The sequence below is a fragment of the Citrus sinensis genome, chromosome 3 (genome assembly GCF_022201045.2).
Source record: "Citrus sinensis cultivar Valencia sweet orange chromosome 3, DVS_A1.0, whole genome shotgun sequence".
Taxonomy (NCBI): domain Eukaryota; kingdom Viridiplantae; phylum Streptophyta; class Magnoliopsida; order Sapindales; family Rutaceae; genus Citrus; species Citrus sinensis.
In genome coordinates, this window is record NC_068558.1 from 29,982,166 (window position 1) to 30,054,254 (window position 72,089).

The window sequence follows — 72,089 nt, forward strand, 5'->3', positions numbered from 1 at the left end:
GGTCCATTATCTCTTTTCTTCATGCTCTATTTATCCATTTAAGCTTACCTTGAACAGAGATTGTGGCAGTATAGCAGCGACGATGGAGATTGAGGCAGTGCGACAATGACGGCAGCGGCTGACAGAGGCTGAGAAGTTATTACCGGTGACAAACGGCTGAGTATTGATGATAACTGGAAGTAGTTACGGCCTATTGGTGATGACCGCAGTGGATTAGTTACCGGTGATGGTCAAAAATCATAAGTCACGACAGTGGGTTTCCAACTTTGGTGCACGAGATATGACAGGAGATGACGACAGCAAAAGAGACAAAAATATAGAGAACAAACTTTGGTGCATCGGGGATGACGGCAGTGGCTAGTCGAAAGTAGTGACGGAAGTGGCTAGTCGAGAGTAGTGACGACTGTGGCGGAAGAGATTTTGGGTATGTCGGCGGCGTGATGGTGATTTGTTTTGTTTTCGATTGACAAGGTGATGAAATGGGGGAAAGAGATTAGGGATTTTGCTTTTGCTATTATATTTTTGTTTTTAATTCTTTTAAAAAATACTCGTATCTTGAATATGTAGGTCTTGTGGTCTTTGGTTCAAATGTAAAAATTTTAAATTTTAAAAGTCTTTGGTTCGAGTTGGAAGATTTACAAATCATAGTAATTTTGTTTTTAACCTTTGATACTTCAGTGCCAGTGGTTTTTGATACTTAATTTACTGACACACTGATATCAGTAATTTGTAATACCTATTTGTTAAAAGCGGAAAATGGTGCATATGCATACAATTACTGATACTTTTTAAAAAATGTCAGAAACTAAGTGTCAGTAAAGGTCATTTTTGTAGTAGTGCTCAACACTCTTTTGCATGCTATCCAGTGAGGTTGCCTAGGATCAGACATGTATTGGCTAAGCTTGTTCATTGAATAAGCAAGCTCAGGTCTTGTGAGTATTGAATACTGCAGGCTACCTATAATACTTCGATACAATGTGGGATCATAAAACTTTTCTCCTTCATTTTTCTTTAGTTTCTCTGTAGTACTGAAAGGTGACTCAATTCCTTTACAGTCACTCATCTCTGTTCTGGCAAGCAGATCTTGTATGTACTTGGTTTGAGATAACAGAATGGCATTTTGGTTTCTGTTCACCTGAATCCCAGAAAGAAGTTCAGCTCCCCCAAGTCTTTTAAGGCAAATGCTCTATTTAAATTACTGACCAGCTCTTCAATACTACCACTGTTGTTACCTGTAATGATGATGTCGTCAACATAAATCAGCAGTATAACTATCTCAGATTTTATTCTTCTATAGAATAGTGAGGTATCACACTTTGAGTTTTCAAATCCCCAAGAGTTCAAAGCACCCTTTAGTTTATCAAACCATGCCCTGGGAGCTTGTCTCAAACCATACAATGCTTTCTTTAATCTGCATATGTGATTAGGCTTACTTTTGTCCACAAAACCTTCAGGCTGTGGCATGTAAACCATTTCTGTCAGCTCACCATTCAAGAAGACATTATTTATGTCTACCTGCCTCAAACTCCAATCATTGTTTACTGCCAAGGTGAGAATGATTCTGATTGTTGCAGCCTTAACAACAGGGCTGAAAGTTTCTGTAAAATCAATGCCTGGAATCTGCAAAAATCCCTTCACCACTAGTCTGGCCTTATATTTGTTTATGGTTCCATCTGGATTCTCTTTAACTCTGTACACCCATTTATTTCCAATCAACTTGCAACTTGAGTCACTTGGTACCAAGGTCCATATTTCATTTTTCAGCAAGGCATTGCATTCATCTTCCATTGCCTTTTTCCAGTTTGGTTCTTTTAAGGCTTCTGAGGTGTTGAAGGGTAATGCAGTCTGTGGTTGGGTAGAAGCTTGGTATATCTTTGGTTTAAAGATCCTTGCCTTAGATCTTGTTACCATAGGATGTGATGGTATGGCTTCTTTTGTGTTTGGAACTATGATAGGAGATGTAGATTGGTCATTTTCTTGAGGCTGGTGATTTGTATAGGGAGAGGACATTTGATTATTTGACATCATATCATTGCTCAAGTTCTGATGTGTCTTACCTTGGTCAAGGTTCTGGAATTGTTCTGAAGCTTCAGGAGTTTCCAGAGAGTGGCCTTCATCAACTGCTGTCTGAGTGTTTTGAGGAGTATCAAGAGAAAATGACACGACCTGAAATTTTTCTAAGAGAGTAATAAAATCATTTTGACTTGTGGACTCTTGTCTGCTGAACTTGGTGTCATCAGAGAAAGGAAATGAGCTTTCATTGAATCTGACACTTGCAGAGATATATATTCTACCTGAGTGATGCATGCAAACATATCCCTTGTGAGTTATGCTTATTCCTAGCAATGTGCATTTGACAGTATGGAAATCAAGCTTGTGTTTGTTATATGGCCTCAAAAATGGATAGCATTCACATCCAAATACTCTGATTTGTGAGTAATTTGGTTTGTAATGGTAAAGCAATTCAAAGGGGGTTTTATTTCCAATAACAGGTGAGGCTAATCTGTTGATAATGTAGGTGGCATAAGTGAAAGCTTCTTGCCATAATTTTAATGGCATTTTGGCTTGTGCCAGCAATGTGAGTCCAGTTTCTACCACATGTCTGTGTTTTCTCTCAACCTTGCCATTTTGTTCATGTAGATATGGACATGATTGTCTCAATGCTATGCCCTCTTTGTCAAGAAAAGCCTTGAATGGTTTAAATTCTCCTCCCATGTCTGTCTGTAATGCTTTAATTCTCAATTTCAATTGGTTTTCAATTTGGCTTTTAAAGGTGATGAATGTATTGAGAGCTTGGGATTTTGTTGTCAAGGGAAACAGCCAGGTGTATCTTGTCATGTCATCCACAAAAGATATGTAATATCTATGTCCATGACTTGAGGGAATTGGTGCTGGTCCCCATAAGTCAGCATGAATCAATTCTAAGGCCTTGCTGGTTTTAGTTTCTATGCTTTTAAAGTTTTGTTTAGATTGTTTTCCATACTGACATGCACAACAAAATGAAGGAACAGAATTCTTGTTTAATTTAAACTGATTACAAGACAACATGGTGCTTTTCAGAGCAGACTCATTTGGGTGCCCTAGTCTGAGATGCCAGAGATCAATATCTTTTAAAGCATCATTGCTTGATCTATCAATTTCAGAGGACTCAACACAAACATTTGCTAACTTGACACTACTCAAATTAAATGACAACATAGACACTGGATTGCTGATGTAATTTATTGACTCAGGCATGAAGGAAGAAGATAAGACAGCAGCATAACGAGTTTTGTTCCCACTCAGGTGAGTAGGTAAGCACAGCAGTTCATAAAGCCCCTCTCTAGCCACTCCTTTCACAAGAATTTTCCCTTGCCTCTTGTCCTTAATAAAACACACAGATTTTTTAAATTCGATATCAATGTCATTATCATGCAATAATCTGGAAATACTAATGAGATTTTTAGTGATGCTTGGCACAAATAATATGTCATTCAAGGTGATGTGTTTATGTGGATTTAAAGTGGAAAGCATAGAGTTACCAATGTGAGAAATCAGGAGTTTTTCACCATTTCCAACAGTTAGCTTTTCATTACCTTGATACTCAGAGTTGGTGTTTATGTTGCTAAGGGCATTTGTCACATGGTTTGTGGCACCACTGTCCAAGTACCAGGCTCCACTGCTTTGGCCATCAGTTGCAGCCACATATGCACCTCTTGGTTCCCTCATTTGGCTTGGTTGTGGCACATAATTCTTTTTGAATCTGTGCCAGCAATCAGCAGCCGTGTGTCCCATTTTCCAACAAATTTGACAAGGCCCCTTAGGATTTGCACCATCATCATCACTTACAGCTTTGCTCTTCCCTTTGTCATGAGGGTTCTGATTTCCTTGACCATGACCAGAACCATTGCCAGGGGTTCTGAAGACTATGCCAGGTTGATATTGATTTCCAGCCCTGTTCTGGTTGTTTCAATTTCTTCTCCCATTTCTCATTTGTGTGTAGTTTGCTTCTATAGTTCCTAAGCTTAGGTTGTGTTCAGTTCTGTTTTCCTGGCTGAGAAGCATGCCATAGACTTCAGAATGTGAGGGACTTTCCTGCATTGAATTTATGCTAGCAATTACTGAATCATATTCTGATCCCAAACCAGCAAATATACACATGATAAAGTCATCATCACTCATATTACTCCCTGCAGCCCTAAGAGTATTTAATATAGACTTCATTCTAGAGTAATACTCATGAATGGTTAGTGAGCCCTTTTTGATGGTCTGGATTTGTGTTCTGAGGTGTAGGATTCTAGCTCTAGATCTTGCACCAAATTGATTGGAGAGAGTTGTCCACACCTCAAAGGAGGTGGAACAATCTACCACAGTGCCCAGTACATCCTCACTAAGTGAAGATAACAGCCAACTTAGGAGAATGTGGTCCTGCTTTTTCCAGACTTGGTAATTTGGGTTAGGTGTGGTGATTATTGTTTGATCTTGTCCAAGGTTTATGAAAACTCTAGGAGGGCAGACATGGCTACCATCTATGAACCCCTCAAGTTCATTTGCTCTAATGCTAGAAATCACTTGCGATCTCCAGAGCATGAAATTGTTTTGATTTAGCTTAATGGGAGTTGTGAACACATATGTGCTGCTGGTAATGTGTTGAGTGGGTGAGGGTGAGTTGTGACTCGAGTTTTGTTCAATGCTTTGAGGAGTGTTTTGATTTTCATTTTGATTCAAGTTTTCCATCTGGTCGTTTGCTTGTGTGCTGCTGCTGCTTGCCATAGCTTTGAAGATGGCTCTGATACCAACTTAAATTCCTTAGGAATTGCTTTCTTTAGCAAGCAGAGCACAAGAGACCAGAAACTTGTATTTGAAAAATAAAACTTGAATTGATTATTTTGTTTGTTTACAGACCATCGTCCATTTATACACAAGGAAACAAAAGTGACAGCTAGCTAAAAATAACAAATTCAGATAAAACAAAATAATCCAACAATTATTAGCCAATGATATGATGCTTCCAGAATCTTCATCCATTCATTCCATGTGCTGGTATTTCTCTGTGTAGCAGTTTTGCCACCTCATTGAATTTGCATCAGCTGGTAAATAGGTGTAGCTTAGGTGGCATGCCAATGTGTCACATAGCTCAGCTGATGACTTGTCATGGCTGCTATCTTCAACACTCTCCCCTTTATAAATATTTCAGTCTTTTGGGGTGTGGCTCCTCTACTTCCTTTCGGTTGAAAACTTTGCTTGGATCTTCCATTGAATCCATAGAATCTGAGGCGTGAAATAAATGGATCCCACATTTTTTCACCCCACAACAGTCCAAAGTTTCAGTTTCAGAACCCAACACTTTCTTAAAATAGAATTGGACTGCCTCAGGAACGCAATTGTATTCCCAACAACCATTTAGATCCTGATGATTGAAGAAATAGTACCCCAAAAGTAAGTGATCAGGCTCTACATAATTAACTCGCCCCAGATATCTCTGTATGACATGCGGATCACAATCTTTGAGTTTGATTTTGAATTCACAGTAGAATTTAAAAGACCAATCCCTGACATGATGGTCTCGAAATGCTACAATAGCACAGAAAACAAAGCCGAACACTTTGTTATTACTGAAGCAACCTGGTTGCATCTTCAAGGTTATAGAAGATCCCATACCTTGAGAGCTAAACCACATTGGAATTTCATTCCCAGGTAAAACGACATGGCCTTGAAGAGCTGGATAAGATATCTGTACCACAAAAATCATAATTTTTAAAATTATATTGTTGGCTTTAATTTCAAGGAGAGGGGGAAAAAAATTAGCAAACATTGTATAAATTAAAAGGAAAGAGTTAAAGGCACACCTTTTCCCGTATTTCTTTCCAACGTGCAGTTGCCATTAGCTGAATATTTTGCAGAGCATCTTCGACAATACCTCTGAGCTTCCGATCCAATTTAAAATTTTCGTTCAGGTAAAAAAAGACACATTTATAACTTGAGAATAAACCTGATAATGATTCCAATGTCGTGCAATGTTGTGCATCCAACCAGTATAGATTGCATGGAAGCTTTGGTAAGGATTGAAGCCTCTCACAATAACTTACGAGGAGACTTGACAACTTAGAAAGTCGTATGATGCTTTCTGGTATTCTTTCAAAATTGTTTCTCTCTAGATACAATTCTTCAAGTGAGGACAACAGGCCAAGGCTTTCAGGTAACTCTGTGATGGCACAATCAGTTAGATATAGATACGTTAGACTGTACAAGCCATCAAAAGGTAGTTTAAGACTCTTGAGACTTTTACAATCTCCAAGGTCTAAGACGCAAAGCGCTGAGAGACACTCGATGGGTGAAGGCAGCTCTTCAATTGCAGATCCTGTTAAGCATATCTCTTCCAGAGATTTCAACTTACATAGGCTGCTTGGGAGAGTCTTAAGATTTTTACAATCTCCAAGGTTTAATTCCAAAAGCCTAGATAGACATCCGATGGATGAGGGCAGTTCTTCAATTGCAGTTCCATCTAAAAGTATTTTTTCTATATTACCAGCTGATGAGATCTCCGGAAGGCTCTTCAGTTTTGAGCAACCACTTAGATTAAGGATAACCAGCTTATTCAGATGTTGAATCAACGAGGGGTTTGGAGTTTTGGTAAAAATATTGCAGGCAGCCATGATTATCTGGTTTAACTTACCATGATGCTGCATGCTCAATCAAAAAAGAGGCCAAGACATATCATTAGCATGTACGATAATCAAATATTCCTAACACATTGCCAAGATTTATTAAGAAATATCTACCTGGACACTTTCAGAAAGCTGTTCAATATTGCTGTGAGGCATTTCAAGTATAACAAGTTTCTCCGGATGAATATTTGAAGGTAGTGATTTAAATGGATATCCATGCCAATGAAGATACCTCACTTCGGCAAATCTAAGGGCTCGAAAATCAGAGACTTGACATTTGTTCTCTCCATTTATTGAACTATAAAATTTCAAAAATCTCAATCTACACATCTTTGTGAAAGTATCGGGATTTAGACAAATCTCTTTCACTTTAGACATATCCAAGCAGATGCCCTCAATTTTTTCAGTCCCCTGATCATCAATAAAAGACCATACATTTAAAAGCAAATTTAGAAAATTCAAGCTTGTAGTCAATGTTGGGCAAGCAAACTCTAAGTTGCAAACTAATTCAAGTAATACTAAATTATTAATTATCATTGCCATGTCAACTTGAAATTATAATTCAATACAAAAGATTACATGCAAGTTGACATGGCAATTTTTATTGCTCATCACCTATTCCCAGTTTTTGTGTTTTCAATCACTGTCAATCTTCTATTAATTCTAAAACTCATCATTTCGAGCTTATATAAGTATTTGTATAAGAAATTTGTCAATGCAATATTATTCCAAAATAATAATCCCAACAAAATGCTTACCATATTATATGTAAGAACTCCATATATATCCTCATGATGCCAGAACCGACTGCGGTTTCCAGGATTAACTGATTCTTGAAGGACAATATCCCTACCCAATTCTTGTAGCAAATCATGCATTGTTATCCTGTCATTGTTTGATATGACAATAAGAGACTTATCAACAAGAACACTTATTCCTATTTCTGGGTAGAATCCGCTTGCATCAAGGAACTTCATTACTGAATATACATCCTCACCTTTAAAGAAACAAGCAACATCTAGGAAAATATTTTTCTCTTTATCATCCAAACCATCATAACTTATTTTTAGTATCTCTTGGATACTTGGATGGAGAATACTTTTCAATTTGTTTATTGCACTTTTCCAGACTTCTTTTTCCCTTCCAAATAGAAAGCAACCCAAAACTTTAAGAGCTAAAGGAACACCTTGAGCATATTCCATTACCTTGCTTGAAAGTTCCTCATAACCAACAACTGGATGGGTTTGTTTGAAGGCATGTCGACTAAATAGCTCAAGAGCATGATCATATTCTAATGCCTCCATCTCATATATTTTCTTCACACCCCAATTTCTAAGCACTTGTTTATCTCTTGTGGTTATTATTATCCTACTCCCAGGCATAAACCAATCAAGACTTCCAATTAAGGATTCTATTTGGTTGAAACACGACACATCATCAAAAACAATTAGAATTTTCCGACGGCTGAGCCTTCTAAAGCTCAGGGCAATATTAGGCATCACATTGTCATCCTGCAATAATTTTGAAAGAAGTTTTAGTTGCAAGCAAGCTAATCCTCCCGGTCTTACTGATTCTTCTCTAACATTTTGAAGGAAACAAGAACCTTCAAAATCACTAGAGATTTTTTCGAAAATAGCTTTAGCAATTGTTGTCTTGCCTATACCACCGATGCCCCAAATCCCTAAAGTGTAAACATCTTCCCATTCAACACCTAATAGAGATTCAATTTCCTCCACTCTAGATTCTACTCCAACCAACTGGTTATTGTTAACACACGGAAAAACTGTAGCCAGTCTCTTCAAAATGTGATTGACAACTTCCTTTACAAGTTTCGATTCAGGCCTGGCAAATACATAAAATAGTAGTAAGTTCAAATAGGAGGGATTTTCACCGAATATGTGTGTGAGGGAATTCCCCCCGTCCTCTAATGGTATGTGATGAATGATAGATTGAAATTGCTTAAAATATGACAGAACCTCATTAATTTTATTAAACTTATAAACTTCTCGAGCTTTTATTAATTCTGTCAAATTTCTTTTGTAGGAGTTTAAAAGTCGGGAAGTCCACAAAACTAGAATTTGTTCAGACGATTCAGAATTTAGCACACCAAATGTAACTACCAAAGATCAATACCACAACGCAGTCAGTCGAAAAATATTATGATGCCTAAAAAATTTTAAGTATAATTCAGCATATTTAGCTCAGCAAATGCAACAAACACTTTAACTAAGAAATTAAAGTAACCTTTTACCTAATGTTGAGGGAATGAAAACCAGACAAACTGGCCGCTTCTCTCAAAGCGTTCCTCCAAGTCTGCAGCTTCACTGAATTCTCCTTAAATCTTTCTTCAAGCTTCGAAAATGAATCCCCAAAAGACCCAGTTTGGTTTCTCACATCTGACGGATCAACGCGATAAAAAACTGGTATCACAATTTGTGCATATTCTTTCCTGCAATCGAGGATCTTTAAAAGTTCATCGAGACACCATCTTGAAGAGGCATAGCCTTCAGAGAAAATGATGAGTGAAATGGCTGATGCTTCTATTGCATTCATAAGTGACTCTGAAATTTCATCTCCTCTGTTAAGTTGGTCATCAATGAAAGTTTCAATACTTTTTTGAGACAAAGCTGAAAAAAGATGGCTGGCAAAGTTGTCACGGGTGTCCTCTCCTCTGAAACTAAGAAAAACATCATACTTACTGTTTCGAGGTTTCATCAAACTCAAACTGGTGGATGGATAAGAAGAAGAAGAAGAAGCAGAAACAGAAGCCATCAGAGTTCAATTGATCTCAAAGATTTTGATCAAATGAAAACAATTATTGACTCAAATCTCAGTTACTGTAGTCTTGTACAGAGATTATAACGATCTTGGAACCTACCAGGTGGTTTCTTGATAATTTTCATCTCCTTCCCTAAGCAATGCTTTGTTAACTTTTAGTTGAAACTATTCCGCGTTATTCAAGTGTAGAAAGAAAAAGTGAATGCTAGCTAAAAAGGTAAAAGGTGTGAATTCCCCAAAGGCACGATAATTTGGACATGCACAACTTTAAATCCTACTCTTTGCTTTACTGACAAGTTTGTCGGACCATAACTATTGGCAATAGGGTCCTGTTCTAGGCTTTTCTATTAAAATGTGAACTCTCAATTGCGAAAAAAAGCTATTTATTTTTCTAAAATATTCCATAAACATGCAAGAGAATCCAAGGAGAGATATAACACTAAGACAGCGATTGAACTGTCAAAAAAAAAAAAAAACCTACACAATTGAGACAACAGCAGAACTGTTTGGCATTGTTCCATCTTAGAAACAGTTCAAAAAGTTGCCTTTTTTTTTTTAGTAGCAGAATCTTCAACAGAGAAGTAAATATATGAAATACAGGGCCATAAGAAAGGGGGCATAATAGTTAATATTTAATATATTGGATTTATTATTTTAATAGTTTCTTTATCTTTTAATTTGACTCTTTCTTAATGTAATTATTTTGTATTTGAATTGTATTGTTATAACACCCCAATTCCACTAATAAAATACTATCATGAAATTGAAGTGAAATTGCATTTCATCAATCTCATTTCTAAAACACCAAAACAAAATAAGTTATAAAATAACATATCCTCAAATAAATGTCATCCTAGTGAAAGCTAAAATACTCATAAATTATTAACGTAACATTAATCCCTAAAAGAAATTGGGCTCTTATTCTTCCTCCTAAGACCATAAGCTCATACATCATCTAACTCCGTCTACAAAAATGTGATAATGAGGGGTGAGTCTTCAACTCAGTAAGTAAATTCATGCACAATACCAAAAAACTATCAAAATATAATTATTTGAATTTCTTAAATATACATAATAATAATAAAAGAAATTACCTTTGTAAATCATCATTTAACAAATATAAATAAAAACATAAATTCATTTAAATCCTTTAAATAAAACAATAGCATTTGAAACACATAAAACATAATTAGTTCGTGCTACATAGTATCACCTATACACCTGAACCGGCCATATCACATCATTCAGGGTATTGTACCCCGCGAGAATTATTAGCATTAACATCGTATGTACACAAAATTCAACTAGCCTTCCATAACATAACATAACATCACTACGGAGATTGAGCAAAAACATTTATAACCATCCTTGAACTTTTAATAATTTGTAAACTTCCTTAAATTACATTTAAATAATTGATAACTATTTCAAAGTTTTCGACTTAAAACAATTTAATAAAAGTTTTCATTTTTAAGACAATTTATAAAACAAGTTTTTAATAAATAAAGTTTTGCTATAAATAATTTTAAGGAATGATTTTACTTAACAAAGTATTGAATTAGACTAAACAAATCAGTTTCATATACTACTCATTCAATATGATACATACCATATTAACAAAGTATCATACATGAATCTACTTACCTTGATCCTCAACAATAAAAAAGAACGATAACCCCAACCTGTCAACCATGAGCTCACTCTCGTCCTAAAATATCAAGATACATTCTTATCAATATTTTTACTGATTCTGACGTTGATATAAATTCAACATGATCACGCCTAGTCATAAGCCCTAGACCATCAAAGCTAGTCTAAACTCAACTATCCTATACAAGCAGATTTTTACCAAGCCAATCATTTGTCGGCAAATTGTAAAATCAAAGAAGAAAACCATAAACATGTATAGTATTTCATATAAAAATTCAAAAAAAATGAACAAAAGTCATAAATGTAATGCAAAAGGAATTTTGCATGCACATATCCACACTATCCAACAGTGATAAAAACAGAGACTGCTGAATTAGAAAATTTGTAAAATATTTAATAAAACTCATAATAATTAGATCACTTGATTTTCCAACAATAGAAAAATCAACAAACACTATATCAACTTTTTAGAATTTTTGAAAATGTAAAATAATTTTAAACAAATTTATATTAAGAGACCAGCAAACCTATCCAAAAACTTTAAGGTTTATGTCTTGCATTTCAACAATTTATAACTTAATGCTAACTCAATGAAAATTAGTCAAATAAACTTTAAATCATAGAGGATTCATAATATTATATGAATATAATTTTTTTATAGGTCATTCTAAAGCCTCTTAACAGCCTAAAGTAATTTTACCATCACCCATCATAATTTTGGGAAGTAGTTTCTGGAATAGCAGCTGTAACACCCCAATTCTATTAACAAGGCACTATGGTAGAATTGAAGTGAAACTGCATTTCATAATTCTCATCTTTAAAACTTTCAAAGTAATAACCAACAATAAATGTAACATCCAAAAACTAACACGTGCGGAGCACGTGAAGAAGGAGGTTACTTACAAATCGTAAACCTTACTCATAAATTTCAAACTGAAATACCTCAAATTCTTATTCAAATAAATCCATAAATTCATACGTCTAACACAAATAATCTCTCCCAAAACATAACAATAAAAAAAGTCTCAAACTCTAAATTACAAATTCATAATAGAAATAAACTGAATAGAAACATGAGTCTATTCCTCTTCTTATTCAAATAGCAAATGGAAAGGAAATCACTAACTCCAAAGCTACGCACACCTCTTAAATGGAACTTAATCTGCAAAAAGTAATGACAATGGGTGAGCCATCAACTCGGTAAGTAAAATCATTCCTAACACACTAGGTTTTTTCGTTAACGAAGATTTGCAAGCCTTCTTTTTAGTAAAACGTATTTCATAAATTCATAAATTTTATAAAAGAGATATCACGATAACATAACATAAATTCTTAATAATTCAGAATATCCAAAAGCATATTTACTTACGAAGCAAATCATATAACACGTATACAGAAAATAAAAGGTTAGCTCATGTCACATAGCGTCACCTATAGTCCCGGTAACTCGACCAGAAACGGAATCAGAATATCGTGTTCACACTCAGAACAAAACCCAATACTAGTCCAGATAGATATATCGTATATTACGATCAGAATCAGAATAAAAATCAGAATAACTGTAACACCCCAAAAATTACCCAAGAAAATACAAGGGTAAAATTGGAATGTAAACCTCACATCTTTTATCCTTCTTAATAAATCTCAAGATAGACAATTATTATTCATACTCCAATTGAATCCTTACATAAAACATCTGAAATAAAGTCTCCAAAATAAAGTTTCTAATCCAAAATAAAAAGTCTAGCCAAATTTAATCTTTAAAGCAACTCCAAAGATCCACTAAGAAAAATTCTCCATTTAAGCACCCAAGCCATATTTCTAATCAATCTGCAAAATATTAGAGACGAGGAGTGAGCCGTCAACTCGATAAGCAAATCCATGCACAATATTTGAAAACCTTTGTCATGTATCGTTAAACATTTTATAACAACATCTTCATTTAGCATAAGGGGTGGATTCATACAAAAACATTAAAGCGTAAACATTGGTAGCTCATGCCTCGTAGTCATCATCATTCATCATTCATCATTCATCATTCATCATTCATCATTTAGGGTGTTGTACCCCGCATTGTTCCTCATTCAGAGTACTATACCCCACATTGTTCGTAACATTCTTGTGCACAAGATCATCATCATACCAGCAAGCTGGCCATAACATTTCATAACATCATAACATTAACATCATATACATTACTACGGACTATGAGCCAAAACATTTTTGAATCCACCATACATTCTTTCATAAATAGCATTTAAAGTCTTCTAAAACATTTAAGAACCTTTCTTTGATCATTTAATTCTTTTAGGAAATTCTTTAAGAAAACATTTTGTTTAAGAAAACTAATTTCTTAAGAAAAATTCATTTTAAAATAATTTTATATAAATTCATTTAAAAGTGTTTTTATTTTACAAAATTCATTTAAATATTTTAGAAATCAGTTTTGTAAAAATTTCTATTTAAACATAATTTTTGTAACATAAATTGCATTTATTATAAAGCACATCATGCATGAATCTACTTACCTTGATCCGTAGCAATCAATTCAATACCTCAAGAATAACCAACGAGCTCACCCTCGTCCTATAATCATCATAAAAATATTCTTATCAATATCATCTCTAACCTTAAACATAATCCCAATCATCCTTAAATCATAGACACTAATACTACGTTAATACTTATACATATTCTAAACATATCCTATACTTATGAGTATCCTGCACATGCTGATTTTTAATAACCTATACACATGTCGGAAAACCATGAAAATTTACAGAGGCACTGTGAACATGCATAACATTGCAATATTTCACAAAAAATCAGCGCAAGTCAAAATCGAGTCAGAATATTGACCTTTCACCAAAGTAACAAAAACTGTCCAGCACTGACCAAAACAGACCTTTTCTATTAAGAAAATTCATAAAATATTCTTTGGTACTCGAAATAATATGCTTCTTTTTTCTAATTACAGAAGACACATTCAAAAAGCATATAATTAAAATTCATAATTTTTGGACTCCTGAAACTATTTTAAAACGTTTTATTTCCGAGAACATCTAACCCGTCCAGAAAATTCCAAAAATTCGTATCTTTTATTTTACATGCCCAAAAATCGTGATTCCAGTTTTTAAAGACAGAGGAAAGATTGAAATTTCATTATAAAATCCTAAGATGGCCTGTAATATTCATAAACTAGCCCAACTGTTACAAGTTTCAGCTTCTGAAATTCTGGAAAACAGTTTCCAGATTTGCAGCAGCCATATGTTACGATTTTTAGTAATTCAACCATAAAGAATAAAACTACGAAATTAAACATGCAAGCATAGGAGACATAGATCTGTTGGTAAAAAAATCGGCATAATTTTAAAGGATGTGTAACCTTATAGAAAATTTTCCAGAGTTGAGAACCGCTGCTGAAAATCGGAATTTTCCAGCACCGGACCCAACTTCGAAAACCCATAACAATTTGCATACTCAGACAATTTCAACACAAAACCTATCAATGGAAAGCCTAGGATGTCTAGTTCCATGATATGTAAGATATTCACGTGATTCTAAATAAAGAAAACGATTTCAAGTAAGGAATAGAGAGTATTCATATCATCACAACATTACAAACACACACATATTACCCAAATCATACTACAAGTAATTAAAGGCAAACAATTCCATAAAAATAAATTATATAAGTCGAAGAAATACTTAATACCTTAAGGCAAACACTAAGAAAAGAAGTGATAAAACTTTCTTTTCCTTCTCCAAAGACTTATATTTCCTTCTTTTCTTTCTAGGGTTTGTAACGGTGTAAAAATAAAAGACGGCTTCTTAAAAAGATGACTTTCTCTTAAATACTTGGTAATTAATAAATATTTAAAAAAATTAATAACTTATGGAACTTATTTAAAAAAATCCGATAAATTTTACTCACACACAAACACTCAATAATAACTATCCTATTCAATTTAATAAGGGCAAAAGAGGAAAAATAAATAAATAAATGAAACTAGGCGTTACAATAACTATGGACAATGAGCCAAAACATAATGACTTATATGTGGCACTTTGCACTATATGTGGCACTTTGCGACGCTTTGGCCTTCAAGAGGTGGCCCCTATATAGTCCCAAGAGGTGGCCCCTGTACAATCATAAATAATTAAAAACATTCATAAGCACAAAAATATTCATATCAATTTCATAAATGTCCATAACAACAATTTAGGCTTGCAAAATATTTTATAAATAAAATCATAAAAGTAGGCATGTAACAAAATAATTTGCATATTTAAAAAGCATTTGTTAAATACTTTGTTTGAAAGAATTTAGGTTTGAAAACATTTTCATAAACTAATTTTGTTATGAAAATCCATTAATCTTCTAAGTAGTATAAAAATATTTATACTTATAATAATAATATCAAAATACTGATACATATCCAGTAACTAGGAATGAAGTTACTTACCTCGACAAAAGAATTTGAATTAACACACCTCTATGCTTCTAAGAGCCTCAATCACCTCCAACACCTTAAACAAATGCAAGGTATGACAATTAATAACTTATTCTAAGAACCTGGTTTTTCTAATTTATACATGTGCAGGTCTGATTCTCAGAATTTTAACTCTTAATCGAAAACTGAGAATGACATAATATTCTACAAGGCTATTCTGGACATCCATGGGTACCTCATGTAACATTTGCAATAGGATCTGATACCAAAAACATTTTCAAAACTATTTATTACTAGACAAATTCGAAACTGTTTTCACAGTACCTTAACCAAACAGAATGGGTTCTGAGATTTTTATAAAATACAATACTGATCAGAAACTTATAGAATTAAAACTGGGAATACTAGACACATATATTAACTTCCATATACAAGTTCATAATTGTTAGAGTTCATTTGATAGTACAAATAAATTTCTCATTCTGATCGCATTGCTGAAATCGCAGTTTTCCAGTGCAGTGGTGTCTATTTCGAAAATACATATAAAATTGAAAACGAAGTCGAATTTAATGAAATAAAATTTATTCACGAATCCCTACATTTCTAGTTTCCAGAAATATAAATTTCATGAGAAAAATCGTTCAGAAGATATAGGTTTAAATTCGAGATACTCAAGCTGTCCAGAATTATCCTGTGTGCTTAATACGTCAAGGGTTGATTAACTAAACTCATAATAAATAAAAAACCCTAAAAAAAGCCTAAACACATTCTAAATATCATGCATTATGATCTATGACAATCTAAAATCATGCCAGTATAAACCCTAGATAGAGTGATTTGAAATCTTATGGGGAATAAGGGGAGTAAACTTACCAATTGCTTTGATTCTCTTCTAAACAAAGGCTTGAATCCTAGTCTTTGGGTAAGAGCGTAATGAACAGCAAAGAAGAAGAAGAAACGTCGTGAATTTAGGGTTATGGAAGAGGAAAAATATGAATTTATAGGGAGATATAAGTAACCCTATTGAATTTGGAAAAATAATTATTTTCCAAAATTATCTCATAAATAACCCTTATTTATAATTTAATATCCCTTTCTAATAAGGGTTATAGGCCACACATGATTCATAATGAAAGCCCAATTTCCATAATTTAATGTTATGGAAATTTGCGGCGTTACAATAAAAGTTCTAAACCTATAAAAGAATATAAATAAATTCTAAAATAACATATCCTCAATAAATATCATCCCAAAGGAAGTTAAAATTGTTCTTAGATTATCAACATAACATTAATCCCCAAAAGAAACAGAGCTCTTATTCTCCCTCATATGACCTTGAGCTCACATGATCTAAGTCTATCTGCAAAAAATGTGGTAATAAGGGATGAGCCGTCAACTCGATAAATAAGTTCATGCACAATACTAAAAACTATTAAAATATAATTTAATAAAACTTCTTAGATATACATAACAATAAGAGAAATTATCCTTGTAAATCATCATTTAGCAAAAATAAATCACATCATAATAAAGCCATTTAAATCCTTTGAACATAACAAAAGCATTTTAAACACATAAAATGTAATTAGCTCATGCCACATAGCATCACCTGTAGACCCGGTGAGCCGGCCGTATAACATAATTCAGGGTACTATACCCCACGAGATTCATTAACATTAACATCATATGTACACATAATCCGGCTAGCCTTCCATAAAATAACATAACAAAACATCACTACGGACAATCAGTCAAAACATTTAAAATCATCCTTGAACTTTTAATCGCTTGTAAACTTCCATAAATTACATTTAAATAATTCATAATTATTTCAAAATATATTACTTAAAACAATTTAATAAAAATCTTCATTTTTAAAACAATTTACAAAGCAAGTTCTCAATAAATAAAGTTTTGTTGTAAATAATTTCAAAGAATGATTTTACTTTAAAAATATTGAAAAAGACTAAACAAATCAATTTCATATATTTTTCTTTTAACATAATACATACCTTGAATCAAAAGTAATAAATACATGTACCATGCATGAATCTACTTACCTCAATCCTCAACAATAAAAAGAATGATAACCTCAACCACGGCTCACTGTCGTTCTAAAACATCAAGGCACATTCTTATCAATATTATTACCCATTCTGACCTTGTTATAAATCCAACATAATCAAGCCTAGTCATAAGCACTAAACCATCAAAGTTAGTCTAAACCTGACTATCCTATACAAGCTCATTTTTACCAAGCTAACCATATGTTTGAAAATTGTAAACTCAGAGAAAAGAAACCATAAACAGGTGTAACATTTCATATAAAATTCAAAAAAATGAATAAAAGTCAGAAACATAACGAAAAAAGAATTTTTACATGTAAATGTCAACATTGTCTAGCAGTGATAAAAACAGAGATAGCTGAATTAGAAAATTCATAAAATATTTAATAGAACTCATAAAAATTAGTTCACTTGATTTTACAAAGTAAAAACATCAAGAAACAACACATCAAATTCCTAGAACTTTTAACTATTTTAAACGAATTTATATTAAGAGACTAGCAAACCTGTCCAAGAACTTTCAGGTTCATGTTTTGCACTTCAAAAATTCATAACTTAATGGTCACTCAATGAAATCAGTCAAATAAACTTAAAATCATTGAGAATTCATAAAATTATATGAATATAATTTTTATAGATCCTTCTAAAGTCTTTTAACATCTAAAATAATTTTATTATCAGCCATCGCAATTCTAGAAAGCAGTTTCCAGAACTGTAGCGGCCCAACATAACGATTTTTAATAATTTTTGTACTCAACGAAAAATTATGAAATTAAATATGCAGTAATTAGACATAACGAAGATTAAACAGAAAAATCAACATAATTTGCAAACATCATTTGGAATTTTCCAGCACCACTGTTCCAACTTCAAAAATTCACAAAAAATTGATTACTTGGAATCTCTTTGCACGTAATATATCACTGAAAACCTTATGATGTATAATTTAATTTAATGAAAACTCCGTGCAGAAATGAAATCAATAATAAAGGAAAAATAATAATAAAATCACAGCAGTCATGTCTCATCATACCTAGCTAGTCATTCATGATAAAGAGAACAATGTGTGCTTTTATTATCAAAAACATATATTAGAGAACATGTACTAGAGGAGGATAATTACCTCAAAATTAATTTCAAACGTGCATAAAAAAAGCCTAGAATTCTTTGCTTTTATACGGTTATTATGTTAAAGAGTTTTAATTGTAGAGAGAAAGAAAGAGTTTGAGTTTTATAAATATACTTTTAAAAAAATAAATAAATAAAAGAATTATTCTTTATCTCAAATAATGCTAATTCAAATAATTTAACACAAACAAACGATAAACAACTAAACAAATAAGCATTAACAAACAAACAAGGAACAATTATTACAGCAGTAGCCCAACATACCGATTTTAATAATTTTTATACTCAACCAAAAATTATGAAATTAAGCATATAGTAACTAGACATAATGAGATTAAAAGAAAAATCAAAATAATTTTCAGACATCATTTGGATTGTCATAAAAATCGGCAAAATTAGACCTGCTGCTGAAAATGAAAAATTTCCATCACCATTGTTCCAAATTCGAAAATTCATAAAAAATTAGTTATTTAGAATCTCTTCACACAAAATATGTCATTGAAAACCTTCGGAATTTCTATGGAAACTTTCGTGCAGAAATTGTGTCAAAAAAATAAAGGGAAAGCATAATCAAATCATAGCACTCATGCCTCATAATGCTTAGATAGTCATGTTATTCCCTAAATCTTCATAAGAATCCAGATTAAAATTATTGAGTACTATAATTTCGAAAGCGTACCTGAATCCATCGTTGTTGCACAAAGATTTCTTGATTTTAAGTGATGGTCTTCCAATCTAATCTCTTCTCCTTAATTAATAATTCTCGTTGAGAGGATTTTTTGAATTACTAAGAGTTAAGAGAGATAGGGGACCATAACCTCCTTTTCAAAATAATGTAATCGACAGTTTTAATAAAAAAACCGTTTAGCAGTTATCATGTGTTTATTATCACTTCAGCCCCTCATTAAAGTGATAATTAAAACTCTGGTATCTATGCATTTAACCCACAACAATTATACCCTTAGCCATTTAATTAGTATTAAATAGATCACATAATTATTAGATAACTAAATAATAGCACACACATTTTATTTGTTTCATGTGTGGCCCCGAATATTAGATGTTTAAGCCCATAGATGGATTTGGTTAGCTTACAAACCATATTCTTTGGATCTCCTGACACAAAATTTTCTGATTGTACCATATAAATTGTTTCATCTACGTCACCATTGAGGAATGCTGTCTTAACATCCATCTGATGTAACTCAAGGTCAAAATGTGCAACAAGTGCCATAATTGTCCTAAAAGAGTCTTTCGTAGAAACCGGAGAGAAAGTCTCTTTATAGTCAATTATTTCCTTTTGAGTAAAGCTTTTAGCTACAAGACGTGCTTTATATCTCTCCACATTACCATTTGAATCTCTTTTAGTTTTAAATATCCATTTACAACCAATGGGCTTCGCACTAGAAGGTAATGCGATAAGTTCCCAAACTTTATTGTCTTGCATCCACTTGTACTCTTCATTCATGGCTTCAATCCATTTGTGAGAGTTGGAACCTTGCGTGGCTTGATGGAAATTGATTGGATCATCTTCCATCACTCCAGTTTCATCCCCATATTCCTAAAGAAATACTATGTAATCATCCGGAATTGCATTTCTCCTTTTTGCCGTGGATCATCTTAATTGCACAGGCTCTTGAGGTTGTTGAGTTTGATTCTCAGGAACAATTATCTCATTTTGAATGAGGGGTTGAACAACATTGTCTAATGATTGAGGATCCAAATTTACTTCTTGCTTAATGACAGGTATTGAAACCTGTACATTGTCAAAAGCAACAGTGGATCTCTCTTCCTCTTCAAAGACAATTGTCCTCACTGGATTTCTCTCCCCAAACTCAACATCCTAAAACAATATTGCAATTCCCGTCTAAAAAATTAATTGTGTAATAGAATCATAAAACTTAAACCCCGTTGCTTATAGTTTTGGAGTCCAATTTCTTTTCATGAGGCCTATAAGGCCTCGCTTCAGCTGGACATCCCTAAATATGTAAATGCTTTAGACTAGGCTTTCGATCCGTCCAAAGCTCATATGGCGTTTTAGCAGCCACTTTAGTTGGCACTTGATTTAAGATATAAGCTGTTGTTTTGAGTGCTTCACCCCAGAGTGATTCTGGTAAAGTAGAATAACTAATCATACTCCTCACCATATCCTTAAGAGTTTGGTTTCGTCTCTTAGATACACCATTCATGCTAGGTGATCCTGGCATGGTATATTGAGGGACAATTCCACATTCTTCTAGGTATTTAGCAAACGGTCTTGGGCGTTGTTCACCTGAACCATCATATTTATCGTAGTATTCACCACTACGATCAGACCTGACGTTTTTAATCCTTTTGTTGAGTTGTAACTCAACTTCGGCTTCAAACATTTTGAACACATCCAAAGACTGTGATTTTTCATGAATTAGAAATATATAGCCATATCTCGAATAGTCGTCTATGAACGTAATGAAATACTGTTGACCATTCCAAGTAGCTGTGGGGAATGGTCGACAGACATCTGTATGAATTAATTCTAAGACGTCTGAAGTTCTGTAGGCTCCTAATTTCTTACTTTTGGTTTGTTTTCCCTTGATACACTCAATACAAACATCAAGGTTTGTAAAATCAAGAGATCCTAAAATCCCATCAGATACTAATCGCTCAATTCTAGCTTTAGAGATGTGACCTAAGCGTTTGTGCCATAATGAGGCTTAATTTTCTTTATCTAATTTACGCTTTGTACTTCTGGAACTAAAATGCAGGTTTTCATTATAACTTGAAACAGTTTCTAACAAATATAGATTGTCATAAGCATTAAGCAAACCGGTTCCAATAACATTAAAATTGATAGATAAACTAAATTGTCTGTTTACAAATGAACAAGAATAACCAGATTTGTCCAAAATAGAAACTGAAATCAAATTCCGTCTAAAAGACGGAACAACAAAAGTATCTAACAAATCCAAATAACAACTAATTTTCATAAGTAATCTAAAATGCCCAATTGCTTCAACTTCTACCGTCTTGCCATCTCCTACATAAATGCCTCTTTCAACATCACTTGGCGGCCAGTAGCTCAGGCAACCCTACAGTGAAACACAAATGTGAGTAGTAGCACCCGAATCTATCCACCATGTGTTTCTTGGTATTGAAGCTAAATTAGTTTCAGAACAAACTAAAGTAAGAAATGTACCTTTCTTTACGCGCCATGCATGATATTTTTGACATTCCTTCTTCACATGTCCAAGCTTGCCGCAGAAGAAACAACCATGCTCGGCCTTTGGTTTCTTTGGCTCTGGACCCTTAGAAGCAGCAGCTTCACCCTTTTTCTTTCTTTTGCCCTTATCTTTAAAAGTGCTTACAATATATGCATATTCAGTTTTCTCTTGCTTCAATCTCTCTTCTTCTTGCACACAAAAGGAAATCAATTCATTGAGATTCCACTTCTCTTTCTGACAGTTGTAATTGACTTTGAATTGATTAAATTGTGCTGGGAGAGAAATAAGGACCAAATGCACAACTAAATCATCAGATAGGTCGAGCCCTAATGCCTTAAGCTTAGAAGCAAGATGAGACATCTCCATGATGTACTCCCGAACGTTTCCCTTGCCTTTATACTTCATTGAAATCAAGCTCGCTAAATGCGTACTTGTTTCAGCCTTATTATTTTTTGTAAAACATTTTTGAATTTCGGCAAGAAACTCACTAGCACTTGTAACCTCATCGATTATAGCACTCCTAAATACTTCTGGAACACCGCGCTTTATGATCATAAGACTCATCCTGTTAGATTGATTCAACTTCTCATAGTACAACACATCCTCAGATGTACTATCATCAGTGAGTTCGTCCAGCTTAGGGTGTCTGAATGATAAGTCTAGATCCATGCAGCCTAAGAGAATCATCATATTCTCTTTCCAATCCTTAAAATTAGTCCCATTCAGAACCGAGATACTATTCATATTTATAGATATAGAAGTAGCAGACAAAAAAGCTGAATCGAGAAAAAAAGTAAATAAAATATAAATAAATAAATAATGCTCACATTAAACAACTCAATTAATAATCTTTAAAATTTAAAAGCAAATTATAACAATTCAAGATACCTAGCACAACATTAGTAACAAGTCTTTGGACTATAATACTAACTGTAAATGGTACTCTTGTTGCAATGATCAAATTTTGACAATAAGTTATGTCAAGTAATGAACCTATATTTGGATTAGTACATTACTCACATTAAGTTATCCTAATAATCGTCATAAATTTACCATCACAAGTGTGTGTGCAATTAGGCCAAATATTAACCTTCCTTAGGGTCGATTAACATCCGCAGGAATTTCACAAACACAAACATCTAACACCCCAAATAAACTAATCTACACAAGAGATATCACTTTGGTGACTTCCCGCTTTAATTAGTATATTTTCAATGTTAGACCAATAATTAACATAAATGTTACAAAGCATTTTAATTTAAAGATTATAAAACCGGAATTGTACAAATCAAATTGATTTGATTTCATTAGCATATTATATATTTGCCTAGTTTGAAACCAATTATAATGCACTTAAAACATGGCCACTGAAAGAATTAAAAAAACTCAATTCATGTGATTGAATTTGAAATCATTATTAAACCCGAAACCGTGACATACATGGCCACTGCAACTTTATTGATTTGATTTAATTTAAAATTATAATTAAACTGAAATCGAAATTAGAACATGCATGGCCACCTAACTTAGAATCAAAGCAAGATCTTGAAACTTTGCACATGATTTCACGTGTGCAATCCACCAATAGTTTCGTTTCGTCATGAGGCCAATAAAACCAATTCAAATATTCCCGATAACTAAGTCAAGGATTAACAGTTTAATTCTAATATAACCATTAATCAATAATTACAACTCAATAATCTAATCATAGATGAGGCTCTGATACCACTTGTTATTCCCTAAATCTTCATAAGAATCCAGATTAAAATTATTGAGTATTATAATTTTGGAAGCGTACCTGAATCCACCATTGTTGCACAAAGATTTCTTGATTTTAAGTGATGGTCTTCCAATCTAATCTCTTCTCCTTGATTAATAATTCTCGTTGAGAGGATTTTTAGAATTACTAAGAGTTAAGAGAGATTGGGGACCATAACCTCCTTTTTAAAATAACGTAATCGACAGTTTTAATAAAAAACCGTTTAGCAGTTATCATGTGTTTATTTTCACTTCAGCCCCTCATTAAAGTGATAATTAAAACTTTGGTATCTATGCATTTAACCCACAACAATTATACCTTTAGCCATTTAATTAATATTAAATAGATCACATAATTATTAGCTAACTAAATAATAGCACACACATTTTATTTGTTTCATGTGTGGCCCCGAATATTAGGTTAATTAAAAATTAATCTAACAAGTCATTCATGATAAAGAGAATAATGCATGCATTCATCATCAAACACATAAGATTAGAGAACATGTATTAGAGAAGGATAATTACCTCAAAACTTCTTTCAAATATGCTAAAAGAGAACCCTAGGATTCTTTGCTTTTCTAGGTTTAATAGGAAGAGTTTAAGTTTATAAAAACACTTGCTTTTATACAAATACATTATACGATAATGATAATATTCTCTGATAATTTATTTTAAAAACAAAAATAAAAAATTATACCTTATCTCAAATAATGCTAATTAAAATAAATTAACACAAACAAACAATATACAATTAAATAGATTAGAATAATCCAACAAACAAGGAACATGTGTTACAATTTCTCCCCTACAATTTCTCCCCAGTAAAAAAGAATTCATTCTCAAAATTTAGTATGTTACCTCAATCATCAACAAGTTGAGGATACTTTTCCCTTATCTCAACCTCTCGCTCCTAAGTAGCCTCCTCTACAGTATGATTCATCCGGCGAACCTTTACTAGTGGAATGACTTGAGTTCTTAAGACTTGCTCTTTCTTGTCAATAATCTCCATTGGTTGCTCTTCGTAAGTCAAAACATTCGAGATTTAGAGAGGTTGGTAATCCAATAGGCTTAAGAGGCTTGGAGGCAAGGTTATTCAATAAGCAATTGTACCAATCCTTTCAATAATCTAAAAATGCCCAATAAACCGTGGGTTGAGTTTGCCTTTCTTTCAAAATCGAAAAACACCATTCCACAGTGAGACTTTCAAGAAGATATGGTCTCTAATATGAAACTCCAGATCTTATCTATGCCGATCAACATAACTTTTCTATATGTTTTGAGCTATACGGAGACTGTTGATAAGCTTAACCTTATCTGCAGTAATCTAAACCAATTTTGGCCCTAATAACTTGCTCTCACCAACTTTATCCCAACAAATGGGTGATCAACACTTCCTCTCATAAACAGCTTCAAAGGGTGCCATACCAATGCTAAAGTGAAAGTTGTAGGCAAACTCCACCAAAGGCAAGTGATCCCCCCATCTATCTCCCAAATCCAGTAAACAAGCTTGCAACATGTCCTCAAGAGTTTGGATAGTTCTTTCTGACTGACCATCCATCTTAGGATGAAAGGCTATACTAAAACGCAACTTAGTACCAAAACTCTTATGCAAGCAGCCCAAAAACTTAAAGTGAATCGTGGATCTCTATCTGAAACAATAGACATTGGCACTCCATGAAATCTCACTACCTCTTCAAGAAATAACTCTGCCAACTGCCAAAGTTTGATGGTACTTTTGACTGGTAACACCATCATCAACTACTCTAAACTCAGAACAACCACTTTTTACTTCCTCGACGGTCTTCTGAGTTTAGGATCTTCCTTTTGTGCTGTCTTGATTCTATCTATCAAGGTAGGTTGAACACTTAAGTTATATAAAACATTCGTCTCACCACGTGTAACCAATTCAATTCCCATCTTTCTGAAGTCCTTCTATATATGGCCTTAAGTAGTAATCATATGTTCTAACCAAAGAAGAGTTACAGCGGGCGAAGTAGGAACCCCATATAGCCCATCTTCAAAGGGGCGTAGCGCTTGCTTTTCACTCTCAAGACAAGACAATGGTCTCTCTCTTCTGTCCCGTTCTTCCTTCGGAGGTCAGGGCAAAAGAGCTTTCCTACTGGTCTGAAGTGAAGTACTCAATTAAGAACTCTATAGCTATCTGTTCGCCTACTTACTAGACTGACGTAGGCTACCTGAGCAGGATTATCCTGCTCGTGCCTCATAAAAAGAAAACGGTGGTAGAATGATAAAAAAAAAATTCTATAAAGCCCTCTCACTGGCCAAGTGGACATAACGTAACCACAGTTATGCCTGTTTCGGTATGCTAGCATATGGGAATTTGTTTCAATATTCCATGGACTCGTTAGTCACTCTTCATGATTGGGGTTGGTTGGCGAGGTGAGGTCTAACCGGATAACTTCCTACTCAGAGCAACGACCACTACATTTGCCTTAATAGGATGGTAATTGATCGAACAGTTATAATCCTTCACTAGCTCAACCATTTTCTTTGCCTTAAATTTAGCTCCTTCTAGGTGAACTAGTACTTCAAAACTCTTGTAGTTCGTATAGATCTCACAAGTCTCACCATAAAGGTTGTGTCTCCAGATCTTCAAGGCAAAAACTACAGTTGCTAGCTCTAGATCATGGATTGGATAATTCTACTCATAACTCTTTAATTGTCGCGAAGTATAAGAAACCACTTTACCATGTTGCATCAGCACATATCCCAACCCTTTTCTAGAGGCATTGCTGTAAATAATGTATCCATCATCATCAAATGAAATAGTCAAAAGAGGTGCAGAGACCAACATGTTCTTCAACTCTTGAAAGATTTTCTCTCAGTCCTCATTTCATTTAAACTTCACATTCTTCCTGGTCAACTTGGTCAAAGGAACTACAAGATTGAAGAACCCATTCGAGAACCCATTCACAAATCTCTGATAATATCCAGCCAAGCCTACAAAATTACTAACCTCAGTAATGTTAGTCAGTCTTGGCCATTTCACCACTTCTTAGCTGGATCAACTAATATACCATCCTTATAAACCACACGGCCGAGGAAAACCACACGGTCTAGCCAGAATTTACACTTCTTAAACTTTGTATAAAGCTTTTTTCCCTCGAAGTGTTTGAAGAACCACCTTCAAATGCTCTTCATGCTCCTTCATAGTCTTAGAGTACACCATAATGTCATCAACAAACACAATAACAAATCGATCAAGATATAATTGTGATTACTCTATTCATTAAGTCCATGAAGGTTGCAGGGGAGTTAGCTAACCCAAAAGGCATTACCAAAAACTCATAATGCCCATACCGACTACGAAAAGGAGTCTTTGGTACATCATCGTTCTTCACCTTAAACTGATAGTACCAGATCATAAATTGTAACATATGTGAAAATAAATAAAAATGAGGCGGTTAAAAAGTTAAAAAAAGCAAAAGAGGAAGCTGGAAAATAGGGGAAACATATACATGTGTGAGAGAGTAAGAGAGAAGCTGTCAAAATAGACCTAAAAACCCGACCCGTTTGACTCGTGAACGTGACCCAACCATATCTCGTGATTCTAGCCACCACTCTGGCCAAGCAAGGTATCAACCGGAAGCCCATGAGACGCCGATCATACCCCAGTTGTCATTGTCGCTGAAAACTAGTAGGATCGCCACCGTTACCAACTTGAGAAATCGCACCCGAAAACCCATCACCACTGTCGTTGATTCTACCAGAATTTTGCCACATAACCACCTTAATTTTGTTCCCCATGACTCCCTCTTCCATTTCCGACCATCCATAGCCACCGGGAGTCACTGTTTCGCCGCTAATCAATTGTTGGAATTTCACGGCTACTGAGCTAGATTCTGATGTCATTGTTGCACGTTGGAGCTCACCGCAGGCACTATTAGACTCAACTTGATTAGAACTTTCAGACGTGAGCTTCCCGGCCAGCGTTGACTAAATTCCAGTGACCGTTGACCGGCAAGGGCATTTCGTTAATTTCACACTATAAGGGCAATTTTGTAATTTCGGAGCCTGTGGATATTTTAGTAATTCCTGAAATTGAGGATTGGGTATAATTATGATTTCGAGGGTAATTTACGATTTCAGAGTATTTTAACGATTTATGGATTTGAGGGTATTTTAGTAATTATATCGACACGGGAGTTGTAAATTATGGATAGATGTTCGTTTCGGTTGTATTGCATAAATTTAGTCGTAATTCCGATTTATAGAAAATAATTATGTTGTTTCCTTGATTTAGGAGGATCCGCGAGCGAGAACCAATTCGCGGACGTGGACAATAACCGAGCATGAACACCATCACTGTGAGTGGAATATACAAAACCTATTTTCATAGTTGATTATGATAGTAAAGTATGTTTGCCAAATAAGTATTTTGAATGTTCTGATTTAATGATTTTCTCGAAATGGATTTTATACACGCATTGATATGATTATTGCTTTTAAAGTAAGAATTAATTTTTAAAAACTACTATCCACTCATTGATCTCACTGAGTTTTATACTCATCCCGTTTTGATTATATTCCCCCCTACCAAGAGGTTGCAGGTACACCAAATCTATCCAGCGACTGTAAATATATTTTGAGTTTTGGCCATGTGATGGTGTTAGAAGATATAGATGATTTTTATTAGGATATCCTGATTGTCTCGTTATTTTGGGATTGTATAATTTTGTTATATTATTCTTTTGGGATTAAGAATAATCTTGAGTAAAACTCAGCATTTTAGTTGAGGATGTTGGTCATTGGAGTTTGTTGTATGTTGAATTATTTTGAAAGTGTTTATTTTATAAATTTTCGGATTAGGAGTGTTATATTTATAAAGGAGACTGCTGAATTTTTGGCAGAATCTTTACTAATTAGATTATTATCAATCCAATTTGGATAAGGTTAGATAGACTCACCCTGGGGTTCGGGGCGGGTCGTTTCAGTTGGTATCAGAGTATCGTTTTAGATTTTGTAGACTTTGTTGTCTTAATAAGAATAAGTTTTATCTTTATTAAAGTTAGAATTTATATCTTGTAGGCACCATCATGCTTCGTCGTAACAGTAGATGTGGTCGTGGCCATACTAGGCCAGTAGCTGGGTTGACTTCTTGTAGTGTACCTGCGGGGGAAAGTGAACCTGTGAATGAGGGGGTAGTTGAATCCTCCATGCATGAAATTGCACAACAAGCACCAGGGAATGCCCCGAATATTGAGTAGTCATTTGATAGGCTAGCTCAAATTATGACTACAGTTGTGCAAAATCAGACTCAAGCACATGCTGGTAACGCAAACACTATTGAGCGAGTGAAGAGTTTAGGGGTGAGGAGCTTTAATGGTTCCGGAGAACCACATGAGGCTGAGTCATGGTTTGTTAAGTTAGAGCGCATTTTTGACGTGATGAAGTGTTCAGAGGATGACAGACTATCATTCACCACTTTCCTACTCGAGGATAGAGTTTACCATTTGTGGTAGACGGTGGAGAGACGATATCAGGGGCATGCTGCGATTACTTGGGCCATTTTCCATAAGGAATTCTACGATCATTATTTTCCTCCTGTGTATCAGGATATTAAACGGAGTGAATTCCTTCAGTTGGTTCAAGGATCTCTGACAGTTGAGGAGTATGAGAAGAAATTTTTAGACCTCTCAAGATTTGCTACATCTGTAGTCAGTAATGAGAGAGAGAGAGATGCAGGCGATTTGAGGAGGGCCTCCAATTTGATATTCGCACCACTGTGACTGCATTACGATATACTGAGTTTGGAGAGGTAGTTGAGGTAGTTAGGAGAGTAGAGCATAGTATTTCAAAAGGACGCAGAGTTTACGCACTGAAGCAGAAGCATAGCCAGAGCTGTGCAGAGGGTGGTTCTAGTAGTGGGCCACCCAAGAGAGGGGGCATTCCTATGAGTTATTCTGATATTACGCAAAGGAGTCAGGGTACAGGCTTCACGGGAGACTCGAGACAAGCTGTCAGTCGTAGCTCAGTGCAACCATCAGTGGGGAGTAATACTAGGAATCAGGGACAGTACGACCGCAGTGGTAGGGGATGTCATGATGATCGTTCTAGGAGTGTCCAGCAGACTTGTTGCCGTTCATGTGGCAGGAATCATCAGCCTGGAAACATAAGGAGATTATGCCTTACTTTATCTCAAGGTGATAGTTCTACAAAAAGGACAACCTCATGGTATCAGCCTTCCTCTGGTCAGTCTCAGGGTCAGAAAAGAGTGCAGACAGTTGGTTTTACATCTACCTCTAGGAGTTAGACAACTGCTCCAGATCAGAGAGGTTAGCCTGGTCGACCTCATACTCAAGCTCGAGTTTTTTACTTTGACATAGCAGGAGACATGTGCTGCACCAGAAGTTATTATGGGTATATTATCTATCCTTGGCCGCGAGGCTCATATTCTTATTGATCCTGGATCCATACACTCCTTCGTTTCCCATACTTTTGCTATGCACATAGGGCGAGAGCCCGAATTGCTAGATTGTGGTTTAGTTATTCGTACACCTACCAGAGAGTCATTACTTGCTGAGAATGTGTATCGGGATTATATGATTAGAATGAGTGAACATGAATTTGAGGCGAATTTGATTTCCTTAGACATCCATGACTTCGATGATATTTTGGGCATGGATTGGGTTGAATCTCATCATGCTACGGTGGATTGTTTCAAAAAGGAAGTTATGTTTAAAAAGCAAGGCAAACTTGAGGTGAAATTATATGGGGAGCGCAAAGTTCTACCCTCATGTGTTATATATGTTATTAGTGCAAGGCAGTTGCTAAGAAAACGATGCTCAGCTTATTTAGCTTATGTGATAAATACAGAAGCTCAAGAATTAAGATTGGAGGATATTGCAGTAGTCAAAGAATTTTCAGATGTATTTCTAGATGAACTTCCTGGGATGCCACCTAACATGGAAGTTGAGTTTTCTTTTGACTTAGTCCTTTGAACATCTCCTATATCTATGGCACCATATAGGATGGCTCTAGTAGAGTTGAAGGAACTAAAGGTTCAATTGCAAGAGTTGATGGATAAAGGGTTTATTAGACCTAGTGTGTCCCCGTGGGGAGCTCCAGTCTTGTTTGTTAAGAAAAATGATAGGACTTTTAGATTTGCATCGACTACAGTTAGTTGAACAAAGTTACTATACGCAATAAGTATCCACTTCCACGTATTGATGACTTATTTGATCAACTCTAGGGGCAAAAGTATTTTCTAAGATCGATTTGCGCTCAGGGTACCAATAGCTTAGAATTAAAGATGTTGATGTTCCTAAAACAACATTTAGAACTCGTTATGGACACTATGAATTTTTAGTGATGCCATTCGGGTTGACAAACGCTCCAGCAGCTTTTATGGATCTTATGAAAGAGGTATTTCGTCCATACCTGGATCGGTTTGTGATTGTATTCATTGATGATATCTTGGTGTATTCAAGGAGGAGGTGCATGCAGAGTATTTGTGGATTGTTTTGCAGACTTTGAGACAAAAACAATTGTATGCCAAGTTCAGCAAGTACGTGTTCTGGTTAGACAGAGTAGTATTTTTGGGTCATGTGAATTAGCTGAAGGTATTTATGTTGATCCTCAAAAGATTGAAGTTGTTGTAAAATGGGAACGGCCTACAAATGTCTCAAAGATTTAGAGTTTCCTTGGATTAGCTGGTTACTATTATAGATTTGTGAAGGGATTCTACAAGATTGCTACTCCTCTGATACGGTTAACCATAAAGAATGCTAAGTTCCAGTGGGATGATGATTGTGAAAAGAGTTTTCAAGAACTTAAGACACGTTTGACCTCAGCACCAGTTCTTCCACTTCCGTCTGGTAATAAAGGATTTATGGTATACAGCGATGCCTCTAGACAGGGATTGGGTTGTGTGTTGATGCAGCATGGCAAAGGGGTGGCTTATACTTCTAGACAACTTAAAAAGCATGAGCAAAACTACCCAGCACATGACTTAGAGCTAGCAGCAGTGGTGTTTGAACTCAAGTCATGGAGGCATTACTTATATAGGGCAACGTGTCAGATTTTCATCGATCAAAGAGTCTCAAGTATTTATTTACTCAAAAAGAGCTAAATTTGAGACATGGGAGATGGATCAAACTGATTAAGGACTACGATTATACTATTTATTATCATCCGGACAAAGTAAATGTGGTAGTTGATGCACTAAGTAGAAAATCTTCCAGCTCTATAGCTCACTTGCGAGTGACATATATGCCTCCGTTGATCGAGTTGAGATCTTTGGGAATCGAGTTGAACGTTGATAATTATGGAGCTTTAATAGCAATTTTGAGTTAGACCAACTTTGATTGACAAAGTTCATCAGATGCAACCTCAAGACCCACAGTTAATGAAGTTGAAAGAGGATGTGCAAAATTGTTTACAAATCGATTTTACAGTGAAAGGCGACAGAGCCTTAGTCATGGGTAATAGACTCTGTGTACCTGATATTAAAGATCTGAAAGAAGAGATTATGGAAGAAGCTCATTGTTCAGCATATGTGATACATCCTGGTAATACAAAGATGTATCGTACCCTAAGGGATCATTACTAGTGGCACGGTATGAAAAGAGAGATAGCAGAATTTGTTTCTCAATGTTTAGTTTGTCAACAGATTAAGGCTAAACACCAATGTAATATATGTCAAAATTAAAAAAATAAAAGAATAAAAATGAGGCGGTTAAAAGTTAAAATGAGTAAAAGACGAAGCTAGAAAACAGGGGAAAGATATGCACGTGTGAGAGAGTGAGAGAGAAGCGGCCAAAACCGACCAATGACCCGACCCGATTGACCCGCGAACGTGACCCGACCATATCTCCAATTTTCGGCCACCCGTTCGGTTGAGCAAGGTATCAATCGAAAGCCCATGAGACGCTGGTCATACTTCAGCTGTAATCTTTGTCAAAAATTGACCGGAACATCGCTGTTTAGAGCTCGAGAAACCGCGACCGAAACCCATCATCACTGTTGTTGATTCTACCAGAATTTGACCACGCCACCACCTCAGTTTTGTTACTCACGACTCCCTCTTCAATTCCCAACCATCCACAGTCACCGGGACTAATTGTTTCGCCATCGGCCAATTGTTGGAAATTCACGGCTGCCGAGCTAGATTCTAGCGCCGTTGCCGAGCGTGGAAGCTCACCGCTGGCACTATTAGACTTAACATTATTGGAACTTTCAGACTTGAGCTTCCCGGCCAGCGTTGACTAAATTCCGACGACCGTTGACCGGCAAGGGTATTTCAGTAATATCACACTATGAGGGCAATTTTATAATTTCTGAGCCTGTGGATATTTTAGTAATTCCTGAAATTGATGAGTGGGTGGAATTATGATTCCGAGGGTAATTCAGTGATTTAGAATTTCAGAGTATTTTAACGATTCACGGATTTAAGAGTATTTTGATAATTATATCGACACGGGAGTTGCAAATTATGGATAGATGTTCGTTTCGAGTTTATTGCATGAATTTAGTCCTAATTCCAATTTACAAAAAATAATTATGTTGTTTCCTTTATTTAGGAGAACCCGCGAGCAAGAACCGGTCCGCGGACGTGGATGATAACCGAGCGTGAACATCGTCACTATAAGTGGAATATACAAAACCTATTTTCATAGTTAAATATGATAGTAATGCATGTTTGCGAAATAAGTGTTTTCAATGTTCTGATTTAATGATTTCTCGAAATGGATTTTATTCACGCATTGATATTATATTAAAATGTTTGGTTAATGGTTTTCCGCATCGACATTGAATAAAATATTACAGTATTTTAAAGATGAGAAAAATGGATTTAGATGTGATAATGAAAAGAAATGTATGATTTAAAGTATGAATAGAATATACGTGAATATAAGTATAGAGATTGTTTTTAAAATCATTGGACAATACCCTTTCCTCTAGATACAGTGATACAAATGAGATAAGAGGCCTTTGGGGCCCGTTTGAACACACATAGTTTGAGGTACAATTTTCTTAAATATAGTAGAATTTATTTTTTTAAGCTAACAAGCCCCTTGAATTTATAATATTTAATTTAAAGGAATGATGACATAAGCAATGACATAAGAAATGATGACGTAAGCGATGATATAAGCGATGATGTAAGAAGAAGTGAAGAGAAAGTTAAAGAATTCTAGAATTTAGTAAGTTATTTATGAAGGTTAATCTCAACCATTGATCAAGAGTTATGGTGGAAAAATCCTAACCATCCATTAGCCTTAAGAAATCCTATAAATACCCCTCACTACCTCTCATTTGAAATGCAACCTAAAAATTCAATTCCCTTCTATTCTAAGTCATAATAACAAGAGTAGAGGAATCCTTAGCTTAGAAAGGTTTAGAGAAATTAAGATCAAGAGATAAGTAACACTTCAACTGCAATGGAATGACAAAATTACTTTTATACTTAAGTTTAGTTTTAACAATCCCTTTATATTATGATGGCTGTTATAGTGTGAATAGTTATATTCTAAATCTTTATATGGTCAGCTCTACTACCTAATATGTGATGCTATGGTCGACTCTGCCGCCTAATATGTGATGTCATGGTCGGCTCTGCTGCCTAATGTATGATGCTATGGTCAGCTCTGCCGCCTAATGTGTGATGCTATGATCGGCTCTACCGCCTAATGTGTGATGTCATGGTCGGCTTTGCCGCCTAATATGTGATACTTATACTTAATTATACTATGGTCAGCTATGCCGCCTATACTAAAGACTTTTTTTAAATAATGTTGTGTGTTGATTTTGTTACGCATCGAGAAATTTTCAAATGTTATAAGTTGCATTGGATACATGCATTACATTATGAAGAAGATGTTTCAGAAAATGAATTTATAAAAAATAGGTTGTTGTACTATCAGGTGGCAAAGTTTCTAAGGAGGGCAAGCCCTCAAAGCCAAGTAAAAAGAAATCTTTTGGGGACGGCAATACGTAACGCCCAAAAGACCAACTAATGAGGCCCAAGGACATATTGTTTAAAGAGTAAAAGGGTCAGCCTTGTAGTGCAATATACCTAAGGCCCAAACAAAGTTGTTTTGTATTTTCTAAGTTTATTTTAAGAGCTTAACATGGTCATCCATATGCATCATAATTAATACATGCATCAAAGTGTTATCTTACTGGGCTTTAGCTCACTAAGTCCTTACATTGCAGGAAACGATGAGTAGGACAAGTTGACGCCAAGTCCTAACCAAGACGAAGTACATATGGGCATAACCGACCTTGAGATTTTATGATGGGCTCAGCTTTGTGTTAATAAAAATAAGTATCTTGGCTTTATATAATAATAAAGCTTTTAAATAAAATAAGAAATCTCTATATGACTTTTACTTTTCTGTAAGAAAGTTTTTGTTGGATTGTGCTAAACTTTTAGAATTCGTATTTATATTAAGAGTAACTGTGTTTTTAAGCATTTTTAAGTAAATAATATAATGGAGGGTTACAAATTGGTATCAGAGACCAATGTTTAAAGCAATTTTGTAGACCGTCCATATGCACAAGTCAAGGGGAAGGACAAGGCTCGGCTTTTTAGTTATAACTTAAAATTAAGGTAATTAGGAAAAATCTTACATTTGATTTGTCTGACACGTAGAAACTAGATTAAAAACTTGTTGAGATGTCAAGCGCTAGGGGTAACAGAGGCAGAAGGGCGGAAGGAAATGCAGTGGAGCAATCTGTAATTGATCGACTTACAAACATTGTGGCTCGACTCTTAGAAAGAGAAGTTAGAAGGGACGAACATGGTCAGGCAATGAACAACACCGGAATCGAATTTAGAAGATTAAATCCACCCACATTCGAAGGCGGTGTAGATCCTATCACAGCAGACCAATTTTTGCGAACTATGGAAAGAATAATAGAAGTAGCCAAAGTGCCAAAAGAAGAAAAGGTCACATGTGTCTCCTTTATGCTACGAGGAGCGGCAGAATACTGGTGGGACTCAATTAAACGAATTCATGATGAAGCAACAATGCAATAGGTGGAATTTAAAGAACACTTCTATAACAAATACTTTTTAGAGACTGTTCGCTCAGCCAAAAAAAGAGAGTTTGTTTATTTACAACAAGGAAGGATGCTTGTGCTAGAGTACATCCAAAAATTTGATGAGCTCTCTTGATATGCTCCACATATGGTTGCAACGGAAGACTTGAAAAAGGACCACTTTAGGCAAGGATTGCGTAAAGATCTCACAAAAGACTTAAAGGTGGTTGGAGTTCGTGATGCTTCCTTCAACGATCTCATCGATCAAGCCTTGGTAATTGAGCAAGAAGATGAAGAAAAGAATTAAGAAAAATGAAGAAACAAAAGAAGTGTGGAACATGGGAACTTTGTTAAACAACACTCAAATAATAATAAGAGAAAGGGAACGTCAGTGGTCCAAGATCAGAGTAAAAATAAATGCCAAAAGAATCATCAGAAGGAAGTCCCACAAAAACCAAAGTGCAACCAATGCAGCAGAACTCACCCTGGGGAATGTCGAGCAAATATCAGAACATGTTTCAAATGTGGAAAGGAAGGACACTTCATTAGGGACTGCCCGAAAAATGGTACGTAACAAGAAAAGGCTAATGCTCGAGTATTCACACTCACCAAGACGGATGCGGAAGGAAACCCCTTAGTAATATCAGGTGAACTATCTATCTCCAAAACTCCTGCATATGTGCTAATAGACTCAGGAGCTACACATTCATTTGCCTCACTAGCATTCATTAAGAAAATCGATAATGTCCCTGACATAGTAAATAGGCCTTTTAGTGTCATGCTACTATCGGGTGAAATATTAAACTCGAGGCAATTAGTTAAGGCATGTGAAGTCAGCATTAGTGGTAATACACTATGTGTTGACCTAAAAATTCTTGAGATGCATGACTATGACGTAATTCTTGGCATGAATTGGCATGGGTTGACCTAATATTAGTTGGGAGTGTTATATTTATAAAAGAGACTTTGACAAATTTTCGGCAAATCCTTACTAATAGAATTATTATCAAGTCTGTTTTGATGAGACTAGATTGACTCGCCCGGGGGGATTCGGGGCTGGTCGTTTCAACCAGAGGCCTGCAGGGTATTCTCAGCCGCTTCCTATTCCTGAGTGGAAGTGGGTTCACATCACTATGGATTTTGTAGCGAGACATCCACGTACTCAGAAAGGACATGATAGTGTTTGGGTGGGTATTGATCGACTTACAAAATCTGCTCATTTCTTACCATTCAAAACCACATATTCGATGGACAAGTTAGAGAGTATTTATGTGGCTGAGATAGTTCGACTTCATGGAGTAACTGTGTCCATAATCTCAAATAGAAATTCTCGGTTTACTTCTAAGTTCTAGACTAGCTTTCATCCACAGACTGATGGACAGTCAGAGCGTACTATTCCAACGCTGGAGGATATGTTGCGAGCTTGTGTTATGGAGTTTAAAGGTAATTGGGACAATTATTTACTTTTAATGGAGTTTACTTACAACAACATCTATCAAGCTAGTATCGAGATGGCACCATATGAGGCTTTGTATGGTAGAAAATGCAGGACTCCAATGTGTTGGGATGAGGTTGGCGAGCAGAGGTTATTCGGTCCATAATTAGTTTAGGATACTAACGAGATGATACAATTGATCCGGGATAGACTAAAAGTGGCCCAAGATAGACAGAAGAGCTGTGCAGACAAGCATAGGCGTGAACTTGAATTCGAAGTTGGTGATAGAGTTTTCATACAGATATCTCCTTGGAAATAGGTGCTTCGATTTGGGAAACGTGGGAAGCTAAGCACACGTTACAATGGGCCATATGAGATCATCGAGTGCATCAGTCTATTAGCTTATCAATTAACTCTACCACTTAAGTTATCCAGAATCCACGATGTGTTTCATGTCTCAATGCTCCAAAAGTACATATATGACCCGAGTCATGTGTTATCGAAGCAACCAATTCAATTGAATGAAGATTTGACTTACGAAGAGGAACCTGTGGAGATACTGGAAGAGAAACACCAAGTTCTATGTACTAAGACCATTCCTCTAGTAAAAGCACGATAAAGAAATCCTACAAAGGAAAAGGCTACCTCGGAACACGAGGACTTAATGCGAGCTCAGTGTCCTCATCTTTTCTCATTAGGTACGTAAATTTCAACAAAATTTTTATAAGTGGGGAGTATTATAACATATGTGAAAATAAATAAAAGTGAGGCGGTTAAAAAGTTAATAAAAGAAAAAGAGGAAACTAAAAAACAAGGGAAACATATACACATGTGAGAGAGTGACAGAGAAGCTGTCAAAACTGACCCAAAAACTCGACCCGTTTGAACCGCGAACGTGACCTGGCCATATCTGGCGATTCCAGCCACCATTCCGGCCAAGCAAGGTATCAACCAGAAGCCCATGAGACGCTAATCATACCCCAGTTATGATTGTCACTAAAAACCAACTGGATCGCAGCCGTTACCAGCTTGAGAAACCGCGGCCAAAAACCCATCACCACCGCCGTTGATTCTACCAGAATTTGACCACGCCACCACCTCAGTTTTGTTACCCATGACTCCCTTTTCAATTCTCGACCATCCATAGTCACCGGGAGTAACGGTTTCGTCGTCGGCCAATTGTTAGAAATGTTTCCTAATTAATTAAGGACTTTTAATTTCCTTCCCAATTTAGAATTTTGTTTCCTTTTTAAATTAGAATTTTGTTTTCCCTTAGTAATTTAGGATCATTACTGCTACTATAAATAGCTTCCTCTTGTAGCATTTGAAAGTGGTTCGATTTCAATAATATTTTTAATTTTCAAATCTCTTTGTGAGTATTTGAGCTCAGTTAATTCTCGGTATTCTGCGGAATCAACGAGTCTTAACCCCTAAATTCACGGCATTCTTTTGAATCAACGTGAGTTTAGTTGTTCTTTTATTCCAGCATTCTCTAGAATCAACGAAATATTTTGAACCGTAAACTTCCGTTGCATCACTATCCTGTAGTGTGACAACCAAGGAGCAATATCTTTGGCTTATAATCTAATGTATCATGCTAAAACTAAGTACGTAGAGTTAGATATTCATTTCATTAAAGAAAGGTAGCTACTAAGAAAATTAAAGTGTGCTTTATTCCTAGTGAAGACCAAATAGTAGATGTCCTTGACATGCTTTTAACATTCGGGCAATTTCATTATCTAAGAAGCAAGCTAAACGTCAATTCTAGACAATTTAACTTGAACATGGATGTTAGTAATTATAGTGAAGCATATTCTCTGTTGATGACTGAGCACAATTAGTTAAGCTAGCTCAACATAGTGTTGAAGTTGTTAAGCATTCATTAAACATGTAACATAATTAGTTTTAGTTGAGAGCTACTTCTATAAATACTATTAATGTAATCATTTTAGTTGGTAAAGAAATTATAATAAGAAGAAGCCTTCAGATCTTTCTTTTCTCAATTCTCTTTTCCTTCATTTTTTAGCTAGCCAAACATCCTTCGTTTTCCTACAAGAGTTGGGTGTAAGCATGACAACTTTATTATGTATTGCGACAACCAGAGTACTATTCACTTGGCAAAGAATTCAACATACCATTCAAAGTTTGAGCATATTGATATGAGGTATCATTGGGTATGAGACGTGCTTGAGAAGAAACAGTTGCAGGTTAAGAAGATACACACAACGGAGAATGGGTCAGATATAATGACAAAGTCATTGCCCAAGGAAAAGTTGAAAAGTTGTATGCAGAAAACGAGCTTGGTAGTGCCCCCCACATGATCTGGGGGAGATTTGTAAGGTCCATCTCATTTGGTTGGTCTAAGCCCAAAGTTTAATAAGTTTGGGGGTAATTAAGTAATTAAAGAAATATTGAGGGGCTACGTAAAATTTTACAATGAAATTTGGCTATATAAAGAAGAGAAAGTGGAGGCGGTAGCAACCTTTTGACAGAAGAAAAGGCGAGAGAGAAGGGAAGAGACAATAGAGTTGGGGCTATTTGGGGGCAAGATTTTCAATCTTTAATTGGGCGATTGGAAGGTGAAATTAACTATGTTTTCCCTCATTCTCTTATTGTGCCGGCAGGCCTGGGCGAGCGAGGTAAGGTTAGATTAGAGGGAGGGGGACTGCGAACGCCCGTCCCATGAAGCGCCAGGGAACCATGCATTCCTCCCGTGCTGGGCTCCTGGCATCGCCTTCTACAATCCTACTGGTGTTGATTTTTCTTTTATCCTCTCATTGGCTATTAGTCGAGATACCTACTTGTTAGAGAGACACTGATTAGGCTGTTACTGTAAGCTAAAAATATTGAGATTCTTGGTGTTGGTAGCCTTTAGTATTATTTAGAGAATGATTTGTGCTGTAATTCCATTAATATAGTAGAAGATTATATCGGACTACCATCCCATGGTTTTTCCCGTTTTGTTTTTACATAAAATTTGTGCCTCTTGTGGTTGGTTTTTTTGCTTTGGATTTATTGGTTTATTTTTCTGCCTATTTATTTATGGTGCACATCCTATTTTAATCACATAAAGAGGGAAAGATTTTTGTTTCCGCTTAATTTGTAACTCGTTATGGTAGTCCCTCTCCCAATACTCTCATCCTAAACCATAGAAAATTTTTGATAATTTTGTTATTTATTTTATTGGAATTGTTTTCGACAAAACTACTTGTTCTATTTTTTCTCGAATTAGTCAAGCTCCTCTAGACCATTTTGTTTTTCCACCCATTATGAGTCGATTTAAAACTTTTGAGAGCAAACGCAATGACTTCAATTTCATGTTATTTAATTGCATTTTCTATCACACCTGCTAATTGCCAAACTAATCCATCATTTATGACGTGCATTAATGCTAAACAAGCTGTGAATCATAAATTTGTTTCTACAATTACCGAAAGGGATATCAAATCCAACATGATAGATTAATTTTTCAGCTAAATGGACTAGTGCCTACAATAGGTTCGATGCCATTGATATTTAAAGGAAAGCAAAAAAGAAGGCAAATACTTTGGAGTCAAATTTCCATAGACCAATTCATTCCAATTTTAAACTTCAAAAGAATTCATCTCAAGTCTTTTTGTTAATCAGTCGACTTCTAAATGTAACATTAACCAAATAAACAAAAAGATTTTAGTACATGCATAAAAGAACAAAATCAAACTAGATCGTGTAGTGGTGGTGCTGTCGTGGTGGGGTGGCAGTGGAGCTGGTGTTGCGTGGTGGTGTCGCGCAGCCAAGGCAGATCGCGTGGTAGTGGCGCCCGGCAAAGGCAGATCGCACCGTAGTGGAGCTGTTGTCTCGTGGTTGTGGTAAAGCTGGTCGCGTCGAGGTGGAGCACCTCATGGTGGAGCTGCTGTCGCACGATCGTCGCTTCACATTGGAGTTGTTGTGGTGGAGCTACTGTCGGTATCGTTTGTTGAAGCACACCAATGGCTATGTGGAGTAGTCGTGTGGAGAATTTGGAGATGGTAGGGAGAACGTTAGAAAAAAAATTGAATTTTTTTTCTTAAAAGAAAACTAAAACTATTAGAAAATTAAGCTTCCTCCCAAAATCACTCCAAGCAATTTGTCAAGCAACAAATTAACATAAAAAATTAAATGTAGAATACATCAATCATACAACACAATATTTACGTGGAAAACTTCAAATCCGAATAAAAACTGTAGCTGTTGTCAAAAGACAACCAAAGAAAAATGTTCACCATGTGGAAAATATTTACAACCACATTCTCAGAAATAACTTTCTCTCACCCAAGCCCCAAATACATGATCTTGAGAAATATTCCTTAACAAAACAAACTCATAATACTTATATTGAGAAGCCAAATGCTTCTTCAATATATTTACATGCTTAAGAATATTACTCTCCTCTCAATTTGGATTGCTTCTCTAGGATAATGAAAACTTATGAAAGGCTCTCCTATTTAAAACCAAACGGATAGCACTGTTCAAACCGCGTCACTATTCATACAGCGTTACTGTTCATGTTGCGTTACTATTTTCACCACGTGGTCAAACTGTGTTACTGTTCACCTCGGGGTCAAATCGTGTTACTGTTCACCGTTTTTTTAATCAATTTTCAACAAAAACCGCATAAACCTAATTCTCACACGGGTTTGGCTTTGAGGGTTTAACTACGTTACAAGTTCTTTTGATTACATTATAATACAACGAGGAGTAGTTAGCAAACATGATATCGTAATATTTTAATACTACGAGGAGTGCTGATACCATGTAATAAGAGTTGCCGAGTATGTCCAAGAGGAATACAAGTTGGCGGTGGTTAATAAAAAACAGATGCAAAACGACTGTGTTTTGTACATTGAAGTTGTGCGTCTTAATCGTTCAAGTCTAATGGTTTTATTGCAAATTTGTTGTCACGTGTAATACACATAGGGATGGCAAAAATCCCCATAAGGACGGGCCCTTTGGGGATTTTTTCCATTTGAAAAAGGTATGGGGACGATTTATACCCAATTTTTTATTCAGAGAAATGATAGAGATGATTTTTTTACCTAATTTCTTTTTCGAGGAAGGGACGGGGATGAGCTTGAATCCCTATCCCCTCCCCAATTCCCCATTTTCTCAATTTGATTTTTAATTCTAATTTTATTTTTTAAAAATAATAATGAATAAATAATAAAATATAAAATATTAGTATAAATCACAAATATCAACATATTTATACAAATATACTATGAAATTTTTGGGCCCAACAAACAAATTAGAGTCCTAAATTACTATTTGATTAGATTTTATTCAAAAGGCCTTGGCCCAAAATTTTTTATTTTTAACGTTTATCTATTAAAACAAAACTAAAGCAAAAGCCAATCTATAACATCCAAACTTTACCAAGATATATTGTCAAACTTTTTTTTTAAAAAAAAATTATTTTAATAGACTAAATCAAATTTAGAAACTAAAAAATGTATTGCTTATTTAGAAATTTTTTAGGGATCGAGGACCCTCGGAGATTCATTTTTATTATTCGGGGAGGGGACGAAGATTCCTTTAAGTAATTTTGATGGGGACGGGGAGGAGACAGGAACATATGCAAAATATTGGGATGGGTACGGGGATATCAATCCCCTCCCCTACCCTCCTCATTGCCATCCCTAAATACACACGTTAGTCACTTATTCTGACCAAGTCAAACTTCTGTTAAAGTGTGTTAGAAAGAGCGGCAAATCTCTAAAATCAATTTCCGAGCTTAATGTAACATATGGAAAAAAAAGGCAGTTAAAAAAATATAATAAAAGAAGCTTAGCAATTTTGTAATGAGAAAGAGAAAGAGCACACGTGACAGTGACAGAGAGCTGTCAAAACTGATCCGAAAACTTGAACTGAACCTTCGAAATTAACCCGGTTGTATCTCTGATTTTCAGTCACATCACTGGCCGTGGAAGGTAGCAAACAAAAGCTCTTGTGCCGGCCATCACTTCCTTGTCGTCACTATCACCAAAAACCGACCGAAACGTCGTAGTTTGTAGCACGAAAAATCATGGCCAAAACTCGTCACCACCCTTGTCGATTCGCCGAAATTAGACCACGCAACCACATTAGTTTTGTTCTCCTACAACTCCCTCTTCAATTTCCAACCATCCACAGCCACTAGGGGTGCAGATTTGTCATCCATTAGCTGTGGGAAGATTGACGGCTGTCAGGCTACATTCCAGCGTCGCCAGCACGTGGGAGCTCAATGTCGGTACCATTGAACTCAGCTCGGCTTGAAGTGCCTAACCTAAGGGTGGGCAAAATCAAACCGGAACCGAAAAAATTCGGTTCGGTTCGGTTTTTTTATTTCAAAAAATCAAATATAATTCGGTTCAATTTTCGGATCAAACTTTAAGAAATCCGAACTGAACCGATAATATCATTTAGGTCCCTCTTTTTTATAAAATTATAATAAGACCCAACATTTAGAAAATATTTGCATATAAAAATTTTATTATGACCTAATATATTTTGCAAACTTTTCAACAAGGTCCTTGACCAAAAGCCAACAAGGCAAGATAACATTCTGATCCCTATGTTTTTAATAAGTTATATTATAGCACAGAAACTTATTTTATTTTATTTAAGTTTTGGGCCAAAAGTTTTAATATTAAAAACAATGACGATGATTCTAAAAATTATTCATTTTAGTTCAAAATTTTAAATTTTTTTTCTTATACAAATTTGTAAATTTTTTTTTGTTGATTATACATTGATTATAGTAGGCCTTGTGTGCAAGTTAAGATAAACCGAAAAACCAATTTGTTAGTTTGATCCGTTAAGTGAATCGTTACCGAAAAATCGAAACCAAACCAAACCGAACTATCGATTCCGGTTCAATTTTTATTTTCTCTTAAAACCGATTAGATTTTTTTGAATTTAGGACCCGAACCGAACTGAACCGAAACCGAAAATTTATTCCAAAACCGAATCGAACCAAACTGATGCCCACCCCTAGCCTAACCTGAGCTTCCCAGTCACTGTCACTTGAATTCTTATCACCGTTGACTGATAAGGGCATTTCGGTAATTTCACATTTTAAGGGTAATATTGTAATTTGTGACCCTGTAGATATTTTAGTAATTTCTAAAATTAAGGATTGTTTGGTAATTAAGAATTCAGAGGGTAATTCAAAGTATTTTAATAATTTACGAATGTGAGGGTACTTTGGTAATTTTATCAGCGCGGTAGTTGTAAATTATGGCTAGATGTTCGTTTCGATTTTATTGCATGAATTTAATCCTAATTTAGATTTACAAAAGATAATTATGTCATTTCCTTGATTTAGAAGGATCCGCGAGCGAGAATTAGTCCGCTGGCGTGGTCGATAACTGAGTCTGAGTATTGTCACTGTGAGTGGAATATATAAAACCTATTTTCATAATATTATGATTTAAAGTGTAGTAAAGCATGTTTGCGAATAAATCTTTAATGCTCCAATTTAATGTTTTCTTAGAAATGAGTTTTATTTACGTATTGTTGTATTTTTAAAAGTGCATGATTATCAGTTTCCCTATCGATTTTTTAGTAATGCATGATAGTATTTTAAAGAAAAGAAAATAGATTTAAGTACGTTAAATAGAAAGGAAATGAGATTTATATAGTATGATTATATGTTCATGTATATGTGTATAAAACATTGATTGCAAAATCAATGGACAATACTCTTCCCCTTAAGTTATAATAGCACAGATATGATGAGAGGTCTTTGAGGTCTGTCTGAACACATATAGAGGCTTTAGGCCATGTGTTTGGGCGCTTCTGCCTTTTGGGGGCTTATGCAATATGATGATGTAGAGATATAGTTACTGAGACACAAATGTGATACATGCCTTTGGGACCCGTCTGAGTACATATAGAGGCTTTGGGCTATGTGCTTGGACACTTTTGTCCTTTAGGGACTAGTTTATGCATGCAGAGATACAATGAGATACATGAACTCTATGAGATGGCATTCCATTGGTCTACGTACCCGTTGCAGATCTAGGGCATGATGATATCTTGATTGTATGTCACTACCTGTCCATTGAGGTTCGGGTATGACGAGATTATTCTGTTGGGTACTTGTTTAGTGACAATTTTGAGAGTTCAGTATTTGAGATTATAGTGTGCTTATAATTTTCTTGATTTTTTGTGGTATTATATCTTATGCTTATGTTAGTGTGTGATTTATAATTAATTTATCTAAGTTTTCTTATGGTAATTTGGTCAAATTATTTACTGAAATGATATAATTATTTTGAAGTAAATTTATTTTCAAAACTATTATCCACTCACTGAGCTTATTGAGTTTTTATACTCACCCCAATTTTATTATATGCCCTCCACCCCCCCCCCCCCAAAGAGGTTGCAAGTACACAAAATTGATCCAATGACTATAGATATTTTGAATTTTGTTCACATGATGGCGTTAGAAGATATAGATGATTTTTGTTAGGGCATTTTGATCATTTCATTTTTTTTTGGATTGTATAATTTTGCATTATTCTTTTGAGATTATGAATAAACCAATGTATGTTAATATTAGTTATAATATAATCTTTTGATACTATATAGATATCTTAGGTAAAACTTAGTATTTTGATAGAGGATGTTGATCATTGGAGTTTGTTGTATATTGAATTACTTTGGGAGTGTTTATTTTACATATTTGCAGGTTGGTAGTGTTATATTTATAAAGGAAACTTTGCCGACTTTTGCATCTAAAAAGGAGCAACTTCTAAAATATTTTGCTTGAAAAACTTTGGAGATTAGAGAGTTTAGGACTTGAATCAACCGCCACCCTTGCTTGGCCACCATAGGTTGATTAAAACTTGTGAAGTCTCGAAATCCCAATCCTCTCTTACTTTTTACACAACTCATCTTGCTCCATCGAGCCCAATGGATGTCGTGCTTGTCTCTCTTAGACCCCCGCCAGAATTTTGCGATTGCACTTTGAATTTCCTCATATAAGCCTTTGAGGAGCTTGAAAACACTCATGGCATAGGCAGGAATGGCTTGAGCTATAACTTTTATTAGAATTTCCTTGGCTCCACTTGAAAACATCTTGTGCTACCAATTATTAATCTTGCTTAAGACCTTTAGCTTGACTTCTCTGAAAAAACTAGTCTTCTTCTTTCCTATCATAGACGGGAGCCTCAAATATTTTTCGTATTTGGATAACACATTGAGGTTGAAGATGTTTCTTATTGCTGCTCTCTGCCCCTTAGAAATCTTGCCTCCAAAAACATTGATGATTTTTCAAAGTCAAAAATCTGCCCCGACGCCTTTGCATAATTGTCAAAAATCCTTTCAGGTGCTTGCATTATGTCACTGATGCAATTGCGAAGACTAAGTTGTCATCTACGAAAAGTAAATGAGATATTGTGTCATCCTCTGTGAATTTTAGGCCTCTGATTTTTTCCTTTATGCCTGAAACAATAAGCTTAAGAAGACTTATGTACAAAGGATAAACAAATATGGGGAGAAGGGATAGCCTTGCCTTAGGCCTCTCTTTGGATGAAAAAGAAACTAAAGTAATGCAGCCCGTTATCAATTCCAACCACTTCTTTGAGAAACCAATCTTTTTCATTATTTGTTTCAGGAAATGCCATTCAACCATATCATACGCTTTGCTGATGTCTAACTTTAACGCCACCAACCCTTTATTTTTCTTTTACTGTGTCTTATTTTGTGGAAGCATTCGTATCCAATAATCACATTATCTTAGATGAGTCTATTGGGAATAAATACACTCTGAGTGGGGGAAATAATTTGCGAAAGAATTGGCTTTAGCCTATTTGCAATAGTATTGGCCACTATTCTGTATATCACATTACAGAGGTTAATTGGCCTAAACTCAACAACCTTCATAGGCTTGGTTGTCTTGGGGATCAAGGCAATAAAAGTGTGGTTAAGGGCAGCTAAGTTACCTCCATCATTAAGAATGTGCAAGCATGTTCCTATCACACTACTCCGAACTATCTGCCAATGCTTTTGGAAAAAGGCAGCGGGCAAACCATCTGGACCTGGAGCTTTAGTTGGGCTCATCTAGTATAGGGCTTCCTCAATTTCTTTTGTTGTGAAAGGCTCCTCCAGTTGTTGATTCATTTCTATGATTACCTTTGGTTTTATTCCATCTAAAACATTTTGAATCTGGCTTTGATTAGGGCTGGAAGTTGTGAATAGGCTCTGGAAATTCTCATAAAATTCTCTCTCTACTTCCCCTTGATCTTCTGTCCACTACCCTTGAGAGTTTTCAATGCCCCAAATTTTATTTTTTCTCTTTCTTGCTGAAGCCTTCGAGTGAAAGTACTTAGTATTTCTGTCTCCTTCATTTAACCAGCCTGCTCTCGATCTCTGCCTTTAATAAATCTCCTCGTCCATCAACATGCCATTGATTTGATTTTCAAGCCTTCTAATTTGGTCCTCATCCATTCTTTGGGCTTTGCCTTGCTTTATATGTTTGAGTTGATTGATCAGCTGATCCTGCTTCTTTTTCCTATCTGCAAACTCAGTCTTGCTCTATATTTTAAAGTTGGCTAGAGTGTTTTTAGCAACCTTCTGGAAATGCTTCACTAGATTTTCCCATGTTCCTTTCCCAATGGAAACCCATTCATCTCTCACAATGTTTCTACAATCTTTATATGAGCTCCATATGTCTTCGTAATGTTCTCTGTGGAATGATCTTTTAACATAGCTCCGTTCTTTTTTCCTCTCTCTTACTTCTATTAAAATTGGGCAGTGGTCGGAAACCCAATTCACCAAATTCGTTTCTGCCAAATCATGAAAGTTTTCTCTCTAGTCGTTACTGCATAGGAACCTATCTAATCGCTCCTCGATGAAGTGCTAGCCATACCTCCTATTCGACCACGTAAATGGGTACCCCTTATACCCCATATCGACAAGATTACAAGCCTGAACAGCCTCTCTGAACTTTATTACCATCTCTATATTTTTTTCATTTCCCCCTAATTTTTCTTGGAGATTCAATATTTCATTGAAGTTACCAAAACAACACCAATGGTAAGAGAAGATACCTACTAACCTCTTCAGTAAAGTCCAAGTGTGGTGCTTTTGATTAGTTTCTGGGTGGCCATACACTCCGGTGCACCTCCATACCTTGCCATTTTCATTTTTCACAACTGCATCAATATGGTGTGAGCTGTAGGATTTTATTTCAACCTCCACATCTGATGACCAAAATAAAGCTAGCCCTCCCCCTAATCCATTTTTGTCCATAGAAAAATAATTTTTGAAATTAAAATATCTACCTTCTAAGTTAACTTGCTTGGCCCGAATTTTTGTTTCACAGCAAAAGAAAATATCTGGCCTATGCAGGTGGAGAATTTTCTTGATGACTAATCTCGTTCGAGGCTTCCCCATACCTCGAACGTTCCAGCTTAAGATCTTCATAGCTGCCTATGGGGCTAACGACCAGTTCCCGCCGATTTGATGTCCACCATTTCCTCCAATTCCATCTCTGCATCATGCTCTTCATTAACTAGCTTCAATTGGGTCTTTGCTCAAGAAGGACTGAGAAAACACCCACTGCTTGGTTGTTTTAAAGGGCTAAATCTTCTTTTCTTTTTATTTTCAGGGCTGGGCGATATCAATACATTGTTGGGCCTTTTGGTGCACATAGGCCCTTTTTCACTTAAGGGACTATAGCACTAATAACCAACTCATTGCTTCGTATTATCTGAATCCAAAGAACCAGTCAAGATATAATATAGTGGTCATATCGTTGTAGCAACTGAAATTTGCATAACATAAAAACCCAATCTGATTGTAGGTTGTGAAGTTCGAAGTTGTGAAAGAAAATCGAAAAGCATGCGGATAAATGGAAGGATGAGAGAAAGAGAGAAAGAAAATATCAATGATATAAGATTCCAATATGTAAGGTCTGTAAGTCATCTCATAAAAAACAGTGTAATATAGCATCAATAATGATTCATCCCTAACTAGATGAATCCGCTCATAGAACAAAAAAAATCAAGAGCCCCGAGCCAATAAAAACTGAGAAAATTGACTTAAGAAAAAATTTCATTAAGGGCTCCGTTGGAGAATTCAGACCTAACCATTAATCGAGAAGCAATGGGAACGACGGAACCCGTGAATAAAGAAAAAGAAGATTCTATTGGAAATGAATCTTAATGATTTATTGGGTGGGATGGCGAAACGAACCCAGGAACTAAACTATTCTTTTATTCGTAGAGGTCATGAACTAACCCTACAACTGAAATAGATATTGAAAGAGTAAATATTCGCCCGCGAAAGGTTTATTTTTTGATTTTATTGGATTGATTCATTTTGCTCGATCCGATATGGTAAAGGGCAAAACAAAATAAAGATTTGTTATAACGATAAAAAAAAAAAGACATTGAGATTATCTATAAATAGAACATAAATGTTTCAATTCTATATCTAAACATGATATACAAATTTAGAATAGATTAATTAGATGAACTTTCAAAAAATCCTATGCTTCAGTATATTATTCATTAAATTCCCCTATATCTTGATAAAATCGTTTTTAGTCCTTTCATTCGCGAGGAGCTGGATGAGAAGAAACTCTCATGTCCAGTTCTGTAGTAGAGATGGCATTGAGAAAGAACCATCAATTATAACCCCAAAAGAACAAGATTCCGTAAACAACATAGAGGAAGAATGAAAGGGATATCTTATCGAGGTAATCATATTTGTTTCGGCAGATATGCTCTTCAAGCACTTGAACCCGCTTGGATCACATCTAGACAAATCGAAGCGGGGCGCCGCGCAATGACACGAAATGTACGGCGCGGTGGAAAAATATGGGTACGTATCTTTCCAGACAAACCCGTTACACTAAGACCCACGGAAACCCGTATGGGGTCCGGTAAAGGATCCCCCGAATATTGGGTAGCCGTCGTTAAACCGGGTAGAATACTTTATGAAATGAGTGGAGTAGCTGAAAATATAGCTCGAAAGGCTATTTCAATAGCGGCGTCCAAAATGCCTATAAGAACTCAATTCATTATTTCGGGATAGGAATGTCGAAACAAAGGAAATAAATCTTGGGTATAAAAAATGCGGGTCTTCCCTTTTTTTTTTTACTTCGTCCTTTCAGTGCTTTACTTTAAATTAAACATTAAAAAAACGGACTCAAAAAACGATATGATTCAACCTCAAACCCATTTGAATGTAGCAGACAATAGCGGTGCCCGAGAATTGATGTGTATTCGAATCATAGGAGCCAGTAATCGTAGATATGCTCATATTGGTGACGTTATTGTTGCTGTGATCAAGGAAGCAGTACCCAATACGCCTCTAGAAAGATCAGAAGTGATCAGAGCTGTAATTGTACGTACTTGTAAAGAACTCAGACGTGATAACGGTATGATAATACGGTACGATGACAATGCTGCAGTTGTCATTGATCACGAAGGAAATCCAAAGGGAACTCGAGTTTTTGGTGCGATCGCCCGGGAATTGAGACAGTTGAATTTTACTAAAATAGTTTCATTAGCACCTGAAGTATTATAAGAGGGGACCGCGATATAGTGATAGTATGAAAATAAAATAGATAAATCAAAATTTAGTAGAGTATGTCTCACGCATATACTTTTAATAATTTTCATAAAAAAAAGAACATGTTGATTATATCAAAATTTGGAAGCAACAAAATTTTCAGTTTATCATGGGCAAGGACACTATTGCTGACATAATAACTTCTATACGAAATGCTGACATGAATAGAAAGGGAACGGTTCGAATAGCATCTACTAACATCACCGAAAACGTTGTTAAAATCCTTTTGCGAGAGGGTTTTATCGAAAACGCAAGGAAACTCGTGGAAAACAAAAACAAAAAAGAGTTTTTGGTTTTAACCCTACGACATCGAAGGAATAGGAAAGGGCCGTATAGACCCATTTTAAATTTAAAACGAATCAGTCGACCCGGTCTACGAATCTATTTTAACTATCGACGAATTCCTAGAATTTTAGATGGGATGGGGATTGTAATTCTCTCTACTTCTCGGGGTATAATGACAGACCGAGCGGCTCGACTGGAAAGAATCGGTGGAGAAATTTTGTGTTATATATGGTAATTATTCTGCTATCCGAATTGTATTTGGAGCTTACTTTTATGTTGTGAGAAAAAAAAAGGGAGGATTCCTCGAGGTTTAATTACCGAATAACTTACCAAAGGTATGCTCCGGGTTCTTTTAGATAGTTTAGAGAGCGAAGTAAGATTCTAGATTATGTTTCAGGAGGGATGCGACCCGTTTTTCTACATCTACTTATACTTACATCTACTCCCGGTGGCTAGAGGCAAAATTGAAGGAAGTCGTTATGATTCAGATTCAACTGGAGGATATAATAATAATATATAGACTACACAAAAGGATTTGAGTGATTAGGTGATTTTTCAACATTCCTTTCAGGGGGATACAAATCGCGGTTCAAAAATTTCAAGAAACTTATTTTCTTCCAACTTCCAATAAGTAGATTCGAAATTCATTTAAGGAATAACAATTATGAAAATAAGGGCTTCAGTTCGTAAAATTTGTGAAAAATGTCGACTGATCCGCAGGAGGGGACGGATTATAGTAATTTGTTCCAACCCGAGACATAAACAAAGACAAGGATAATCTTTCGAAAAGTTTAGAAAGTAACCGATGAACAAATCAACATAAAAGATCGGTTTTGACATGAAATGGATATATCCATATATCTCTGACTTATATTTATGAAATGATCAAATATGGCAAAATCTCCACCACGAAGTGGTTCACGTAGGCCGGGACGGATCGGTTCACGTAAAAGTGGACGTCGAATACCAAAGGTCTTTTGATTCCTGGCTTGCAGCTTCCACTTTCTAGCTTTGGGTCTAATTATTTCTTTGCTTGGCCCATTCACCACCTCATCCTCGTATGATCTGGCTTCAGCAAAAGTTTCCAGGCTGTCTTCTAAATTTGTTTCCCTCCAATTTTCATTTCCCGCATGCGCTTTCTTGTTTCTGAAGTGGCTGTCATTGTCAGTCTCTTCCACTTGCACCTTACTGATTTCCTTTCCCCTGCTCTGAGTCTCTATTTGCAGATTTTCTGTCAGCTCTGGATCTGTCATTGATGGTTCTTCGTCAGCTACTTGCCCCTGGTTTTTTCCTTTTGGTTTACCATTGTTTCCATGCTCCTTCTCCCTTTGGCTGTGATTTGGCCCCTGATTGCTGATTGAAATAGGTGGGTTTTTTTGTGATTCTCGGTTACTGACTGCTATGAAGTTTTCTTTGGCTTGGGCTTGCTCCCTATCACTTTTCTCCTTCATTCTGTTTTGTTTCACCCTCTCTGCCTATGATATTGCTCTCATCCATCCTCCATAAGGCAATTCGTCTTTCGGCTGTCTTTTATATTTCAAGCATTCTCTAAATTGGTGTCCAATGTGTGCACAACCTTTTTTAATGGCTGTGTTATATTAATGGAAATTCTGGCTCAAGCAAATTGCCCTATGCATTCTCCTGCATCGTCGGTTTCAACTTCCTCTACTTTACCTATCATTCTTCCCCAACTCTTGAATAGTCTCTCGATTCATGCACATGATAGGAATATTGTGAAGCTGAACCTAGAAGGATGAATGCATAAAGGATTGTTTTTTAATAGCCCCTATGCCATCTGGTTCAGTAAGTACTAGTAACTCTCGATCGAAGTGCAATAGTCCCCCCATTAGTACTCTTTTCTTTTCCCCTTCTGAGCCAAACTTAAACAAAAATATGTTTTCCCCCATGCTTTCGATCTTAACCTCGTTGACTTTTTTCCAAGCTTGTTTCATGGCCACTTTCAACCCCTCTCTGTTCACTCTTCACGTGAGTAAAACTTTCCCAACCAAGCAATTAGCAGCCATTTTTTCCCCTCTGGTCTTCATGCTTCCCATAAAAGTTAAAATATCTTCATCTTCTTCTTCTAAAGCAATTGCTTGACATTTTCTAATCAATTCCTCTGCAGCCATATTTAAAGCAGTACTACAAACAATAATAGCTCCTGTGAAAATTTATCTCCTAACCCTCTTTTAATCTGCAATAAATAACTTTAACGATAACAGAAGATGAAAGTATGTGGGAAAAGAAATAAAGAAGATAGAACAAGAAAGAAAAGAAACACCCAATCAAGGGATGACTAAAAGATAAGCCATGACCGGCTTTACTCTACTTTCATTCTAATACTTTTTTCAGAGAAAAACGTGATGTAGAAGAAAGATTGCGGAGAGATTTTACTCCTCACTAGGAGTTTAATTTTGTGATTTGTCTACTTTTTAAAGTTAATCGAAGTGCGTTACATGAGTAAATGACAAAAAAAGCTAAAAAAAGAATGATTCAAGCACACTAAATGGCCAAAAATATTGCAACTGGCATGGACTTGGTGTTCAGAGAGCAGAACACAGTCATGGGAAAATGAAATGGTGATTGAAGTGATAGTGCACTCAATGGGCTCAAATAACTTGAAGGATGAAAAGGGCCGAAAGGAATTGACCAAGAATGAAGGGATGCTTGGGCCAGGAAAACTTATAAAGGCTATGGGAAAGAACATAACCAGCATGTGTGTGATTGGATGCGCTTTAAGTGCTTTAACTCCAATGGAGAATGGAAAGCAATGGAGATGCACGGGGATATACGGACACCCAGAAATGCAGCAAAAATAACACACTTGGATGCTACTTCGAAGGCTGTCAGGTTTGTCTAATCTCCCATGGTTATGCTTCGGCGATTTCAATGAAATTTTAAGTCCAAATGAGAAATGTGGGGGGAAGGATCGAAATTTGAGTATGATGGCTAGTTTCAAAGAGGCTGCTCAAGCCTGTAATTTGGTGGATTTAGGTTGCATAGGCTACCCTTTTACTTGGTCTAACCGGAGATTTGGCCACCATCTTGTTAAGGAGAGATTGGACAGGTTCCTATGTAGTCGATATTGGGTTAATAACTTTTATGATTATGCAGCAACGAATCTCTTAACCGTGAGCTCTGACCACTACCCAGTGTTGATAGAAGTTAGAGAAAGAGGTAAAATTATCCGCTATGAGAGGAAGGCACCTCGTAGGATTCATTATGAGGATATGTGGAGTGCCTATGATATGTGCAAGAGCATTGTTCAAAAGGAATGGAGTAGTCAAGGGAATTGGAAATTCGGGAATCCAGTACTTCAATTTCAAAAATCCGCCAAAAGTTCTATGGCTAAGCTTAAATGGTGGAGCAGGCAAGAGTTCGGGGAAAGAGAAAAAGAGTTAAAGCAGATGATAGAGCAGCTAAAAAGGTTGAAACAGAATTTTGATCATTACGACAGCGGAGATGAAATTAAAAAGTTGGAGAGGAGAATCAATAATATGTTGATTGATAAAGAAATGTATTGGAAGCAAAGATCAAGGGCTGACTGGTTAAAAGAGGGAGACAAAAACACAAAGTTCTTCCATTTAAAGGCTTCAGCAAGGAAGCGAAAGAACAAAATTTGGGGGATCGATGATAAACAAGGGCGTTGGACAGAAGAGGAAGCTGAAGTGGAAGCATAATTTTGTGAGTACTTTCAAGAGATTTTCACTTCTTCAAGGCCAAGCCAAGCTCAAATAGATGCTGCTTTAGATGGATTGTTGCCAAAGATAGATAAAACCATGAAGAATCATCTGAATCAGCCGTTTACAGCTGAGGAGATTTCGGAGGCTCTAAAGCAAATGTGCCCCACAAAGGCACCTGGCCCGGATGGACTTCCTGCTGTCTTCTTTCAGAAGCATTGGCAAGCAGTGGAGTGTGGAGTTGTTTCAACTTGTTTACACATTCTGAATGAACGAGGTAACTTAACTTCGTTAAACCACACTTATATTACTTTAATTCCAAAAGTTCATAAGCCTAGAAAAGTCACTGATTTTAGACCCATTAGCCCTTGCAATGTAATTTATAGAATTATCGCTAAGGTTATAGCAAATAGAATGAAGCCCATTCTTGAACAAATTATTTCGCCGTTTCAGAGTGCTTTCATCCCAAATAGACTCATCACTGACAATATTATTATTGGGTATGAGTGTCTCCATAAAATTAGGCACAGTAAAGGGAAAAGAAATGGGTTAGTGGCTTTAAAGCTAGATATTAGCAAAGCTTATGATAGGGTGGAGTGGGAGTTTTTGAAACAAACAATGACAAAGTTGGGGTTTCCAAATAATTGGGTAGATTTAATAATGAATTGTATCACTACATCATCTTTCTCTGTGCTTGTAAATGGGAGTCCCAAGGGCATGATTCACCCGCAAAGAGGCCTTAGACAAGGCTGCCCTCTGTCCCCATATTTGTTCATATTATGTGCAGAATCTTTTTCTAACTTACTGCTGCAAGCGGAGCAGAATCATCAAATCCAGGGGCTGAAATTTGGAAAGGAGATTACTATTTCTCATTTACTATTCGCTGATGACAGCTTGGTGTTCAAAAAAGCTTCAGTGGATGGTTGCAAGGCTCTCAAAGCGATCTTTGACTGCTATGCTGCAACCTCAGGTCAACTCTTCAATTTTGACAAGTCGTCTATGGTTTTCAGTGGCAAAATCCTAGCAGACAGAGTTAATGCAATCAAGGGGATATTTCAACTCAAGGTGGTGTCTAGACACGAAAAATACTTAGGCTTGCCCTCTATGGTTGGAAGAAACAAGAAAAACTTCTTTAATGAAGTGAAACTCAAAGTGGTGAGCAAGATTTCAAATTGGCAGCATAAATTTTTTTCGAGTGGAGGTAAAGAAGTCCTTATTAAAGCAGTGGCTCAAGCGGTTCTAGCCTATGCGATGAGTTTTTTTAAGCTCCCTATAGGGTTGTGCGATGACATTCAGATGGCAATGGCGAAGTTTTGGTGGAGATCAAAAGAGGACAAGTGTGGAATCCATTGGGCAAGGTGGGAAAAGATGAGTCAAGCAAAAAGTAAAGGAGGCCTCGGATTTAGAGAGATGTCTAGATTTAATCAGGCTTTAGTGGCAAAACAATGATGGAGACTGTTGTAATACCTGCATTTATTGGTTACCAAAGTGTTGAAGGCTAGGTATTTTCAAAAGTCGGACTTCTTGAGAGCTCAAGCTGGTCCTAATCCATCCTACGTATGGAGAAGTATATTGTGGGGAAGACATGTGCTGCAAAAAGAAATTCGGTGGAGTATTGGCAATGGTGAACAAATTCTAATTTGCAGGGATAATTGGATTCCAAGGCCTGAAACTTTTAGGCCCCTCTCAATTCAAAATCTGCCAGCAGAAGCTACAGTCTCAGAGTTTATTAATGCTGAAAATCAATGGGATCACAAAAAGGTGCAGCAGTGGTTCTGGGAAGAAGATGCCAATGAGATCTTGAGAATTCAGCTGCCGAGAAAACCGAGAATGGATGAGATAATCTGGCACTTTGATAAAAAAGGAGTTTATGCTGTGAAAAACGGGTATCAGCTAGCGATAAAAATGAAGTACCCGGATAAGCCTAGTTGTTCTTACAAGAGCGTTAATCACTGGAACCGTTTATGGACCCTCCAACTTCCAGAAAAAATCAAAATATTTATGTGGAGAGCTGGCCAAAACTTATTGCCCACTGCTGAGAACCTATGGAAAAAGAAGATATTGGTAGAGCCTCATTGTCAAGTTTGCAAACAAGGAGTGGAAAGCGTATCACATGCATTGGTGCACTGTAAAGCCGCAAGGAAGGTATGGATTCATGCTCCCTTTGAAATGCATTTCCCTGCTGCTTCTAATCAAGATATGTGGAATGTTATGCTTGAAATAACTAAGAAGATGAGCAAGTCAGACACAGAAATATTTGTTGCATACTGCTGGGCCATATGGTATGGCAGGAATCACAAGATTTTTGAAGGAAAAAAGATGGACTGCTGGTGAGTGGTGGCTAAAGCTGAGGCTGTAGTTGAGGCCTATAAACGGGTAAGTCAGCAAGGGCAAGGATCAGGGGGAAAGCACAGTCCAATGAAGAGCCAGAAGTGGTGCCCTCCTCCTGCAAATGTTTTCAAGGCTAATGTGGATGCCGCTATTAATCATGAAAAAGGAATAGCATGGTTAGGAGCTGTAATCCGAGATTCAAATAGCAGAATCATTGTGGCTGCTGTTAAGACCAAAAAATTTTCTGGAGATGTTAAGGTTGCAGAAGCAGAAGCTGTTGAATGGGGATTAGTTGTGGCAAAAAATGCAGCTCTTAGCTCTTTAATAGTGGAGATAGATTGTCAAGATGTGGCAAAGTTGATTAACAACCAAGAGGGAAGCAAGACAGAGATTTTTTGGGTGATTTCTGAAATCCAAGATCAAAGGAAGGATTTCCAGCACATCAGTTTCCATTACACCCCCAGATCATGTAATGCCCATGCCCACTCCTTGGCTAAGCTTGCTTTAAGGAGTCTTTCAACTGCTGTATTGACAGCACCGTTACCAATTGATGTGGAATCTGTATTCTCTTGTTTGCTTTAATGAAAGTTTAATTATCTTCTCAAAAAAAAAAAAACTCCAACCTGAATATGTTGTGATTGTTCCTTACTGTAAGTTTACTTCAATAGGTAAGATTTACAACTCTTTTAATAGTATTTTCTTTTTATTACTTATATCTAAACTTTGGTTATTTGATATTTGTCAAGTCCTTGCCTAATATAATCATGTATAACACTATCCAATTATGGGTTGGAGGATTTTGCGTCTACAACTAATGCTTAATTAAAAAATCTATAAGATGGTGATTGTGCATGTTCTACTTGTAACATGTGATACTTTGTAAGCCGATGTTCCAATAACATATCTAAAACATGTATTTTTGTTCCACTTCAACACTAGTTATTTTATCATTTAACCATCATCATTTAGGGCGTTATGAAATATGCTGCTGTGAAATAAATGATATAGTTCTTAAGTAAAATTAATGAGTGTTTAGTAAACAGTAAATAATATTTAGACTTTGTTTAATATTGAGATTGGACAATTGTACTTTAAAAATTATATCTTTGGTAAATATTAATTGTTATAAACGCTATTAAAACTTATAATATCTTCATTTTCTTCAAAATTATTATTTAAAATTTATATTCATTATACACTATTATATTTTATTTCATAGTAATATATTTTACCTCAATGCGAAACAACATCTAAAGTTGATAATAGTTTATAAATGAAAGTGATTATTATATTTATACTTATTAGTATTCCGCTACTAAAATTAATTAAAATATTGAAATAAAATCACAGTCGCCGGCGAATTGCCAGCAGATAACCACTGGCGACGAAAAACTATCATTTTGGTGGTCATTGGCACCTTTTCGAATCCTTTCACTACGATTTATCTGAAAGTGCTATTTTAATTATTATATCATTATTAATGTTGTCGACATCATCATCATCAGCATTATTAAACTAAATTTTTTTTATTCTAAGTAATACTATTGTCATTGTTATTATTTTGCCTTAAGTAAATATTTAAAAACTTTTAGATTTTATGATTTTGTAATAAACAGTAGGGACTTAAGTGTTAATAACCAATCGAGCACATCTCAGCTGTTAAACACTTTAGCCATTAGATCTATTGGCTAAACCAGAAAAAACAAAGTTGGGTACCGTGCAACTGTTGCACAGTAAGCGGACACACTAAATATGTATGCTGAAAACTATCTTGAAACAAAATTCAAAATTTAATTTGTTTTTCCTTTCCGAAGTCCACCCAGTATTTTCTTTTTATTTAATCTCTTATATTTATCTTCATACACGCTTATCCCCTTTTCTTTAGATTTTGTAAGTCTTGTATCAATTGTTAGTCATGTCTCATAACTTTTAATAATGTAACTAGATGCAAATAAATATGTAAATCATTTACTGAAGAGATAAGAAAATTAATGATGACGGGCACCAATAAATTTTATGTTGATGCTGATCACGTATCATCATCATCATCACTACTATTATTATTATATTACCTTAAGTTAACTGAAAATAGTTACTTGAACTTTGGCCCAAATTTTAATAAAAAGATTTCTAAAGAAAATGTTGAAACCTCAGCACTGCCTTTTATACTTGTGACATTTACTTCAGTTTTTTTTTTCCCGCCGAAAGTTGGCTTGTGATTTCATCTTATCTTTGTACTACTGTGAAATTATTTTTCTATCTCTTTTCTAAAATTGATATAATAATTTAAATAAAGATTCTTGTTAATTATTCGGACAATGCAAGTTGAAATAATAATGCAGGATGTGATAATTCCTAATTAATAGAATGAAATGCATGTAGGACATATGAATGTTTCACTACTATTGAAGACCGACTAATGTGAGGTAAATGAGAAAAAGCTAAAATATTTCCTAGAAAATGCGACGTGTCTTTATCTGGCAAGTCAATCAACAATTGCTCAAAGATTTTGACTAAAAATTTTCTTTTTCCTCCGAAATTTACATTTGTAAATTCACATCTCAAGTCACAGTCATCTAATTAACTACAAAGTGTCTATTAACCAATTCACATGTACATCAATATATGACTTTAGATTTTTCAATACATTTTTTCAATAAATACACTATTTGCACCACTTCCACAGACCAAAATGTATAAAGTTATTTATTATGTTTTTAATGCTTCTTCTTGAACACATGATTTATTTAAATTTGGGCTCGGCTACCTTACAAAGGTACATTTAAGTTAAGCCAAATGGATTAATTGGAGGTCGGTCTAAGTGGACCAGACACCCTATTTTACAAGGTCTGTGTCATACATAAGGTAGGATGATCCATTAAATTTATCTGTTAATTGTGGTACTGGTACCCAGGGATAGCAAATTCTGAGTCCGGGTCTGGGTTTGGCTGTTCCGGTTCCGGACCTGGATGCGAATTTACTATATCGGATCCGGATATAAACCCGGATAATTAGACCCCGGGTCCGGAACGAGTTTAACCTGGAAAAATCCGGGTTTTCGGATTGCGGGTTTCAAACCCGGATACCTATATGAATTTTTCTTTTCCACTTCTCTTAAGGCCTTGGGTACAATGGAAAAAATGGTACAACCGCATAGCAATTTCACCCAAAAAAGCAAAAGCAGCAGAATGTGAAGCAATGCAATTATAGAATCCAACTACTACAACAAATAAGCAAGCAAAAGAACACAAGCTACAAAAATTACAAACACAGATCATCTCCCTGATCACCATGTTCACCGTCACCAAATTCAGCACCAACCTCCTCATAATCCTTCCCCAAAGCCGTAAGATCCTCGCGGGCTTCAAAGAATTCACCTTTCTTTATGCCCTCTAAACATTACATCAAATCAAATTTGTGGTCAATGCGAGAAAACACGTTGGCCTCACAAGCTGAGTTCAATATCACGCACACAGCCTCTACACCTTCGCGAGATCAACACAGCCATGATGGCAGCAAAGCAGCAAAGCAGCAAATGGGCGTCACGACGATGGCAGCAAAGGAGCATCACGACGATGGCAGCAACAGCAAAGCGGCGTCACCACGATGGCAAGAAAGGCAATAGTTGGTGGCTGTGTTCGATTAACAAAGAGAAGAGGAAAATGGTGGCGGCTGTGTTGAGAGAAAGTTGTAAAGTATAAACTAGGGTTTCCTCTTTTCTTTTTTATTCTTTTAACTTTTTGTTTTTTCTATTTATATTAAGAAAAATTAAAAATATAATATTAAGAATAAAGAAATCCGGGTCCGGGTTCCGAATATACGGGTTGACTCATTCCGGTTCCGGACCCGGATACGTTCGGGTTTATTATTTTACTTCCGGATCCGGATATTATTTTTATCCGGTACGGGTTGAACCCGATCTGGATTATCCGGATTTATGCGGGTCCGGACCGGATCTGGGTTATTTTGCCATCCCTACTGGTACCCGAAGTCATAACAAAAACAGTTCAAACACTGTGGAATATATTAATGCTCGGAATCTTCCTGGAAGTTTCACATTTTCCAAACGCAGGGGACAGCAAGTGTTTCTCCAATTTCACAGAAAATGCAACTTTGTTGACTTTTTATTTCAAGTGAAGAAAGAAAATAGGGAATGCCGGGTAAAAAGGTGAAAGTGTATATTTGATATTTCCCGACATATTTAAAATAAAGTAGCTTTTTTACTCGGCTTTTTTATCTAGGAAAATGATGTTTGTTCCTGGTCAAACCCCGGGGCAAACCCCGAAATTACATCAAACGACGCAAATTCGGCTCTTAATTTTTTTTGTTTTCAAGCGCTATTGAACGACGACGTTTCTGCTTCAATTTTTTATTTGTTCTTATTTGCTTTCAACGAAGTCGTTTTGGTTTGTAAATGGCATCCTTCTTCTTCCTCTTTCTTTAACACAACTGAAACTTTTCTTCTTCCTTTTCTTCGTTTTCTTAACGGCAATGTTTCTGCTTGAATTTTTTTTTTGTTTGTTATGATTTGCTGTGAACGAAGTCGTTTTGGTTTGCAAATGGCAGTCTTCTTCTTCCTCTTTATTTAACCCAGCTGAAACAAGTAATTAATTAAGCTTCTTCTCTCTTTTTTTCTTTTTTTCTTTTTAAAAATTTTATTTGTTTAGGGGTGGGTAAATTTTAATTATTAGATCTAAAAAAACTTTTTTTTTTAGGTGGGGGTGTTTTGAATTTGTGTATTGTGCAAGTGGTCGTTGATAGTTAGAAGATTATCAAGAAGCATAGATAATAAAATAAAGAATTATTGGAATACACACATCAAGCAGAAGTTACTTAACCGTGGCCTCAAACTCACCGCCCTCTCAACCAAATTCATAACCATAATAATTTCAACAAATAGACTATTAATAATAATGAAGAAATAATGCATAGTAGCACCCATTATCAAGAAATTCTCGACTTAGAGCTATCCATTGGACTTGCTTCTTCTGGATCTGCGAACTCAAGACCACTGCAGCAACAACAATAGCCGCAGCAACAGAAGCAGGTTGTTGGTTACAAAAAGTTTTTTGAAGTGAAGCAAACAGTTTGTTTGTGTTGACAATTGGGTTTTGGGAGAAGTAAATTGTGTAAGAATTGTACTCAAAATTCTAGTATGGTGAAATGAAAAGGAAGAGAAAACAGATGGGTTCTGGGCTTCTGGCATTGCTTTTGCCTGAAGCGTGAGAATTTTGCCCTTTGAAAAACGGCATCGTTTTAGATCTCTTTCGAGGTTTGACCCAGGGTTTCACCCGGGGCAAACATCAGTGCTGTTTTATCCAACTCTTTTCTTTTTCATTTTTCTTTTTTCAAAGGTAATACTAACTTTTGACTTTCTGCACTTATTTCTCATATTGATCTGAGCATAATTGTTGATTGGCAAGGACTGTTGTAGGCTTTTTATTTATTTATCGTTAAAAGATGAGAGTTGACAAAAATAGTTTATAGAGAAAAGGTATTTACTTTAAAACATTAAAAAAAATGCACCAGATTATTCTCAAGCAAACTGTGTGCATAACAATTGGTATTAAAAATAAAAATAAAATAATTTTTAAGAAAAATGACACTTATACCCCCTCAAAGTAGGGGGAAATAGTCATAAAGACCTTTAAGTTTCTAAAAAAGGACACAAAAACTCTTTTTTTTAATCATAATATCCTTTCAATTTAATGGTTAGAAAATTGGCTTAAAATGTTTTAATTAATACAAACTTAATATAAATAATATAATATATCTAGTAGATTAATAATGTTAAATTATTTTTAACAGTTAAAATAATATTAAATTTTTAAATTGTTCTATTTGTTTTAATAATATATTGATATTTATTATAGTGATTTTAAATAAAGAAAAATTATCATTTGTATATCCTTAGTTTACTCCATTATAAAAAATACTTCAACACTTTGAGGGTGTATCAATCGTCCACCCTAAGTTGACAAAATATTTCAGCCGACCACTAAATCGTTAGTTGCCATTTAAATATGATAACGTCATAAGGGTAATCTGGTCTTTTCATATGATACAAGTGATAATTTAAGGGTATACAAGTGATCAAAAGAGAATTTAAGGGTATACAAGCGATAATTTTCAAGGGTAAAATCATCAATTCACTGTAATTCCGTTAACTTTCAAATGGCAATTAACGGTTTGGTGGTCGGCTGATACATTTTGTTAACTTAGGATGGACGATTGATACACCCTCAAAGTGTTGTAGTATTTTTGATAACAGAGCAAATATAGGGTATACGAATGATAATTTCCCTTAAATAAATCTTTGGGTTAAATAGACTTTACAATTAACAAAATTCTTCCTATAAATAATATTAAAATTATTTTTACATAATAATCAAAATAATTTTAGTTTATTTATTTTAATATTATGTTTCTATTTATTATTATATATAATAAAATAGGTCTAATAGATTGTAAAATATAAAAATATTTTTTAAATATTGAAATTATTTCAAAATGTATATATTGTTACATTTACTTTAATGTCATATTTCTATTTATTATAAAATTTTGGGGTCAACTTTTTTTGGGTTTATAGGGCCAAAGGACATTATGGTCAAAAGGGGATCTTGGTTTTTTAACATTCTTTGTTATAAATCGTTCTATGTGAAGTTTTTAACATTCTTGTAATCTTTAGATCGTTAAATCCATGAAGTCAATTGATATATCAAGGAAAATGCAAGTGGAAAGAAAAGATCAAGCAGAAAATCAAATGACATGCTGCGAAAGACACAACCAGTGTCCTAGTGCAAATTGTGTTTACACTTTGGAGTCAAAAGAAACTAAACTTTGATGCAGCGGAAGTTTAATGTTTAAAATATTGCGTTGATTCTAGAGAATATCGGAATAAAAAAACAACTAAATTCACCTTGATTTAAAATAATGCTGCGAATTTAGAGGTTAAGACTCGTTGATTTCGTAGGATATCGAGAATTAACTGAACTCAAATACTCACAAAGAGATTTGAAAATTGAAAATATTATTGAAATCGAATATCTCTCTGCTTGTAAAAGCTACAAAAAAACACTTATTTATACTAACTAAGACTTATCCTAATTTGATTAGAATACATATTTTAAAAAGACTTATACATAAATTAAGAATATTACCCAAATAAGCAATGCCTAAAAATTAAGACTCTAAATAGGAAACCAAATTAAATTAGAATACAAATTAATTAAAATATTCCTAAATGTTATAAATTTCAATGTAATTAGGATTTCTTCAATTTCTTGCTTTGCATCATTCCCGCCAGGGTGGAGAAAATTCGTCCTCGAATTTTGTATGTTTTAGTCTTCAAGAACATCTTCATATGTATAAGGATTAATTTTCAAAACAGAGCTTCAACGTACACAACGAGCTTTAAATTTTCCAATTTTTGTAATAATGTCTATCCAATTACTCCAATTGTATCAAATAAATTCTTCTATCAACAATTTCTCTAAAAATGTCTTCTCATATTGTTCGTGTCGAACTTCAACATAGTTGAGGAAAAATGATTTCTTCTCATAATCCACTAATTGTTGAAAAATATCACAACTCTTTTTGTCTTCTTTTGGCAAATCAAGAGAACAATAAGAGATTGTATCAACAACTCTCTCTCTTTCCTCCACAAGATCAAAAGATGGATGAACAATTACCTCTTCTCATCCCACAATATCAAGATACTCATCAAATTTCGGCAATTGATCCAAATTAATGTCTTTGTGTTGAGGATTTGTTGTAGACACGAATGGCCAATTAATATTCTCCTCGAAAGAAATAATATTGTCGAGTGAAACAAAGTTACTATTTTCCTCATTATCCTCATAACAAACATCATTACGAACAATTTCATCAAATCCATATGCCTGTTTTATCTGTAAAGATTTTCTATCTCGAAGTTTCTCTAAATCATGAGAAATCAAACGCAAAATCCTCAACATCCTATTTAAAACTTCTTTCAAGACAAAATCTTCGCGGCGATGTTGTCGTTTCATGATTCAATTTTTTTTTCTTTTCCTCCTTTTTTTTTTTTGGGTGTTTGTTTGGGTTTCGGTTTTTTGGCTAAAATCAGAAAATTAAAGGGCAATACTGAAATAGAAGAAAGTACTGGGCCAAAATTGAAATTAAGCAAACGTTTTAGATTTCCGGTGACGGTGGTCGGAAATCGAGCAAGGATGGGTGGATCTGAAAGATTTTAGGTTGGTGAGTATGACGGTGGTGGTGGTTTGTCCAAAAAAGTGGTGTTTTGGCCGGAAATTGTAGATAAAGTTGGCAGTTTTGAGGGCTTCGGTTTCCGGCGGTTTGAGCGTCCATTGGCGGTGTGGAATGGTGGGAAAGATTCAACTGATGGAGAGGAATGGATCAATGGTGGTGCTTCTGGCCAAATCGCGCCGAAAAGTGGTGAACAGAGGCGGCGGCGATCGCGGCTGTTTTGGATTTCTTTCCGCCAATTTGTGGCTAATTGACGGTGGAAGATGCTTGGGATTTGATGGGCAGCGATTTATGATCATAATGGTGGTGGTTTCGTCCGGATCGGTGACGTAAAACTAAAGCCGGCAGTCTTGGACGGTGGCCGCGGGCTGAAGCTTTTGCTTCTGTTTCGGGTTTTTTTTAATTTTATTTTTTTAATGAAGCTAAACGGAAAATAAAAAAAGGGAAGAAGGAAAAGTTTGATGGTAGATGGGGTTAGATTGGCGATATTATGTTTTAGTTATTATACCAAACTGATGCAGTGAAAGTTTAATGTTCAAAATATTTCGTTAATTTTAGAGAATATCATAATAAAAGAATAATTAAATTCACATTGATTTTAAAAAAATACCGCGAATTTAGGGGTTACGATTCGTTGATTTCGTAAAATATCGAGAATTAACTGAACTCAAATAGTTACAAAGAGATTTAAAAATTAAAAATATTATTAAAATCAAACATCTCTCAGCTTGTAAAAGCTACAAAAAATACTTATTTATACTAATTAACATTTATCCTAATTTGATTAGAAAATATATTTTAATAAGACTTATACATAAATTAGGAATATTACTCAAATAAGCAATGCCTAAAAATTAAGACTCTAAATAGGAAACTAAATTAAACTATAATACAAATTAATTAAAATATTTCTAAATATTATAAATTTCAATGTAATTAGAATTTCTTCAATTTCTTGCTTTGCATCAAACTTCAACAATGAAGAACCAATAAAATAAAATAAAAAATGTAGTTAACTTGGCTGATGTGGCAGTAAGTTTTAGAGAAGCTTGAAGTTAGCTAATATACAGAGCAACATTGTTCCGTATGGCCAGATTCCTTGAAAATTAAGTAATACAGTAGACCAAAGGCAAAGAAGAATGACCAAATGGAACTTTTAATAGGATTAAACGAAGGTTCAAAATTAACTCTTGTAGCAAAGAGTTAGTCAGATTGTTTAAACTAATTCAAAAACATAATTGTTTCATATCGCAATTTGCAAGCAATAAAATTCTGTATTAATTTGTACCCTAGAAAACAATCCCTAGTTGACATACACACCAAATTCAAAAGAAAAATAAATAGATTAAGATAGTTTATCCACTAAAATGCCTAATTTTGGGGCAATTGTCGATGGATCATGCTGAATCGAGCATCTCATCTTTTATGAAATAACACCTCTTTCTTTCAAGTGCCTTAAACTAATTAATTTAATTGCAAGTAATAGAAACTTATAAAAAAAAAAAGGACACAAAATTTTTTAAAAATGGACTAAGCCTAATTATAAGCAATTCACTAAATATAGAAAGATGACAATCATATTCTTATATAATTTCAGACTTCCTCTTACTACCTCATTTGAATCAATTTAATCAAACTTGCATAAAAAGCATCACTCGTCTTCTTGTCTACAACTCTTGTTGTGAAATTTCATCATTACTGCAAATGGGCCTTTCTCCCAAAGAGCCCAATTAACAAAATATTTCTAATAATAAATTGAGATGAAAAAAGAATATAAAGATTAAAATTTCATTACTAGTTGTGCAGGTATTGTTCACAGCATTGATCGCTGGTACTGTGTACCCAGCAATATTCATGAAATTTTAGGAAAATAGCTAATGAAGAAGCTTTTCAATTAAAGTAGAGTTTAGTTTGGGAATTATATAATTCAATAAGGACACAAATGCCAACTTAAATAAGACTCTAGATCATAACAAAAATGAAAATGTGGGTATCCTTATCAATACTTTTTAACACTTGTGAGGGGTGTTCGCGGATCAGATTTTACGGATTGGACATCAATTCATATCTGATCCACGATTTTACGGATTATAAATTTTCAATCCAATCTAATCCACGAATTGGTGAAATTCAATTCAAATCCAATCCATACATCTGCGGATTGGATACGGATTTAATCCAATCCACCATTTTACGGATTTGTTTGCGGACCAAAATTTTTTAATTTTGTCCAATTCACGAACTAACTAAATAAAAAAATTAATATAAAAATAATTTTACTACCGATCAAATTTAAAATTAAATAAGATTTAAATAAATTAATTGTTTAAATAAAGTTAGAAAATATATTTAAAGTTTCAAAATATAACACACCAAAATGAAAAAAATCTCATTTGTTTAGATCGGTATATGAAAATTAACTATTTAGAAAATTATATTATTTATTTAATTATTTTTTATTTTATATTATTATCGGATAAGATATAATATAGTGTTAATGTAACTATATTTTAACTTATTTATTTACTAGTAAGTACTAATGTCATATTTGCAAGTTTTATTTTTTAATTAAATAAATACTTTTTAATTTTTTTACGGATTCGCAGATTTTTACGGATTTACAGAAGTAGATTTATATCCAATCCACCGATTACGGATTATTAAATTTTCAATCCAATCCAATCCACCAATCCACGGATTGAATTTTACGGATCGGATTTCTACGGATTAGACGAATTGAGGGGATCGGATTGGATTCTAAACACCCCTACTTGTAGTATCTTCTTGAATTTGCAAAAATAAATATGAACAAAATTAAAGACATAAGAAAATGTTGATTAGGCGCGTTGATCTCACATTACTTTGACTGAGACTTGGTAAAGCAAATAGGAAAATGCAGGTGTTCATACCACATTTTGCAAATCATTTTGCTTAAAATTCAATGCCTTTTGATACTTGTCCACATTTTGGTCGAAAGTCAAGTACCTTTTAATTACCATTCAATGTCAATTAAAATTTGAAAAAAAAAAGAGTAATCACTAAAAGCTTTCTTTGATCCTTCCGGGAAGGCCTGTGACAATTTCATCTTATTTTGGGGCTCTTTCTTTATTTTTTCAACTACATAGAGCTTTCTTGTTTCTTTACCTAATCAGTATCTTCTAATATCGCCCTCCATTGTCAAAGCTTCAAACCATGTCTGTAAGTCCATCTTTTTTCACTCACAAACACAATTTTAAACGCATTCATTAATTGATTAAGTAGTAAATATTAATAGACAATTTTAAACGCATTCATAAAAGAGGAGGAATTATGTGATTCATTCATTTTGGAACACACGAAATTCTTGGCCTTGAACATTAACGAGATCAATAATGGAAAGAAGATGTATAACTAATGACATTATGATATTTCGACTGTTGTGTCTTTGAGGATTTTGCTTCCACATTATGAGACCTTCCCATACAACTTTCAGAATGTGAAAAATCTATTGTGCGATATGCATATACTTGAGTATTATTATGAAAACAACTTTCAGATTAATATTTTTTCTTTTCATTAATATTCTCAAACAAGAGTATTATTATGAAAACAAAGAAAAAGTAAAAATAAAATTGTAATATATTTAACAGTAAGAATGTTTTAAAATATTTTTATAATATAGTAATTAAACATATATATAAGTCAAAAAATAGGGACAAAAAAAATATTTATCTTATATAATTCTATAATTTCCTTAATCATATTCAACATACTTTTTTTTTTAAATTTAGCTACCTTACATTTATCGTAAGGTACAGTCTCTCAAACAACTAAATCATAAATTTCATTAGGACCTACCATTGATAAAGAGAGTTGTACCTTACCTTAAACGAAAGGTAGTAGGTTTTTTTTTTTTTTTTCCTCTTTACTACATCTCCCTTCTATTAATTGTTTTCACTTTTCAGCCTTTGTTGGGCTCATATTCCAAAAAGAAAAAAAAAGGGAGAAGGAAAGAGAAAAAGAAAAACACTTTTTTTATGCACTTACATGATTCCCTCTTAAGTAGTTTTCAACAAACAAAATTGTTATTCCCTATGCGTAATAAGTTGTTCCCTCTCCAATTTACCTTTTGTTTACCGAACAATCAGGTCTTCAGCACTGCTACGTGTCATACTTTTGTCCTTTTCGATTTTATCTACAGAAAATCTAATGGTTGCCTCACATAAGGACAAAAAACATGTTAGTCATTGCATCAATTACTCGATAATTAATTTCAACCGTTCGATTGAAGAAGAAAGCATCCAACGACCTTGCTGAAAAAGAACAAAGCTGTAGTATGGTACGACAGCCGCAACATGTCAAATACATTTTGAATTCATTGTTTTGACATCATGCAGGGTCGGGCTGTAATGCGGCGCTGCATGTCATGCAGCTGCCTTTATTATTTTTTTAATAATGCGGATGTAACCGACCACCGATACCCTCCTTTTAACCGCTTAAAGCGGCAAATGTTAAAAGAAACTATCATACAGCTCCCTTGTTTTAGGAAATATTAAGATAATCAATTCAAAACTAATAAATTATCAAAGACCCCCTCAACTTTACACCAAAAAAATACTTCCTTTTTCTTTTGATTCATGGAAAATATAGTTAATATATTTAACTTATATCCTAAAAGAAACATAATTAAATAAAATTAATTGGACTAATATAGTTAAATAAAAATAATTATATTATTTTTCTTAATATTACATTATAAATTTAATGATATTTTGCTTTAAAAAATGTAACTTGTGTACTAATTAGAATACTATTTAAATATAATAAATGGAAATAATTATATTAATTAAAAAAAAATTAACTTATTAATTGCACTACTTTTAATATTATGTAATAAATGTAATGATATTTTGCTTACAAAACTATCAAAATAATTTTATCAACTTTTAATTACATTAGAATCCGAGTATCTAAACATATAACAAAATTGATTTATTTCCAGATATTTAGAAGAAATCAATTCCAGGATCTCACGTTACACATTCAAGGACTTAAATCCCTACCTACTAAAATGAGGACAATATTTATCCAACTATCAAATAATTATCATTCCAAATATCGTAATTACCCCTCAAATGTTGTTGTTGTTATTATTATTAGTGGCCAATATTAGTATGTTTTATGTATACCCTCTAAAAACAATATTCATATATTACAAAAATATAAAGCATCTAATATTTGATATTTTTAAATAAAACTCATAATCAATCTCTTGTGCAAATTAATTAATACTATCTTAAGTGAGATTAATTATTTTATTTAATCCTTTTTGCTATAATAATTTTTTTGTTAAACATTAATCATATTCATAATGGTACATAACATGGATAATTACAATTTGAATGCAACTAATATTGAATAATGTTGTATTATGTTATACTTACAGTTATATAATTTAAGCATGACAGTTATATTTCTAAATTAAATTAAATTATTTGAGTAACATTGCACTCACTATATGGGTACATGATTTGTCTACTAAATGATGTGCAAGTATTATAAAATGTGTTCAATCTTACATTTATAGCTATATTTTTTTGAAATTAAGTTAATTTATATCACAACTAAAAAAATTAAATTATTTAAAAATATGAAAAATATAAATTCATTTTCATAGTAAGCAGTATGTTTTACTAAATTTACTTTTAAAACATTTTATGCCATTGGGGAGAAATAGTCATTTAAATTCATTTTTATTTATACGTCTTAAACTTGTTATAATCTTTGCCACATGAAATATGTTTTCACTGTAATTCTCGCTAAATTTAATTTATATACTTTTATTCTAGTGGTAAAAGAAATTGAATTTGAATATAATTTTTTCAATTTATTTTTTTTAACTGATTAAGCATCATGTTACTGTATTACACAGATATTTACAACTGTTATAACAGCAGATTATTACACTGATATTTATAATTAGATATACAAACTAAGACTTATATTATTACATTTTAAATTCTATGAAGTAAGTGCCCAGACAAATAACCCTCACGGAGGAGGAGTGTTTCCACTCCACTTGCATTTCGTAAGGGAGAAAAGCTTTGCAAATAATCTCCATATAATTATGTTTAATTAAGGGAGTTTGCGTATATGGGGACTCGAACTATTGCCCTCATAGTCATGTTTTACTTTAATGGTGTGTTTACTTCATGAAATGGGGAATGAGAATGAAGGAATAAGAATGAAACCTATGTTTACTTGACAAAATGTAATTTGGGAATGAGAATAAAATATGTGGGTCCCACATAATTTGGGAATAAGGAATGGGAATCCCATTCCCGGGGGTTGGGAATGTGAATGAAATATATGTTTACTTTTGTATTCCTCTAATTTTTTCATATTTTCCAAATTACCCTCATTCAAATCACAATTAATTTTATTATTTTAATTTATCAAAATTTTTATTATTATTTTAAATGTCATTAATAATAATAATAATAATTATTATTATTACTAAATTTTATTAACTTTATTATTTTAGTTATTATTAATTATTTTTATCATTATTTTTATTATTAATATTATCATTATTAACAATAAAAATAATGATAAAAATAATTAATTTATCATTATTGTTGTTATTATTATTATTAATAAAAATAATAATAACAATAATTAATAATAACTAAAATAATAAAGTTAATAAAATTTAATAGTAATAATAATCTAATTTTCATTATCTATATATAGAAATGATATTAATTAAAATAATAATATTATTATTATTAACAATAATTAATAATAATTAAAATAATAAAGTTAATAAAATTTAATAATAATAATAATAAATGTTAA

General features: G+C 34.6%; 3 protein-coding genes across 5 annotated transcripts; 2 read left to right on the forward strand and 1 right to left on the reverse strand.

The window, feature by feature from the left end:
- Positions 1-4,834: 4,834 nt before the first annotated feature.
- Positions 4,835-9,645, reverse strand: LOC102617286 (disease resistance protein RPV1-like). 3 transcript variants are annotated; one of them, XM_052438428.1, is made up of 6 exons: positions 8,899-9,645; positions 7,406-8,489; positions 6,762-7,058; positions 5,829-6,662; positions 5,641-5,713; positions 4,835-5,553 (listed from the first exon to the last, which is right to left on the reverse strand). In XM_052438428.1, exons 1-6 carry the CDS (start codon positions 9,417-9,419, stop codon positions 5,162-5,164), a joined length of 3,201 nt encoding a protein of 1,066 aa, XP_052294388.1. In that variant the 5' UTR covers positions 9,420-9,645; the 3' UTR covers positions 4,835-5,161. The 3 variants fall into 3 exon arrangements, with proteins under 3 accessions (XP_052294388.1, XP_006478318.2, XP_006478320.2); XM_006478257.4 differs by having other exon boundaries at positions 5,296-5,461; positions 8,899-9,644; XM_006478255.4 differs by having other exon boundaries at positions 4,835-5,713; positions 8,899-9,644.
- Positions 9,646-50,292: 40,647 nt separating this feature from the next.
- Positions 50,293-50,661, forward strand: LOC127900712 (50S ribosomal protein L14, chloroplastic). Its single transcript, XM_052435917.1, has one exon. It carries the CDS (start codon positions 50,293-50,295, stop codon positions 50,659-50,661), a length of 369 nt encoding a protein of 122 aa, XP_052291877.1.
- A 3,275-nt stretch (positions 50,662-53,936) lies between these two features.
- Positions 53,937-54,671, forward strand: LOC127900713 (uncharacterized). Its single transcript, XM_052435919.1, has one exon. It carries the CDS (start codon positions 53,937-53,939, stop codon positions 54,669-54,671), a length of 735 nt encoding a protein of 244 aa, XP_052291879.1.
- The last annotated feature ends 17,418 nt before the right edge of the window (positions 54,672-72,089 follow it).

Excerpts from the sequence above, each read along its gene's own strand:
- LOC102617286 (XM_006478255.4), bottom strand. The coding sequence starts at position 9,419 with ATGGCTTCTGTTTCTGCTTCTTCTTCTTCTTCTTATCCATCCACCAGT. Across the intron at positions 7,059-7,405 it reads GAGTTCTTACATATAATATG|GGGACTGAAAAAATTGAGGG; the intron begins GTAAGCATTTTG and ends ATTGATGATCAG. Across the intron at positions 5,714-5,828 it reads GGAAAGAAATACGGGAAAAG|ATATCTTATCCAGCTCTTCA; the intron begins GTGTGCCTTTAA and ends TTTGTGGTACAG.
- LOC127900712 (XM_052435917.1), top strand. The coding sequence starts at position 50,293 with ATGATTCAACCTCAAACCCATTTGAATGTAGCAGACAATAGCGGTGCC.
- LOC127900713 (XM_052435919.1), top strand. The coding sequence starts at position 53,937 with ATGGCTAGTTTCAAAGAGGCTGCTCAAGCCTGTAATTTGGTGGATTTA.